The sequence below is a fragment of the Pyxicephalus adspersus genome, chromosome 2 (genome assembly GCF_032062135.1).
Source record: "Pyxicephalus adspersus chromosome 2, UCB_Pads_2.0, whole genome shotgun sequence".
Taxonomy (NCBI): Eukaryota; Metazoa; Chordata; class Amphibia; order Anura; family Pyxicephalidae; genus Pyxicephalus; species Pyxicephalus adspersus.
Genome location: NC_092859.1, coordinates 39,553,757 through 39,616,226, shown reverse-complemented (window position 1 = coordinate 39,616,226; position 62,470 = coordinate 39,553,757). Strand labels below are relative to the sequence as shown.

The 62,470-nt window shown below is 40.1% G+C and overlaps 3 protein-coding genes across 3 annotated transcripts; all 3 read left to right on the top strand.

Annotated features, from left to right (window-relative positions):
* Positions 1-6,517: 6,517 nt before the first annotated feature.
* On the top strand, positions 6,518-17,835 carry LOC140323450 (zona pellucida sperm-binding protein 4-like). The gene is made up of 12 exons (XM_072400506.1): positions 6,518-6,657; positions 7,427-7,548; positions 8,286-8,379; positions 8,721-8,876; positions 9,531-9,680; positions 13,731-13,863; positions 13,979-14,106; positions 14,929-15,118; positions 15,201-15,351; positions 16,768-16,846; positions 17,034-17,150; positions 17,656-17,835. Exons 1-12 carry the CDS (start codon positions 6,600-6,602, stop codon positions 17,811-17,813), a joined length of 1,536 nt encoding a protein of 511 aa, XP_072256607.1. The 5' UTR covers positions 6,518-6,599; the 3' UTR covers positions 17,814-17,835.
* Positions 17,836-23,605: 5,770 nt separating this feature from the next.
* Positions 23,606-30,059, top strand: LOC140323448 (zona pellucida sperm-binding protein 4-like). Its single transcript, XM_072400501.1, has 12 exons — positions 23,606-23,763; positions 24,531-24,652; positions 25,466-25,562; positions 25,907-26,062; positions 26,733-26,923; positions 27,221-27,315; positions 27,425-27,552; positions 28,374-28,563; positions 28,644-28,794; positions 28,993-29,071; positions 29,259-29,375; positions 29,880-30,059. Exons 1-12 carry the CDS (start codon positions 23,706-23,708, stop codon positions 30,035-30,037), a joined length of 1,542 nt encoding a protein of 513 aa, XP_072256602.1. The 5' UTR covers positions 23,606-23,705; the 3' UTR covers positions 30,038-30,059.
* Positions 30,060-51,879: 21,820 nt separating this feature from the next.
* LOC140323446 (ganglioside GM2 activator-like) lies at positions 51,880-57,584 on the top strand. Its single transcript, XM_072400499.1, has 4 exons — positions 51,880-52,069; positions 53,067-53,222; positions 54,510-54,692; positions 56,048-57,584. Exons 1-4 carry the CDS (start codon positions 51,977-51,979, stop codon positions 56,216-56,218), a joined length of 603 nt encoding a protein of 200 aa, XP_072256600.1. The 5' UTR covers positions 51,880-51,976; the 3' UTR covers positions 56,219-57,584.
* The last annotated feature ends 4,886 nt before the right edge of the window (positions 57,585-62,470 follow it).

Below are 62,470 nucleotides of genomic sequence, written 5' to 3'. Positions count from 1 at the left end.
TTGTTCACCCCTCTCAACTGGTCCCCCTTCATCCCACCAGGCCGCAACACCTTAGCACCCGTACAAATGTAGCACTATGCTACCCCCATCCCGATAACCGAAATGGCCCACCTCCGTCTTCACTTCACTCCCGGCAGTGTGGAACGTATGTCCTGCCCGAAACCCTCCCAGGCATTCTCCGCCAACACCACAAAATTATCAACCCCAGCAGCCCGTAACACACCACTCCAGGGCCACTCACTTGCCCTGAATGTGCGAGGCTCCAACCCCATTCCCATCACTGTGCATCCGGGAGCCCGATCCAAGGTACTCCCACCCCAGGGGAGACCACTACCTCTCGCCCACCTGTAAAAACAATCTTCCGCACACCCTGCCCCAGACGACTGTGCCCAACTCACCCCACAATGCAACGAAACCAACCACAGTTTTCAGGTCCCACAGATGAATGTCCGAACCTGAAATTGAAACCACTCATTCCTTCCAAGTCCGCAAGTCCATCCTAGGACCCGAGCACGCTGCTAACTGTCTCCCCATACCCCCACCAAAAATATAAGTACCTGCCAACTAAGTCAAGAACACATGACCACAACTTCAACAGTCCTACCCACAAAAACCCCCGGCCTGGGACTTCACCCCCACTCACTCCACACCTCCGACCATGCTTGCCACAACCCACTGCAAACCAGCCACCGCGCAGACTCCAGGGGTAAAACAAAAGAAACACACCAACCCACCAAGCAACACCCCCAGGGAAAAGGAGAGTAGAGCCTCCCTCTATTATTTCACAGGACCAATTGAGCATCCATCCCCAATATGGGCAGCGTGGGGAAGCAGTGCAACCTACCCACCTAACAGTCATCCGGGAGCAACAGCGCTTACCCCACCAACAATAGGGCGGAATGCGGCATATCATCACACTGCAACGACACCAGGGAGCAATAACAGTACACCAGTACTCTAGAACTGGCTTACAATGGCGATAGCACCGCCACCCGTGAACAATAGACTAAGCCATCCCACTGTACTGACCTGGGAGAAATTAGCGCATACCACCCTACCGAAAACCCAGGAGTACCCCAAATACTAACACCCGATAGTGCCCGCAAATATCTCCCCGCCAAACTGACCTTGGGAGGGAAGTGTAGATTCTTCCGCCGCCAGCAGCCAATCAAGGAGTAAGAAAGGAAACTAACTCCCATTACCAACACCTGTAAGAAACCCTGTCAACCCAACCCCAGCACTGGCACCAAAGAGTAAAAAAACCATATCCCATCCCACAGCACTGGCACCATGGAATAAAAGCAAATATCACCCAGCCCAACCGACCCCTAGGAGTAGAGCGTAATCCTTTCTCCGGCACCCAAACTAGGAGTAACAACATATACCAACCCCATATATTAACCAATGGGAAAATACCGCACACCCAACCCCCGGCAGCGGCACCAAGGCATAAGCCCGCCCACCATCCCCCAGCACTGACCCCTGGGGGAAACTGGGATTACATCCCACAGCACAGACCCCAGTGAGTAATACTACATACCCACCCCCAAGTACTGAAGATTATGGGAAAAACAAAGACCAAGCCCTAGGACAGACCCCAGGGGGGTAATACAGCATACCATCCTCCACTACGACCACTATGAGAAACACTGAATACCAACCCACCCGCTGTGGACCCCGGGGAGTAATAACGCAGACCAGAACACTATCCTGACCCCAGGGGATTAGACGTGTACCGCCCCCTGTCAGCACTGTTATCAGGGGGAAGCCCATTATACTATCCACCCATGCCCCCCATGATAAACGGTGTAAACCATCCCACAGGGCTGACCCTTGGCATACTAGCGAATCCCAGCCCACCGTACTGCCACCAAGGAGTAGCAGAACGTACCAACCCCCCAACGAAGACACAGGAGAAATATTGTAAACCCTCCCACAGTACTAACCTGTGCGTAATAGAATGTACCCTTCTGCCCCACTGACCATAAGGAGGAACTGAGCATACCAACCCCACTGCGCGACTGGCAGTTCTCCAACCCGCCGCACCAACACCCAGGAGCAATAGTGCAACATTCCTGCCGCCGTTTTGTGCACCCCTGCCCCGCTGCAGAACCGAAAACCACCTCAACCATTAACCCCCACAAGTTTTCTCTGACCCCCCGCTCCACCTGCTGACTGCCACCTCCAAAGAACGCGTCCACTGCCATCCCCCAAACTAACCACCTCCCATCTGCTGCATCCCCCCAAAAAACTCTCTCACAGTATCCCTATCTAAACCCAGGAGGATGAGAGAAAAAAAAAAAATTCTTTACCTGCAATTCCCAGGGGAAGCGTCCTCGCTGTCCCCACAGACCGATCCGCCGTCAGGGGACTAACAACGAGAGCTCCCTTGCCAACCGGGAGCTCCGTTGCTAGCAGGTGCAGGGACTCCCGGAAGTGACGCGCCGGCCTTCCACCGCCGTCACTTCCGGTCCAGCGATCCGGGCCATTTCAGCCCGGCTGCCCGCCAGAGACATCTCCCGGGTCCAAACCATGCCCGGGAGGCAGAGGCAGCTGCCCCACTACCACTACCGAGTTCTGGGTCATCACCGGAACCCTCCGTCGGGGACCCGCACTACGCGAGTCTCTGGCTTCCGGTGAGGACCCCAATAACCCCCAGAGGGGATATGACCCCCGGACCTGAACCAACCCACACCCCACTGCCCACTTAAGGGGACCTGGCTGCCGCAGGGCCTACAACCCCCCCAGGAAGCCCCAGAGAGCCTTAATAAATCAGGCCCAATGTCAGAAGCTCACAGTGTGCAGTGATATCAGATTAAGCAATTTCAGCACAGAAGAGGATCTTCTGTGCAGGACTTAAGGGAAGAACTGAGTTTTCCTTTAAATATACGAACATTTGCTGTTTCCATTAGTAATAAGGGACTTCTCATTGATATTGTGTACAGCAGCTATGTACATACAGCAAAGTAATGGAACTCTGACAAACTGCAATTCTGATGTACTTAAGCAGCATTTGTTTGTGGTCCTGACACTTAGCTTCCTATGACAGGCTCTCAATCACCATTTTTTATTAGCATAAAACTCCCCATGAGTGCAGGAAATTGTGCTAAATGAAAGCATCCTCAGATTCAAGTGAATCTGTCACATGTCAGGAGGGGGAGGGGGGGACACACCACAGGCCTGTGCCTGTGAGGCTGCAGCCCTACTATCCTAAGTGACAAAGGAGATTCAATAAGTAAAACTCCCCCAACCCATCCCCCTACTATATCTTGTGGCTGGGCCTCAACTAAAGGCAGCAGCCTACTGACTAGGCCCCAACACCCCTTCTCCCTACCTGCGTCTACACAGAAATCTCCCATTCCTAATCTCCTCCTACCCCCATTGTATACTAGCCCAGCCCCCTCTAGCAACACTACCTTTTTCTTAACCCCTTAAAAGCTCTGGGCTAGGCCTAGCACCCAGGCATGTGGCCCTGCGCCTAATTCTTATGGCTACGGGCCTCTCTATAGCCCTGATCTAGCAATGGCTCAATGAGGGATAGCACTGAAGATGTAGCCAATCCATAATGGCTGTATCTGGGGTTGAACTGTGTCCATTTTCCAGTGTGCAGAACTGTATTCCAGATGTAGCCAGATGAGGATTCACACAGCATATAGGTCTTCACGCCAAATTGTGCCCTTTTTGATGCAATGCCCCTGATTCATCAATGAAATTCCTAGATCGGTGGTTGCGCGTTGTTTCGCGCTGTTATATCGAGCCGGTTTACCGCGGGCTGGAGTCATATGCGCTCATTCATTCGCATTCACTACCAAGCCGGATGCTTGCGAATCCGCCAATTAAGGCGATTAGATTTCAGATGCGCGATTAAGGAGGATCTAAGATGTGAGATCATAGCAATTAAGGCGATTAGATTTCAGATGCGAGGTTTCAATGCCATTTTAGACCTTGGCCCACTATATAGTCACTTCCTCACATCAGCTTGGGAGTGGAGGAACATAAAGGTGGATTTCTTCAACCGGAAGCAAGAATATCATCCACGAATGTACAGTAGTCTGTGATGTGACATTCCAGAGGCAGCACAAGCAGAGGGAAGTTATCGCCCTGTAAACAAATAGATTACATTATTAGGATGTGTTAATCATGCTTTTGTTCTAACTACATGCTGCTGGATTGTATTTTTTATTCTTTTCTGGCTGCAAAAGCAATGCTTGCCCAAATCTAAACTAAATTGCACTCTGCCCTAGTTTGGCAATGGTTTTTTTTGGAAAGTGTCACATAAAGGTCCAGCTCTTACACAAATATGTCTGCTATTTCATTTCCCAAATCATTAACGTGTGCTTTCTATGTCTTACACTCCTAGGTTGATGATGTGTTGAAATATGTAATACATGCATTGTAAACAAATGGAAATACTCACATGTAAAGACATTAGCGATTAGTTCAGCTCTGACTCGACGTCCCTCTGCTGTGCTTTGGGAGCCAGAGGCAGGATGTTGGTGCTCCTCTGGCTCCAGTTCCTCTGGAATGTCCCAGGAATCCCTATGGTGCAGGCACAGGTTGTGCAGGACGCAGCATGCCATGATGAGTCGGGCAGCTTTCCGTGGTGCGTACAGGAGCTCACCACCGGGCCGCGCCAAGCACAGAAACCGTGCTTTTAGCAGCCCGATGGTTTGCTCCACAATCCCCCAGCTTTTTTGCAGAGCCTTGTTGTAATTATGCTCNGCTTCAGACCGGGGGTGACGCACGGGTGTCATAAGCCATGAAAGCTGCCCGTATCCTTTGTCAGCTGCAAAAAGACAAACATAATACATGTTAGTTCATGGTATAGTAAATGTTCTGTGAATGCAGTGTAACACTAAAGTTTTTTTTACAAAGTTTGCTAAGGGTTGTGCTCTTCGGTCACTTTATTGCTTTTTCTTGAATATCTGAAAGTTAGTTCTTCCCCCATGCTCCAAATGTTGTACAATGTTTATAAAGTATTTGCTAAATTACATGTTTTGTATTTGCTAAATTACATTACAATGTTTATAAAGTATTTGCTAAATTACATGTTAGCACAAAGCATAGCATATGACATATTTACAATATAGGTCATAGCCTGACATTCTGCAAAGGGACATATCAACATAATGGTGTCTTTAGGATTTGACTACTCTTAGTTGTATTACAGTAATGACATTATACATTACCTATTAACCAGACCTCAGGCATTTCTCCAGAGATGAATTTCTGGTAGAGGGCTGTCTGACGCAGGATATAGGCATCATGGCATGATCCTGGGAAACCTGTGCACTCATGATTCTCCTGTTGGCATCACAGACTATTTGTACATTCAGTGAATGATATTGCTTCCGGTTGCGAAACGACCTTTCCTGCAATTTGGGGGCCTGAATGGCCACATGTATATTTATTTATATTTATATTTAGTTATTATTATTGTAGGATAGGAATAAATATATTCACACATATACGTAAGCAGCAAACAAAAGAACGTGTGCGCGCTTGTGTGCGCGATTGAGAAAAAAAACAAAAGTTGTGCGATGTCAGGCATCGCGCTCGTTGACATGTATCCGACAAGGCATCGTTAGCTTTGATATAGGCGCCTATGGAGATGAGTTGAACTCGGTTAACTCTTGCCTAACAAAAAAGAAATAAGTGATTCTAAAATATGTGTTTTTCTTGGCGCACGTAAATGTTTTAAACATTTTAACAGCGCATATTTTTTTAGGACTAAGGGTGGTATGTGTGCCATTCGAAAGAATGATTTTTTAGGGGAACAGTGACTTTTGATGCCTGCTCGCCAGTGTAAAGCTGCCGATGCTGCGCGGCTCTGGCCGCGATCTTATCCAGTTGATGACTAGCACGATGCCTTCCGATTTCAGCTTGCGAATACGAATGCGCGAGCGAACGTCCGATTTTGCTTGATGAATCAGCCTCAATGGCCAGTGTTTGACCAGTACTGACCAATGATCATCCCTTAAACCAGTATTTTACCTTATAAGGATAGGCTGCATTCCTTTAGGATGACCTCATACATGGTATACATATACCAGTATATACTGGTAAAGCATTATTGTTGGTGAGACATAATTGACATTAAATAAACTTGTGCTAACCCAACACAAAATTAATGTCACTCTTTGCTGATGGGTAAATATCTGAAACTGCAAAAATTAAAGTTGCTATTTTTTTAAAGGATGCCTCTCATAATCTGTATAGAAATGCCACGTGTTTCAGTCATCAAAAGGATATTTCTTTCTGATGCATCACCTGTCATCCTTATACAAAACTGTGAAATGTTAAACACAAAATATTACCACAAATGTTCACCTAATGACTATCAGCTACAAATGAGTTAAATGAAACTGCCCCTCACCTGATTGCTGTTACTATCACAGTACACCTGGGCTCACTACCATAGCTGTCCAATCACTTTACTGATCCTGTATATAAATAGTGAATTTCAGCTAGTGCTGGTATTGGTAGCTGCTGGAAAGATGGTGTTGGCTCTTGTAGGGGTGCTTTGGCTCTGTGGTTTTGTGGCTGGTGGTTTGGATTCTTGGGATGATCCATCCCGCTTGCACTGTGGGTATGATTACATGCAATATTCTCTTCCTTCTGTTCTGGATGATGCAGAATTTGTGCTATCTGTTATAGGTGAGTAAAAGTAGCATTTACTGTTTTGTCTAAAATAAATGTTACTTGTGTTTTTTGTGGATGTGCTAGTCATTGTAGATGAGCCTTTATAGTAAAGAAATATACTGGTCAGACTACAGAATGAGCTTTATATGAATGGGATCAGGGTCCTATTAGACTGCAGTGTTTAATATACAGCAACATCTTTAACTTTTTGTAAAGTTAGTTAGTTGCATCTCCATCGTTATTATAAGACTTTACTGTGGGGAGGACTTTCAGCCATCCCAAGACTTGCCAACCCCACACCTTTCCACCTCTGTATGGATTTGAGGAGTCATAGTTCTATGCTTGTGCTATAACTAGCATGCTGGGGTCTTGGCTTTATTGCTTGATTTTGGAACACAAAATGATGCATACTACATGTAATGCTTAGATTACTGTTTTGTCCGTCAGACTATTGGCAATGCAGTCACCACATCTAAAGTATAGATTGATGCAATATTTTTATGTATGTATATGGCAGCAGACTGGGGTCTAACCTTTCTCTGCTCTATTTAAAACTAAAAAAAAAGTTCTACATTTAGGTAATAACTAATGTTAGCTTCAATCCCTAATACGTTGTCCTTTCTAAAATAAAAGGAGTTACAGAATAAAGAAACATGCTTTAAATGTGCTAATAATATTGTTCAGGTGCCCTAAACCTGCAGTTGTCTAGCAAATTCTGAATGTTACTTGTTTTTGTGCATGCAACTCTTTTTCCGAAAAAAATGCTAATTTTTTTTTTTTTAAGATCATAATGGAAAACCTCACAATCTGCATAATAGCTCTGCCTGTGGCACATGGGTAGGACAGCATTCTGATGGCTCTATAATGGTTACTGCTTCATTTAATGGCTGCTTTGTCAAAGAACAGGTAAGCTGGTCTTGAGGTCCAGGTTTTTAGCTGAGCTTCAGTGTGGCCTGCTTTTGTTTTGGATTATATTGTAAAACAAAGGTGGGCTTCTTCTATGAGCTTTTTTTGTGAGGGTTTCCTTACATTTATCTATTGAAAAGTTTGTGAAACCAAATGGAGCACATTGAACTAATCCTCTGTTTGTGTGCCTTCATTTCCAATAAATTTCATGTTGAGAAATCTCTTGATATAGAGCATATTGGCAATAAAACCATGTCATTCACTGGGGGGGGAGGGGGGAGATTTCCCCTGTTGCTGGACATCAGGGTGTGTTGACTAAAGGGAACCACAAATTTTACACTTTATCCCCAAGTTTTTGCCTGTTTGAGGATAGTTTCCTAATTAACTGATTGCCTGAAGGACTCATCCTTTGTGGGAAATGGTAATAAAATGTCTTTCCTGCTGACTCTGACCTAAAGATATCATTTTAACATGATTTTCAAAGCAGTATCTGACTTCTGTTGCCCTCTAATCCAATGTCAGAATAGGATACTCAGAAAAGTTTCTAATTTTAATAAAGACTTTTTCTGAAATCTACACCTTTTTTAGTTTGTTTAGAGGAAACTGCTAAAGATTAGTGGCCAGGGAAGTTGATATTAGACAAAGAGGGTAAAGTGTGTGTGTGTGTGTACACAATTGATGAGACTTCTATTACTAGCAACTTCTTAATGTCTACGTTGGCTTTTATCTGATTTCAGGACGGGGAACACATAATGACCATGAGTCTAGAAGTTATCAGTGATGGAAAACCCCAGTACCACAAAAAGGATCTCAAGTGCCCACTTCTTCCAGGTGAATTTTGGCTTAAACTGGATTTAATTACTGGCGCCTTCCATGTTGGGAAAATGATGGCAGACAGATGTGTGGTGCATTACATGAATGTGGACCTTGCAGTTTTTCTGTACTTTGCTATGCTTGCATTTTTTTTTTTTTTACCTGTTTGGGCCTATATATTAAATTCCGGAGGTCTGGCCTACCTCATGACAAATCTTTGGCCAACACCCCATTTGTTGGGATTACATACCATCTCTGCTGAATGCAGTCTGTCAATAGGACAATTAACATGATATAGGGAGGGGTGTGTACAGCATTTCCTAAATTGATGCCTTGTACTAACTATATTTTCTCCAAAGCAATGGATGCTCCCAGTTTTGATGAATGTGCCGCTATCCCAAGAGCTGACCGTATTCCATGTGCTAACACAAGTGTATCCAGAGAGCTTTGTGAAAGTGTTGGATGTTGCTACGCCTACTATGACCCTGGAAGTCTCTGTTACTTCGGAAATAAATGTAAGTTTTAGTAGCTTAAAACACTACTTTAGATGTATGGGTATAAAGCCTTATCTTGTCCCCAGTATCTGATTTGCTGAAGGTGCATATTTGTTAACTGGATCTGTTTATTACAAAATGATTTTCCTGAAGCTTTGCAAATGTCCCCCCATCTAAAGCTTGTGTGGGCTTCTAAACACTGGCTATACGTTGGGCCTACTAACTTTAGACTTGTGCATTGCTTTAACATGTTTTAATCTCCCAATCTATTATATTTTAAAAGACATGACATGTATTTTCCTTGGAGATGCAAAATCAGTGGGTAAACCAATTAATCCAGGTGCAGCAATGTATTGGGGCTCACAGGCATGTTGGCTTTGTTTTAATCAGGTCTAATAACATGGACTGGTTTTTAAAAAAACAAAAACAAAATAAATTCACACAAAGTACTTCAGAAGGGAAGCAAAACCACACATGCTGAATGAACATTTAATGTACAGACTGTGGTGGAGGGTTATTGATGGCTTCTACAAATGTTCCTCTTCCAGCCATGTCAAGTGACTATTTAAATATGGGGCCAGAAATTGCTTTTTTTTTGTCTCTAGTATTTGCTTTTAGATAATGGAAGCCAAATGATGGGTGAGTCTTTCGACTAACATGCTTTTCTTTTTTTAGTGACTGCCCAATGTACTGATGACAACAACATGGTGGTGGTTGTATCCAAAGACCTCACGTTGCCATCTTTAATACTGGATTCAGTCAGTTTGATTGGTGTGATTGCCTTTTCTCCTACAGGTATTCTTTCATTGCAGCGCCTCAGTATGTGTCCCATCTGCTACAGATTCCTGCATTGTGAACTGCCCACAAAGGACAAGTAGGATGGCTTTAAATGTCCTATTCTAAACTTTCTGGCTTTCCATACTTCTTGGCTCATGTTTGGTATAGGTTAACTCTTATTACAGATATAGTTGTTGCATTATTCACTCTAAATCTGTCTTTGCTCTCATGATTTAAGACTCCACAGTTTTAATAGCTAAAGTTGTCTTATTGCAGGGAGAATGGCTAATACAGTCGAGAGGCAATCCCTAACTGTAACTTCTGATGGACCTGTGATCTTCAGTGGGGATAAGGACTTTGATTCAGATGAAGATCTTGCTGAAGTGGAGACTGGTGAGCATTCATGTACTTCTTCCTTTTTTTTTTTTTTTTTTTTTTCCCTTGGTACTTAAATGTGCAGTAGGATTCATAAATGAGTCACAATAAATATTTTAAGGAAAATATGTGCATATAATTGCAGCCATACTAGGCCTAGACTTTTATAGTGTAACAAGCAACAGATGTAAAAAATGTGATATATATATATATATATATATATATATATATATATATATATATATATATTTTTAAGTCATAAAACCTAAACACACTTTTAGAAGTACTATAGTGGACTTCGTTGTCATTTTGGAAAAACTCTTTTCTTAACTCGTTTTTATAGTGTACATGTTCCAACCAGACCTCATAGCCCCTACAGATATCAGGCTGCAGAAACTGTAGGGTTGACCCTGCTTCTGGTCATATAGGTGGGGATGGCATGACTTATTAAGCTAAACCAGATGGATTTGTATGTTCTACATGGCCAAATCAGCTAGTACAGTTTGGATTGCTTTACAGTATTGTAAGACTGTTTAACTGCTTGTCTCAAACACTACTAAACCAGTGAAAATCATTGAAATATGGATACATGTAGTAATTTTAAATGAATATTTGTTTGTGCACTAAATGTAATATAATAAATATATATATACTTTTTTTTTTTTTTTTTTTTTTTTACTACTACAAAAGCACATACCATGTTTGAAAAATTAAAATAAATAGTTTGCATAGATGACCTAGCTTCTAGTCCTTACATGCTTTGGCTAATAGGAACAGCAGTTGTTGGCTGTGTCTTGGCAGTTATCCTTGTTGGTTCTACCCTGTACAGAAGATGAGCGCTGTACATTAAATAGGGATTGCAAATGACAGACTAATACAGACAGTGATACAGGAGGAGGAGAGGACCCTGCCCCGAAGAGCTTACAATCTTTGTATTAAAAAAATGAGGCATACTACATGTAAAGCTTTGAGGAAGGGCTTCTGCTGGGTGTCTAATGGAAAGGCATACCTTTTTTGTCCATCAGACCATTCCAATGGCTAATGCAGCCAAGTTTCAATATTTTTGTGTATGTATATGGCAGAAGACAGGGGTTTATCCTTTCTTATATATGAAAGAAGGGAGATAGGACGGTAGAGAGGGGTCCAGTGAGGGTTTCTTTAGGATGGGGAGAATTATGGCAGAGGGGTTTTTACCAGTAGAAAGGGAGAGGTTGAATAGTTTGGTTAGGGCAGGGGCCAGGGTGGATGAATGGGCACAGAGTGGATCAGAGGGAACTGGATCAAGCGGACAGGTAAGAGTCTACATTCTACATGGCCAAATCATCTAGCACAGTTTGGATTGCTTTACAATATTGTAAGACTGTTACTACTTGTCTCAAACAGTAGTTTTACTTGTAAATGCATGTTTGTGCACTAAAATGTACTATATTTTTTTTTTCTTGGCTTCCAGTCCTTACGTGCTTTGGCTAAAAGGAACAGCAGTTGTTGGCTGTGTCTTGGCAGTTATCCTTGTTGGTTCTAGCCTGTACAGAAGATGGAACAGAGTTGAAAACAAAAGAGAAAATTGTCCATTGACCTCTGTAAATGCTTAATAAAATGAGCTGTTTTTCGTCCAACCGGACACACACCATTACATTCTTCCTGTGTGTGAGACTTTAACTGTTACAAGGGCACTGAAATGTCCCTGTAGAATAATATATATCTAGACTGATTATCTGCCCTATAACCTACAGTATCTTTTGTACAGTGCTCCATACCTGTGAATTACAAGTAGCCATTTTTTTTACTACTTTTAGGCATTGAATTTTAAGTGGTGTGTGTGATCATTGTGCAACACAGACTTAGGGTATGTACACCCATGCAATAATTGTCTTTGGAAAAGATCTTTCACGATCCTTTCCAAAGGCTGCACAATGCATGAAAAAATGCTGTACATACAGCATCGTTCTGCTCTATGGGGAGGGGCAGAACGATGGAGTGGCACCGTGCTGTGCTCTCTCCCTTCACTTTCATTACGACCATTCATTGTCTGTGGATCCACCAGGACGGTCGTTCAGATGATGGACAACGAGTGTCGTACACACACAAGATTTTTGTCCGATATCTGCCCTGAGCCGATTATGGTCCGAGAACAATTGCGCGTGTGTGCGTAGCCTTAGTTAAGCAAATCGGTGAATAATTACAGGCCATTTGCTATGATACACACCCAGGGCTACGTCATGAGTTTAGAATGTGGGATACTCTAGACAGTCCATTTCATACATGCTTTGGGTGAATCTAGACGGCTCCTCTCTGTACACTGTTGCATACAAAATTCTTCAATGTGTCCCACTGTGCAGTACATTACACTAACTGGTCTGCCCAGTTGTGTGCTCTATATAATGTAGAATACATATGTGCTTTGCATGACCAGGGTAGCTCGGACCTTCTAGCCCATCCTTCACCACCACCATCAGAACCTCCCCCTGAACCCCACCTGCTTACCAACCACTCCCCCACCATTAAATACCCAAACACCAATCTTGGATTTAAATTTGCTGAAAAGCAGCCAATTATTTAACCACCATTAAATAAATTAAACATTCAAGTAATTAATGAACAAATATTCAATAAATAAATGACAAATAAATAAATACATTTTATATTTTGATATGCAAGCATACATTAACATAACATAAAACTCCAGTTATTATTATTATAAATTAAATTAAACTGGGATTATACAACACCAACATATTACATTGACTATAACCTAATCAACCAACAACCTAATTCCCCTTTTTTAATACATAATCATAACAAAAATATCCACAATGTTATCAAACTCAAAACTCCCGGTTATACACCCAAACAACCAGGCTGCAGGACTCAGAAGGCAAAATCCGCACCCAAAAGGAATTTAACTCTTCCAACATCTCTAACTTGGCCCCTAACTGCCCAGCACCGCCTCAGGAGCCATAATTATCGGTTCACCATAAAGGGGGAGACCCCACCAAGGAGGATTCCCCTATGCCAAACTCCACGACTATTCCAATGCACTGGATTCCTGCCTTCCAAGACCCCAACCGCTAAGATGACCCCAAATACCAAATTCTAACCATAAGAGAAGGGGTGGGTGGGCCCAAAACTTTTTCTTCCAAAAAAGGGCCTCCCACTTCCATCCAGACCCTTTTAACTCGTCCTATTTCTCATCCCCTCCTACCCCACACTCCACACTACCACAGCCCCTCCTAGGTCATAGTTCTATGCTTGTGCTATAACTAGCATGCTGAGGTCTTGGCTTTATTGCTTGATTTTGGAACACAAAATGATGCATACTACATGTAAAGCTTAGATTACTGTTTTAGACTATTGCTAATGCAGTCACCACATCTAAAGTATAGATTGATGCAATATTTTTATGTATGTATATGGCAGCAGACTGGGGTCTGACCTTTCTCTGCTCTATTTAAAACTAAAAAAAAAGTTCTACATTTAGGTAATACCTAATGTTAGCTTCCATCCCTAATACGTTGTCCTTTCTAAAATAAAAGGAGTTGCAGAATAAAGAAACGTGCTTTAAATGTGCTAATAATATTGTTCAGGTGCCCTAAACCTGCAGTTGTCTAGCAAATTCTGAATATTACTTGTTTTTGTGCATGCAACTCTTTTTCCAAAAAAATGCTATTTTTTTTTTTTTTTTTTTTTTTTTTTTTTTTGAAAAGTTTGTGAAACCAAATGGAGCACATTGTCGGTCACCCATATTAATTGCTTTTGAACAGGCTCCTGATGGCATGATCTATGAAAGCACACTTGTTGCAACAAAAGTAATACAAACGTGGCAAGGATACTCTATCACAAGGGACAGCACTGTAAGGTAAGATACCAGATTTGGAAAATGGAGTATACAAACATATAACACTGCCTTTCCACATTTGGTACAAACCATGGTTTGTTTAACTTTTGTTAATTTGAATTGTAATGCTCTATAGAATAACTGTTCGCTGCGCGTATGGAAAAACTGATGTTGTCCCTCTGGAAATCGAAGTGCTGACCTTGCCACCGCCATCTCCAGTGTCCACTCAAGGACCTCTCTTTCTGGAAATGAGACTAGCTACAGGTAATGTGTTATATGGCAATTGTCACTCATAAACTCCCACATTTGAAAATGGTGAACAGTGGGTGTGGGCAGGGCATGACCAGGTGTGACTAAAGCAAGATGGACACTATTGACCGGGGGGGGGGGTTAGGGTACTACAACTACATGTAATATCTAAAAATACACAATGCATCTGTAAGTAAACCATAAATCAACTTTTGCTCTGTTTGTTATTCTATTATAATTGGACCATCTGCTAACTAAGTCACAATTCTAAATTGAACAACATAATTGGGAATGGGATCTTGAAGAAATGTTCTTTAATGCTGAATATTTGTCCCATCCCTTTATTGCACATGCATCCAAAATAGAACATTTCACTAAATCTCTTTATTCATACACACCTAAAATTACTTTACCACAAATACAATCTCTTCTGGTAAAAATGCTTGTCATTGATTGTGGTATAGGGCCACTTGCTCAGTAAATATGGAAGCTCCATTTAATAGGAGGGAATAAGGGCAGATATCTGCCACCCCGCCTTGATGGATGAATAAAGAGGTACTAAATCAATCCATATAAGATTTAAATTGCCAAAATCTTCTATGTTTAACTAATGCAAAAGTCAAATCAATCTGATGTACAGGAACAGGCCATGCCTTTGATACTCAGCTTATTGGTATAACATATATAAACTGCTATTAATCGATCATGTGTACTTTTAACCTAATACTATTAAATAAAAATGGCAGAGTAGAACATGAGTGAAGTACAGGATTAGTCATGCTCAATGGTTGCATTCTGTGCTTTTGACCATGATGTGAGCATATCTTCTATTTTTAGATGGAGCATATAGTTCATACTTTGCTGAAGAAGACTACCCCATTGTAAGGGTGCTCCGAGAACCTGTCTTTGTGGAGGTTCGTATTTTAAACAGAAATGATCCCAACCTGGTTCTTGTCTTGGACAATTGCTGGGCAACCAACTCTGCTAATCCAACTGATGATCCTCAATGGCCAATTTTGTTTAATGGGTAAGTAGCTATAGATGAGAGGATCATGTACTACCACAAATAAACTGAGCTTTAACAAACTGGCTTATTTTTGTTTTTTAAGTTGCCCATTTCCTGGAGACAACTACCTGACTGAAAGGCTTGCTGTTGGAGCACCTTCAGAAAACTTAGCTTTTCCGAGCCATTACCAGCGTTTTATGGTCAGCACCTTTACTTTTGTGGATCCCAACACCCAGGTTGCTCTTGGTGGACTGGTAAGAAAGTTGAAAACTTGGTTATCAAGAATGCCTTTTAAATTGCCAAACAAGTTAACCTCAGGATCCCAATGTGGGTGATTGGCCAATAAGGGGGGAAAAATGCTTTGATAAAATATCTTACCTTAAATGGATTCTTGATCTGTGGTCTTTGAGTGATGAGATATTGCCTTTTCTCCTACAGGTATTCTTTCATTGCAGCGCCTCAGTATGTGTCCCATCTGCTACAGATTCCTGCATTGTGAACTGCCCACAAAGGAGAAGAAATGTTCTTTAATGCTGAATTATTTGTCCCATCCCTTTATTGCACATGCATCCAAAATAGAACATTTCACTAAATCTCTTTATTCATACACACCTAAAATTACTTTACTACAAATACAATCTCTTTTGTTAAAAATGCTTGTCATTGATTGTGGTATAGGGCCACTTGCTCAGTAAATATTGAAGCTCCATTTAATAGAAGGGAATAAAGGCAGATATCTGCCACCCCACCTTGATGAATGAATAAAGAGGTACTAAATCAATCCATATAAGATTTAAATTACCAATCTTCTATGTTTAACTAATGCAAAAGTCAAATCAATCTGATGTACAGGAACAGGCCATGCCTTTGATACTCAGCTTATTGGTATAACATATATAAACTGCTATTAATCGATCATGTGTACTTTTAACCTAATACTATTAAATAAAAATGGCAGAGTAGAACATGAGTGAAGTACAGGATTAGTCATGCTCAATGGTTGCATTCTGTGCTTTTGACCATGATGTGAGCATATCTTCTATTTTCAGATGGAGCATATAGTTCATACTTTGCTGAAGAAGACTACCCCATTGTAAGGGTGCTCCGAGAACCTGTCTTTGTGGAGGTTCGTATTTTAAACAGAAATGATCCCAGCCTGGTTCTTGTCTTGGACAATTGCTGGGCAACCAACTCTGCTAATCCAACTGATGATCCTCAATGGCCAATTTTGTTTAATGGGTAAGTAGCTATAGATGAGAGGATCATGTACTACCACAAATAAACTGAGCTTTAACAAACTGGCTTATTTTTGTTTTTTAAGTTGCCCATTTCCTGGAGACAACTACCTGACTGAAAGGCTTGCTGTTGGAGCACCTTCAGAAAACTTAGCTTTTCCGAGCCATTACCAGCGTTTTATGGTCAGCACCTTTACATTCGTGTCTCCCAACGCCCAGGTTGCTCTTGGTGGACTGGTAAGAAAGTTGAAAACTTGGTTATCAAGAATGCCTTTTAAATTGCCACTTGGTGATGAAGTAACAAGTAACCTCAGCATCTCAATGTGGGTGATTGGCCAATAAAGGGGAAAAATGCTTTGATAAAATACTTTGTACCTTAAATGGATTCTTGATCTGTTATCTTTGAGTGATGAGATATTGCCTTTTCTCCTACAGGTATTCTTTCATTGCAGCGCCTCAGTATGTGTCCCATCTGCTACAGATTCCTGCATTGTGAACTGCCCACAAAGGAAAAGTAAAATTTTGTTATAAATTTCTATTTTAACCTTTCTAGCTTTCAATACTTGCATCATGTCTGGTATAGTTTTTAACTAATTTTACCTCTCATTTACCAGATATAGTTGTTGCATTAGTGTCACTCTGTCTTTGCTTTCATGACTTTACAATTTACCTGTTTAATAGCTAAAGTTGTCTTATTGCAGGGAGAATGGCTGATACAGTTCCAAGGCAATCTCTAACTGTAACTTCTGATGGACCTTTGATCTTCAGTGGGGATAAGGACTTTGATGCCGATCGAGATCTTGCTGAAGTGGAGACTGGTGAGTGTTCAACTATGCTGTGTTTAAAATTAGTCACTGAAATATGCAGTAGGATTCATGCATGGTTGACATAATCAATTTTAAGGAAAATACTGTATGTGCTTAGAAATGCTGCTATGTGGGGCTTGAACTTTATACTGTAAAGCAACAAATATGTAAAATTGTCATGTAATATGGACATCTAGTCATTAAACCCAAACCGAGCTTTTAGAAGGAAGCAAATTTTAGAATTACTTTAGTGGACTTGGTTGTCATTCTGAGAACTCCTTTCTTACTGGTTTTCTTGATAGTAGTACATGTGTTCAACCAAACCTCATATCTGTAAGGGCTATTGGAGTGCAGAAACAGTAGGGTTGAGCTTGTTTCTGGTCATTTAGGTGGGATGGGCATAACTGTATTAAGCTAGTTTGGATTGCTTTACAATGTTGTAAGACTGTTACAGCTTGTCTCAAATGAAATATGGAAACATGCATGTTTGTGCACTAAAATGTACTATTCTTGGCAGATGACCTGGCTTCTAGTCCTTACATGCTTTGGCTAATAGGAACAGCAGTTGTTGGCTGTGTCTTGGCAGTTATCCTTGTTGGTTCTACCCTGTACAGAAGATGGAACAGAGTTGAAGCAAAACAGAAAATTTGTCCCTTGACCTCTGTAAATGCTTAATAAAATGAGCTGTTTTTCAAAATTTTGTGTGTTTGTCAATGATAATGGAGTCTCGTGTACAGCCTCTATCAAAGTTAAAGTCTCAGGGTATTAAAACTGGAATGTTAATGGGTGAATATGATTAGTTCCAGTACTGATGGAAACTAACCTGGGCTTGCTTTTGATTCATGGCATTTAATAGAAACCATCCACAGCGGTACAAGGGAGTGAGGTTCTTGCTACAACTGGGACACCCCAGCTATTACTTCACAGGTGACACAACCTGAAATTGGTTTAGATGAAGATGCCAGGCAGCCATTTAAATAGGCACAGATTTTTGCAAGATGTAGTCTTTTGGGGCATAGTACATCTGAGATTGGGGAACTGTAAGGTCAATGTAGGCATATGCATTCTATCAAGATTTCTATGTATTGGGAGCTGGGTAATTTTAACTTAGATGGTTGAACAGTGCAAATGGTTTTTACAAAGAAATAATATCAAGCAAGAATACACAGAATATGAACTCCTGTGGTGCATGCTTCTGACACAGGATGGTACAGTACACATTGGTTAGAACCCATCTGTTATAATACAGCATGTGCAAGCTTGCTGTATTTATTGATATTGAGGTCACCTGCTTGCCAAAGTACCTTCTGGATGAGTGGTGCCTCCCTTAAGGGAGCTTGTTCTGAGCTAAAAAGCAAGCTGATTGATCTGTAAATGTCAAGTGACAGCTTTTACCATGCTCCAACTGGACATAACACCATTACATTATTCCTGCATGTGAGACTTTAACTGTTACAAGGCCAATGATATGTCCCTGTAGAATAATATAGATCCAGGTAGGTTCTCTGCTCTGTAACCTACAGTAGCTTGTACAATGCTCCATACCTGTGAATTATAAGTGGCCATTTTCTTGCTACTTTTAGGCACTGAATTTTAATTTTGTGTGTGATCATTGTGCAAAACAGACCTGGGCTATGTACACACGTGCAATAATTGTTGTTGGAAAGGGTCTGTCACAATCCTTTCTAATGACTGCACAATGTATGAATGAGTGCTGTACATATACAGCACGCTTGTGTTCTATGGGGAGGGGTAGAATGACGGAGCAGCACTCCACTGCGCCCTCCTTTCACTTTCTTTATAATCAATCATTGTCCGTCATTTGCCAGGATGGTCGTTCGGACGAAGAGTTCTGTTCACATGAAAGATTCTTGTCCCATATCAACACTGAGCTGATTATCGGAGAACGATTGCACGTGTGTTTATGTAGTCTTAAGCAAGCAAATCAGTGGCTAACTACAGGCCCTTTGCCATGATTACCCACCCAGGGCTACGTCATAGGTTCATGATTACCCACCCAGGGCTACGTCATAGGTTCAAAATGTGGTATTCTCTAGACGGGCCAATCCAGACTGCTCCTCTCCTTACACTGTTGCATACAAAATTCTTCAATGTGTATACTCCATAATTCAGTTAACAGAAAATAGTCTGTTTCAGTCCTCTCCTGTTCAGTCAACTCCACTTTAGTCTACTCTACGCCACTTTTTGTATACAAAATTCTTCAGTGTGTCCCACTGTGCTGTACATTACACTAACTGATCTGCCCAGGTCTCTGCTCTATATAATGTATAATACATATGTGCTTTGTACTATACTTGATAATTCAATCGTCCTATTAACAGTAACAGTACATCCACTCCATTTCACTTCAATTCAGTTTAGTCCACCCCACTCTTTGCAGCCTTGCTTTGCAACAGAATGAATATCACTCTTTACTGATGGTTAAATATCTGAAACTGCAAAAATTAAAGTTGCTATTTTTTTTAAAGGATGCCTCTCATCTATATAGAAATGCTTTGTGTTTCAGTCATCAAGAGGATACTTTTTGTAACACATCACTTCTTATACAAATCTGTGAAATATTAAATACAAAATATTACTAAAAATGTTCACCTAAAGATTATAAGCTACAAATGAATTAAAAAAAATTGCCCAGCACCTGATTGCTTTTCTTTAAACACAGTACACCTGGGCTCACTACCATAGCTGTCAAGTCACTTTACTGATTCAGCATATAAATAGTGAATTTCACCTAGTGCTGGTATTGGTAGCTGCTGGAAAGATGGTGTTGGCTCTTGTAGGGTTGTTTTGGTTTTGTGGCTGGTAGTTTGGCAATATTCTCTTCCTTCTGTTCTGGATGATGCAGCTTTTGTGCTCTCTGTAATAGGTAAGTAAAAGTAGCATTTACTGTTTTTCTAAGATCAAAAATTTAACGTCTGTATTTTGTGAATGTAATAGTAATTATAGATGACCAGTGAGCCTTTATACTAAAGAAAAATACTGGTCAGACTACAGCATAAGCTTTAAATGAATAGGATCAGGGTCCTATTAGACAGCAGTGCAGGTTGTTTAATACATTGCAACCTCTTTCACTTTTTGTAAATGAGTAGTTGCATCTCCAGTGTTCTAAGACTTTACTGTGGGGAGGACTTTCAGCCATCCCAAGACTTGCCAACCCCACAATTTTCTGCCTCTGTATGAATTTTGGGGATCATAGTTCCCCTATGCTTGAGCTATAACTAGCATGCTGAGGTCTTGGCTTTAAAGCTTGAGTTTGTATTGAAAAATGAGGCATACTACATGTAAAGCTTTGAGGAAGGGCTTCTGCTGGGTTTCTAATGGAAAGGCATACCTTTTTGTCCATCAGACCATTCCAATGGCTAATGCAGCCACCACACCTAAAGTATGGAAGTTTCAATATTTTTGTGTATGTATATGGCAGAAGACAGGGGTTTATCCTTTCTTATATATGAGAGAAGGGAGATAGGACGGTAGAGAGGGGTCCAGTGAGGGTTTCTTTAGGATGGGGAGAATTATGGCATGTTTGAAAGCAGAGGGGTTTTTACCAGTAGAAAGGGAGAGGTTGAATAGTTTGGTTAGGGCAGGGGCCAGGGTGGATGAATGGGCACATAGTGGATCAGAGGGAATTGGGTCAAGCGGACAGGTAAGAGACTCTACATTCTACAAGGCCAAATCATCTAGTACAGTTTGGATTGCTTTACAATATTGTAAGACTGTTACTACTTGTCTCAAACAGTAGTTTTACTTGTAAATGCATGTTTGTGCACTAAAAATGTACTATATTTTTTTTTTCTTGGCATAGATGACCTGGCTTCCAGTCCTTACGTGCTTTGGCTAAAAGGAACAGCAGTTGTTGGCTGTGTCTTGGCAGTTATCCTTGTTGTTCTAGCCTGTACAGAAGATGGAACAGAGTTGAAAACAAAAGAGAAAATTGTCCATTGACCTCTGTAAATGCTTAATAAAATGAGCTGTTTTTCAAAAATTTGTGTGGTTCTGTTAATGATAATGGAGTCTCATGTACAGCTTCTGTCAAATTAAAAATCTCTCAAGGTAATAAAACCGAGATGTTAAGTGGGTGAATACAATTTGTTCCAGTACTGCTGGAAACTAATGTGGGCTTGCTATTGATTCATAGCATTCAATAGAAACCATCCACAGCAGTACAAGGTAGTGAGGTTCTTCCTTCTACTAGGCACTCCCCCCTCCGTAACTGGGACACCCCAGCTAATACTTCACAGGGGGCACAACCTGAAATTTGTCCAGATGGAGATGCCAGGCAACCATTTAGATACAGATCTATGCAAGATGTAGTCTTTTGGGGCATAGCACATCTGACACTGGGGAACAGTAGGGACAATGTAGGACTTTGTCCACATATGCATTCTATCAAGACGTCTATTTTTAGGGAGCTGGGTAATTTTAACTTGTGGTTGAACAGTGCAAATAGTTTTTACAAAAATAATAAAATAATATCAAGGAAGAATACACAGAATGGGAACTCTTGTGGTGCATGCTTCCTACACAGAATGGTACAGTACACATTAGTTCAGAACAGTCATAGCACAACATTATGTGCAAGCTTGCTGCATTTAATGATGGTTTACCAAAGGTACCTTCTGGATGGGTGGGAGTTTGTTCTGAGCTGAAAAGCAAATGGCATATGTTGACCAGGTAGTTCTAATGGCTAGACAAGGACCTACGCATTGCTGTGCATGGTCCTGAATGCAATGACCCCCAGACACCAAGTGCTTGGTGTTTTGCTGGCCTCATAGTGGCTACATGTCTATGTATGGCTGGCACAGCCGATTTGGTGTTTGTCATAAGGAATTATAAAGGGGAATCATTTTCCTCTCTGCAACTTATTTTCAAGAGTTTTATATCCGTAAGATTAAAGCATCTGATTCCTAACAGTGATCACTCAATTTACCAGTGATGTTCTTCATACTCTGTAACACTCTGGAAAAGCCTTTGAGGTGACATAATGGCTGTTGGATTTCTGTTGCTGGAAACAAACTTTCCTGGTATTTCTGGTGACAGGAGGACAAGTAGCACATTGTGTTCCTCTGTAAGAAATATGTCATCATCGTGTGAGATAAACTGTCAGTCAATTTACCACTTACTTTCTTCCTATTCTGTAACCAAGTCTGAGGAAGCCTTTGAGATGACATTTGGCTGTTGGATTTCTGTTGCTTCCAAAAAAAATGTCCTTGTTGTTCCTGGTGACAGTAGGACAAGTGGTGCATTGTGTCCGCTGTAGTTATTACAGCAGTTGCTCATTGATCTGCCACGACAGATCTGTAAATAGCAGGGATAGCTATAAACATGCTAATGTCCAACCGGACACAGGTAGTTCATGCTAATGTCCAACCGGACACACACCATTACATTCTTCCTGTGTGTGAGACTTTAACTGTTACAAGGGCACTGAAATGTCCCTGTAGAATAATATATATCTATTGACTGATTCTCTGCCCTATAACCTACAGTATCTTTTGTACAGTGCTCCATACCCACCAAGGAGGATCCCCCTATGCCAAACTCCACGACTATTCCAATTCACTGGATTCCTGCCTTCCAAGACCCCAACCGCTAAGATGACCCCAAATACCAAATTCTAACCATAACAGAAGGGGTGGGCGGGCCCAAAACTTTTTCTTCCAAAAAAGGGCCTCCCACTTCCGTCCAGACCCTTTTAACTCATCCTATTTCTCATCCCCTCCTACCCCACACTCCACACTACCACAGCCCCTCCTAGTATTACCTCAATTTAATAACAACCCTGGGCTACATTCCACACCCCGTCATGTAGGCCATGCGCCTAATTTCTTACAGCTATGGGCCTTTCTAGGAAAATTGTCCTATCAATAGTAACAGTAGGTCCAATCCACTCCACTCAAGTCCACTACTCCCCTCCTGTTCAGTCCAGTCCACTGAAGTCCACTGAAGTCCACTGAAGTCCACTTCAGTTCAGTCCAGTCAAGTCCACTCCACTTAACTGCACTCCTGTTCAGTTCAGTCCACTTCACTCCAGTCCCCTTAAGTCCACTCAAATCCAAACAAGTTCACCTAAACCTAAATTTATCCTAGCTCTGGTTAAATATCTGAAACTGCAAAAATTAAAGTTGCTATTGTTTTTTAAAGGATACTTTTCATAATCAATATATAAATGTTTTGTGTTTCAGTCATCAAAAGTATATTTTTTCTGATGCATCTCTTAAAGTCATCCTTATACAAACCTGTGAAATATTAAACACAAAGAATTACCACAAATGTTCACCTAAAGATTATCAGCTCCAAATGATTTAAATGAAACCGCCCCTCACCTGATTGCTGTTACTATCACAGTACACCTGGGCTCACTACCATAGCTGTCCAATCACTTTACTGATTCAGCATATAAATAGTGAATTTCACCTAGTGCTGGTATTGGTAGCTGCTGGAAAGATGGTGTTGGCTCTTGTAGGGGTGCTTTGGCTCTGTGGGTTTGTGGCTGGTGGTTTGGATTCTTGGGATGATCCATCCCGCTTGCGCTGTGGGTATGATTACATGCAATATTCTCTTCCTTCTGTTCTGGATGATGCAGCATTTGTGCTATCTGTTATAGGTGAGTAAAAGTAGCATTTACTGTTTTTCTAAAATAAATGTTACTTGTTTTTTGTGGATGTGTTAGTCATTGTAAATAAACCTTTATAGTAAAGAAATATACTGGTCAGACTACAGAATGAGCTTTATATGAATGGGATCAGGGTCCTATTAACAGCAGTGTTTTAATATACAGCAACATCTTTAACTTTTTGTAAATGAGTAGTTGCATCTCCATTGTTATAAGACTTTACTGTGGGGAGGACACTCGGCCATCCCAAGACTTGCCAACCCCACACCTTTCTACCTCTGTATGGATTTGAGGAGTCATAGTTCTATGCTTGTGCTATAACTAGCATGCTGGGGTCTTGGCTTTATTGCTTGATTTTGGAACACAAAATGATGCATACTACATGTAATGCTTAGATTACTGTTTTGTCCGTCAGACTATTGCCAATGCAGTTACCACATCTAAAGTATAGATTGATGCAATATTTTTATGTATGTATATGGCAGCAGACTGGGGTCTAACCTTTCTCTGCTCTATTTAAAACTAAAAAAAAAAGTTCTACATTTAGGTAATACCTAATGTTAGCTTCAATCCCTAATACGTTGTCCTTTCCAAAATAAAAGGAGTTTGCAGAATAAAGAAACATGCTTTAAATGTGCTAATATTGTTCAGGTGCCCTAAACCTGCAGTTGTCTAGCAAATTCTGAATGTTACTTGTTTTTGTGCATGCAACTCTTTTTTTCCAAATAAAATGCTAATTTTTTTTTTTTTTTTTTAAGATCATAATGGAAAACCTCACAATCTGCATAATAGCTCTGCCTGTGGCACATGGGTAGGACAGCATTCTGATGGCTCTATAATGGTTACTGCTTCATTTAATGGCTGCTTTGTCAAAGAACAGGTAAGCTGGTCAAAATGGAAGCAATATAATTGCATCATAGAAACCCTTCTGCTTGGAATAGGAAAGGATAACAATGATGGCTGGTCTTGAGGTCCAGGTTTTTAGCTGAGCTTCAGTGTGGCCTGCTTTTGTTTTGGATTATATTGTAAAACAAAGGTGGGCTTCTTCTATGAGCTTTTTTGTGAGGGTCTCCTTACATTTATCTATTGAAAAGTTTGTGAAACCAAATGGAGCACATTGAACTAATCTTCTGTTTGTGTGCCTTCATTTCCAATAAATTTCATGTTGAGAAATCTCTTGATTATAGAGCATATTGGCAATAAAACCATGTCATTCACTGGGGGGGGGGGGGGGATTTCCCCTGTTGCTGGTCATCAGGGTGTGGAATGGGTGTGTTGACTAAAGGGAACCACAAATTTTACACTTTATCCCCAAGTTTTTGCCTGTTTGAGGATAGTTTCCTAATTTGACTGATTGCCTGAAGGACTCATCCTTTGTGGGAAATGGTAATAAAATGGCTTTCCCACTGACTCTAACCCAAAGATATCATTTTAACATGATTTCCAAAGCGGTATCTGACTTCTGTTGCCCTCTAATCCAATGTCAGAATTGGGATACTCAGAAACGTTTCTAATTTTAATAAAGACTTTTTCTGAAATCTACACCTTTTTTAGTTTGTTTAGAGGAAACTGCTAAAGATTAGTGGCCAGGGAAGTTGATATTAGACAAAGAGGGTAAAGTGTGTGTACAATTGATGAGACTTCTATTACTAGCAACTTCTTAATGTCTACGTTGGCTTTTATCTGATTTCAGGACGGGGAACACATAATGACCATGAGTCTAGAAGAAGTTCTCAGTGATGGAAAACCCCAGTACCACAAAAAGGATCTCAAGTGCCCACTTCTTCCAGGTGAGTTTTGGCTTAAACTGGATTTAATTACTGGAGCCTTCCATGTTGGGGGAAAATGATGGCAGACACAGATGTGTGGTGCATTACATGAATGTGGACCTTGCAGTTTTTCTGTGCTTTGCTATGCTTGCATTTTTTTTTACCTGTTTGGGACTATATATTAAATTCCGGAGGTCTGGCCTACCTCATGACAAATCTTTGGCCAACTAACACCCCATTTGTTGGGATTACATACCATCTCTGCTGAATGCAGTCTGTCAATAGGACAATTAACATGATATAGGGAGGGGTGTGTACAGCATTTCCTAAATTGCTGCCTTGTACTAACTATATTTTCTCCAAAGCAATGGATGCTCCCAGTTTTGATGAATGTGCTGCTATCCCAAGAGCTGACCGTATTCCATGTGCTAACACAAGTGTATCCAGAGAGCTTTGTGAAAGTGTTGGATGTTGCTATGCCTACTATGACCCTGGAAGTCTCTGTTTCTATGGAAATAAATGTAAGTTTTAGTAGCTTAAAACACTACTTTAGATGTATGGGTATAAAGGCTTATCTTGTCCCCAGTATCTGATTTGCGGAAGGTGCATATTTGTTAACTGGATCTGTTTATTACAAAATGATTTTCCTGAAGCTTTGCAAATGTCCCCCCATCTAAAGCTTGTGTGGGCTTCTAAACACTGGCTATACGTTGGGCCTACTAACTTTAGACTTGTGCATTGCTATAACATGTTTTAATCTCCCAATCTATTATATTTTAAAAGACATGACATGTATTTTCTTTGGAGATGCAAAATCGGTGGGTAAACCAATTAATCCAGGTGCAGCAATGTATTGGGGCTCACAGGCATGTTGGCTTTGTTTTCAGGTCTAATAACATGGACTGGTTTTAAAAAAAAAAAAAAAAAAAAAAAAAAAAAAAAAAAAAAATTCACACAAAGTACTTCAGAAGGGAAGCAAAACCACACATGCTGAATGAACACTTAATGTACAGACTGCGGTGGAGGGTTATTGATGGCTTCTACAAATGTTCCTCTTCCAGCCATGTCAAGTGACTATTTAAATATGGGGCCAGAAATTGCTTTTTTTTTTTTTGTCTCTAGTATTTGCTTTTAGGTAATGGAAGCCAAATGATGGTGAGTCTTTCGACTAACATGCTTTTCTTTTTTTAGTGACTGCCCAATGTACTGATGACAACAACATGGTGGTGGTTGTGTCCAAAGACCTCACGTTGCCATCTTTAATACTGGATTCAGTCAGTTTGATTGGTGTGGACTCCACCTCATGCCCCAGTTTGAGCATTTCAAAAACCAACTCATTTGTTGGCTTTAGGTTTCCTTTGGCATGCAATGTTGTAAACCAGGTAAGATATTTAAGAAATATGGTAGACTGACTAATGCCTAATGTGGAGAAACCAGGAGTTGGGTAAATGATGTTTGGGAGGGGGGGAATAATTGCCCTGTCTAGGGAAAAGGCTTTCCTGGTCTAACAGGAATAAATGTTCTTGGACCATATTTAAAATGGCATGTATTGTTAGCATGTTAATTGGTTAGAACCAGGAAGGGGAATTGGAAGAAAGTCATAGCTGGTTATCATATTGGTGTAGTCACTGTTTAATTGCATGGTAGATCGGTCACCCATATCAATTGCTTTTGAACAGGCTCCTGATGGCATGATCTATGAAAGCACACTTGTTGCAACAAAAGTAATACAAACGTGGCAAGGATACTCTATCACAAGGGACAGCAGTGTAAGGTAAGATACCAGATTTGGGAAAATGGAGTATTCAAACGTATGACATTGCCTTTCCACATTTGGTACAAACCATGGTTTGTTAATTTGAATTGTAATGCTCTGACTTTAGAATAACTGTTCGCTGCACGTATGGAAAAACTGATATTGTCCCTCTGGAAATCGAAGTGCTGACCTTGCCGCCACCATCTCCAGTGTCCACTCAAGGACCTCTCTTTCTGGAAATGAGACTAGCTACAGGTAATGTGTTGTATGGCAATTGTCACTCATAAACTCCCACATTTGAAAATGGTGAACAGTGGGTGTGGGCAGGGCATGACCAGGTGTGACTAAAGCAAGATGGACACTATTGACCAGGTGGGGGGTAGTTTAGGGTACTACAACATGTAATATCTCAAAATACACAATGCATCTGTAAGTAAACCATAAATAAACTTTTGCTCTGTTTGTGATTCTAATATAATAAATTGGACCATCTGCTAACTAAGTCACAATTCTAAATTGAACAACATAATTGTATCTTGAAGAAGAAATGTTCTTTAATGCTGAATTATTTGTCCCATCCCTTTATTGCACATGCATCCAAAATAGAACATTTCACTAAATCTCTTTATTCATACACACCTAAAATTACTTTACTACAAATACAATCTCTTTTGTTAAAAATGCTTGTCATTGATTGTGGTATAGGGCCACTTGCTCAGTAAATATTGAAGCTCCATTTAATAGAAGGGAATAAAGGCAGATATCTGCCACCCCACCTTGATGAATGAATAAAGAGGTACTAAATCAATCCATATAAGATTTAAATTACCAATCTTCTATGTTTAACTAATGCAAAAGTCAAATCAATCTGATGTACAGGAACAGGCCATGCCTTTGATACTCAGCTTATTGGTATAACATATATAAACTGCTATTAATCGATCATGTGTACTTTTAACCTAATACTATTAAATAAAAATGGCAGAGTAGAACATGAGTGAAGTACAGGATTAGTCATGCTCAATGGTTGCATTCTGTGCTTTTGACCATGATGTGAGCATATCTTCTATTTTCAGATGGAGCATATAGTTCATTCTTTGCTGAAGAAGACTACCCCATAGTAAGGGTGCTCCGAGAACCTGTCTTTGTGGAGGTTCGTATTTTAAACAGAAATGATCCCAGCCTGGTTCTTGTCTTGGACAATTGCTGGGCAACCAACTCTGCTAATCCAACTGATGATCCTCAATGGCCAATTTTGTTTAATGGGTAAGTAGCTATAGATGAGAGGATCATGTACTACCACAAATAAATTGAGCTTTAACAAACTGGCTTATTTGTTTTTTAAGTTGCCCATTTCCTGGAGACAACTACCTGACTGAAAGGCTTGCTGTTGGAGCACCTTCAGAAAACTTAGCTTTTCCGAGCCATTACCAGCGTTTTATGGTCAGCACCTTTACATTCGTGTCTCCCAACGCCCAGGTTGCTCTTGGTGGACTGGTAAGAAAGTTGAAAACTTGGTTATCAAGAATGCCTTTTAAATTGCCACTTGGTGATGAAGTAACAAGTAACCTCAGCATCTCAATGTGGGTGATTGGCCAATAAAGGGGAAAAATGCTTTGATAAAATACTTTGTACCTTAAATGGATTCTTGATCTGTTATCTTTGAGTGATGAGATATTGCCTTTTCTCCTACAGGTATTCTTTCATTGCAGCGCCTCAGTATGTGTCCCATCTGCTACAGATTCCTGCATTGTGAACTGCCCACAAAGGAAAAGTAAAATTTTGTTATAAATTTCTATTTTAACCTTTCTAGCTTTCAATACTTGCATCATGTCTGGTATAGTTTTTAACTAATTTTACCTCTCATTTACCAGATATAGTTGTTGCATTAGTGTCACTCTGTCTTTGCTTTCATGACTTTAAGATTTACCTGTTTAATAGCTAAAGTTGTCTTATTGCAGGGAGAATGGCTGATACAGTTCCAAGGCAATCTCTAACTGTAACTTCTGATGGACCTTTGATCTTCAGTGGGGATAAGGACTTTGATGCCGATCGAGATCTTGCTGAAGTGGAGACTGGTGAGTGTTCAACTATGCTGTGTTTAAAATTAGTCACTGAAATATGCAGTAGGATTCATGCATGGTTGACATAATCGATTTTAAGGAAAATACTGTATGTGCTTAGAAATGCTGCTATGTGGGGCTTGAACTTTATACTGTAAAGCAACAAATATGTAAAATTGTCATGTAATATGGACATCTAGTCATTAAACCCAAACTGAGCTTTTAGAAGGAAGCAAATTTTAGAATTACTTTAGTGTCTTGGTTGTCATTCTGAGAACTCCTTTCTTACTGGTTTTCTTGATAGTACATGTGTTCAACCAAACCTCATATCTGTAGGGGCTATTTGAGTGCAGAAACAGTAGGGTTGAGCTTGTTTCTGGTCATATAGGTGGGATGGGCATAACTGTGTATTAGGCTAAGTTTGGATTGCTTTACAATATTGTAAGACTGTTACTGCTTGTCTCAAATGAAATATGGAAACATGCATGTTTGTGCACTAAAATGTACTATTCTTGGCAGATGACCTGGCTTCTAGTCCTTACATGCTTTGGCTAATAGGAACAGCAGTTGTTGGCTGTGTCTTGGCAGTTATCCTTGTTGGTTCTAGCCTGTACAGAAGATGGAACAAAGTTGAAAACAAAACAGAAAATTGTCCATTGACCTCTGTAAATGCTTAATAAAATCAGCTGTTTTTCAAGATGTTCTTGTGTAGTTTTGCCTTTGATAATGGAGTCTCATGTACAGCTTCTGTCAAATTGAAACTCTCAGGGTATTAAAGTGTGTGTGTCCTTCAGTAGTACTGGAAGTCTTGGTCCCAAAACTAAACTGGTCTTGCTATTGATTCATGGCATTCAATGGAAACCATCCACAGCAGTTCAAGGAAATAAGGTTCTTGCCTCTGGTAAGCATGATGCTTACCAGAGGCAAGTGTGTGGTGCCCCTCTTAGGGGAGCTTGTTCTGAGCTAAAAAGTATAAGCCTATTTTGACCAGGTAGTTATGATGGCTGGGCCAGAGCCAGGACCTCCAAATAGCAGTGCATGATTCTGAATATAATGGCCCCCAGACACCATGTGTGTGTGTGTGATTTGGTGTTTTCATGTCATACAATGGTTTTGCTGGCCTCTTTGTGGCTATGTATGGCTGGCACAGCATACTTGGTTTCTGTCATAAGGATCTATAAAGGGGATTAATTTTCCTCTGTGCAACGTATTTATATCAGTAATATTAAAGCATCTGATTCCTAAAAGTGATCAGTTATGTTATTCATACACTCTAACCCTCTGGAGAAGCCTTTGAGGTGACATTTGGCTGTTGGATTTCTGTTGCTGGAAACAAACTTTTCTGGTGAAAGGAGGACAAGTAGCACATTGTGTTCTTCCATAGGAAATACGTCAGTTGAGAACAATTGCAAAAACCTATTGTATAATCTTATTATTATACAGGATTTATATAGCGCTGTACATTAAATAGGGATTGCAAATGACAGACTAATACAGACAGTGATACAGGAGGAGAGGACTTCAGATGTCATTTCTATACATAGAATAACTAACAAAAATTAAGCAAACTGACACGGTCATTTGAGTTGTTTATCCACCCCTATTAGTCAAAATTGTCTCTTTCCTACTCCAAACATTACACAAACCATTGCTAATCTATCCACCAACATCAACCCCACTTCTAACTTCCACCACACTTAACATAACCACAACCAAATTGATCCACCACCTGACACTCGCTACTCAATATTGGAACTATCCCCAAAACTCACATCTATATAATTTTTTCTTTTTTTTTGCATTCCTGCATCAACTCCTATTTCCAATACATCGTAGAAAGTCACTGGGCCCTTATCTGATAGGGAAAAGCAAAAACTAGACAATTTTTTTTTAAATTATCAATCTCTTCCCACCAACTTTCAGAAATAGAAGTCATTTAACACCACTTTACAAACCCACAGATCTACGGAAGTTTTTAACACCCAGGATTTTAGAGTCCTAAAAGATTTATGCTCATTACTAATGGAAAATGAACCCTTTTCACTGGACACCTCAGAAAAGACTAACATATAATATTCCTACCACAATTAGGCAGGATTCTGTCAATTTACTGAAAAGAAAACCCAAATCTACATATTTCCCACCAGTATCCACTAACCCTCACATACAAACTGTCGTAGACTTTACTACAGATTGTATATTAAAAACCTCATTACCACAGTCCCTTCAAGAAATTTTTTTCCCTATTACATAAAGCTCTCGTAAATCTGAAAAGTATTAAAAGAATCCTTATTAAACCTGCCGACAAACAAGTTAATATTGTGATATTAGATATTTTAACGTATTTTTCACCGTATAAGACGCCCCCAATTTTAAAGGAGAAAAATCTAGAAAAAAAAAGATTCTGAAAGATTATTCCCCTTCTGATCACTCGTGCCATTCAAATTCCCTTTCTGATCACTCTATGCCTTTCAAATTCCCTTGTAATCCGATTGTCATACAATGTATGACAATCGGATTGCAATATAACATTTGTTTACATTGTGTTTGTGTGCTCTGAGTGATCTTCAGCACGCTATTCAGGGAACACAGCATGACTTTGTCAGCCAATCATGCTGAGAGTGGGAGGACGCCGGGAGCAAGATACAGGAGACAGTTACTCTGGCTGCGCTGAACAGGAGACGGGACAGGACAGCAGCTGGGAAGGATACATTTTGATACATTTGGACCATAAGACGCAGGGACTTTTTCCCCCCACTTCTGGGGGAAAAAAAGTGCGTCTTATGGTCCGAAAAATACGGTATATACTAGGAATGAGCAAGCGAGATTTGGAAGTTCGACCTCACAGCCAATCGGGCCGCTCTCGCTTACCGAACATTTAGGCGGGAATGGCAGTGTAATTTACCATGAGGTCGTGTACTCACAAATGAGGGAAAATGCAGGGGGCGGGAATGACGATTATTTCTGGTGGGAATAGCGTGGCCAGGAGCGAATCATTTGCTCCCATTTTGCACAGGAAGGCCCAACAGCCCAATCAGGAGAGATCTGAGGAGAGGCAAATATGCAGGGAAGGAGGGAGGGGTTAGTCACTCCATCTTGTGTTCTGTGCCAGAGAAAGAAGTAGGGAGAGAAGTGCCAGGGACAGGTTAGGAGCCTTCAGTATATCTTAAAATATACAGATTGTGCAGCTTGATGCTACCCCTTGCTATCTAACAAAAAAGGCAGAAACATTTCTGTCCTACTCTCAAAAAAAATACAGATATTTTATTCTAATCTCACTTGCTATCTATCAAAAAAGCCAGAAAAAAAGTCTGTATTTACCCCCAAAAAATACAGAAATTTGATTCTTATAGCACTTGCTATCTATCAAAAAAGCCAGAAAAAAAAATCTGTATTTCTCTCTCTCTCAAAAAAATATTCTGATCCCACTTGCTATCTATTGAAAAAGCCAGAAAAATGTCTTGTTTCGCTCAAAAAAATACAGATATTTTATTCTGATCCCACTTGCTATCTATCAAAAAAGCCAGAAAAATCTCTGTATTTCTCTCAAAAACATATAGATATTTTATTCTGATAGCACTTGCTATCTATCAAAAAAGCCAGAAAAATGTCTGTATTTCTCCTAAAAAAAAATACAGATATTTTATTCTGGTCCCAATTGCTATCTATCAAAAAACCCAGAAAATTGTCTGTATTTCTCCCTGGGAGTCCTCCACTGTAGGACAACAGCAAACCATTAGAGGCAGGAGCACAAGTTATCAAACAGGTCTGAGATGTGTGCGGAGCACCAGTACGTGGGTAGATTTATTAAAAGTGCCTACTACAATCATACAGCCACGTCATGTTGAGAGTATTGTGGACTGGGTCGCAGGGGCCTCAAGTGCAGAAGGCTTTTCTTCTGCAGTAGCAGCAGCAACCAGCACAGCCGTGACAGGAGCATAGACAGGAGTTAGCGTGGCTAATGTGCCTGTACCTCCTGATGACACCCCCTTGTTGTTTGATGAACAGCCTGAGGATCTGTCATTGCAAATTTCAGAGCAGGAGGCAGACTTTGAGACCCTTGGGGAGTGTGGTCAGCACTTGCTGGGGGAGGGTTCTGCATCAGTGGCTGCATTTGCAGATGTTGGCTTAGATGAAAATGAGGATGATGATGACCGTGATGTGTTATCCATCATGTGTAACGGCTAGCAGCAGTTCCGAAACAAACACAATGGAAAGGCAGCAGCAACAGACTTGGGATGGAAGGGGCCACAAATCTGCCTCATGTTAGTCCTAAAGAACACACAGACGAGTGGGCACAAGCAGGGGAACAGTCAGAGACGATGTGACCGTGGGGGAGATGGAGCTGGAGCAGACGCAGGGCACCCAGCAGATGCAGAGGCAGGCAAAGAAAAAGAGCAGCAGAGTAGTTTCATGCATCTCTCCAGTGTGGTCCTTTTTCATGCTGAAAGACGATGACGGGTGGCCAGCAATCTGCATGCTGTGCCACAGGCAGTTTCGCAGAGGACAGGCCGGATCACATTTTGGTACAACATCCCTGCTTTCGTACATGCGCAAGAACCACAAACCAAAGTGGGAGCAGTACTTGAATTCTCTTGAAGGAGGTGTAACCACGCCATTGTCTCTTCTTCCACCTCCATTGACTACTTGTACACCTCCAACTGTCATTGCTACTACATCTCAGGAGGTTGGTGACAGACAGACTTCAAGCTGCGAGGAAGTATCAGCTTCTGGCTGCAGGTTTTGTGGCGTCAGACGATGTTTGTGGCCAAAAGATGGACAGAGAGGATGAGGCTTGGCTGATGCCCTTCCGGCTCACAACAGGCAACGTAGTGTGTGACAACGGGGCCAAACTTGTGGCCGTGCTGCGCATAGGCCGCATAACACATGTGCCCTGCTTTGCACACATACTGGGCCTGGTGGTGCCACATACCCAGGACTGCAGGACTTACTGAGACAGGCTCACTCAATCTGCAGCAATGTATGCCGATCCCCCGCTGCCACGCTTAGCAAGATCCAGCGCCAACAGAGGCTTCCACCGCATAGACTGATTTGAGACACTCTGACTAGATGGAACTCCACCCTGCACATGCTCCAGCGTTTGTTTGAGCAAAAGCTAGCCATCCGCCATCACCTGGTCAGCCTGGTGCATGGAGGCAGTGGGGCTCTTGGTACAGCCACACAACTGAGCTATTTTACCAGTGACCAGTGGCTGGAGGTGGAGATGCTGTGCAAGGTACTGGCCCCCTTTGAGCACGCCACAAACGTTGTGAGTCAGGAGCGGTCAGGCTGTAACGATGTCATTCCCATCATCTTTCTGCTTGATAATACCCTGTGTGGCCTGATAGAAAGTGGCCATTGGAGAGGAGGGGAAGAAATGGGGGAAGAGGATGAGAGGATGAGGGTGACATTACACTCCATAGCGCACAGCCAGCATCAGGAGGAACAAGAAGGGACACTGGCTGGCATCAGGAGGTTCAAGAGGAAGATGATTATGATGATGATGATGATGAGGGAGACCATGTTGGGACTGCTGGACAGGACCCATCCAACCCGCATTTGTGCTGTCACGCTCCAGGCATTGTGCGGGCGATGAAACAACAGGAACTGCTGCAGCTTGAACAGGATGAGGTGGGTAATGAGGAATAAGATGTTTTGGCGCCTACTGACGGACAGGAGGAGGATGAGCCCAGGGAACCCCTCTTTCATATGTGTATTAACATATGCAGGGACCCCTGCATTTGCAGCATCAAAAACCTGGGATGATTACTGGCTGGCCACCCTTCTGGATCATCGCTACAAAGACAAAATATCACAGTTTCTACCCAACCCAGCACAAGAAACAGAAAAGGTGACCCGCCTGAGCAGAATACTATGCGACCGGCTGTGTGAGGAGTTCCGCGCACCACATTCCACACAGGGAGCTCAGGCGGACACCGCCTCCACCATATCCTCCTGTAGCGGTGGCAGCAGTATCAGCAGTAGTGGCAGCAGGCCGCACACATCCAAAAGTGTCATGCCTGCCATTGTGCCAGCTAGCAATTTACTTTACATTTCTGCTGCTTCCGGGAGGCAAACAAACTGCAGATGAAAACCCCCAGTACTGCCACACTGGTAGGTACCATTGCCCTTGCCTAATTTTTCAGCTAAGTATTGTAAGATAGAGGGTTGGCATTTATGTCATCCACTTCATGATGCAAACTAGCGATATCGTCTACCTTCCTAATGCTTCCGGCACCACAGACCACAACAGCAGTGCTGGCGCACACAACATTTTGTTCTGGCCCTTCTACGTTTAACCACAAATTTCCAATATTTGCATTACACACTTTGGGTTGGCATTGACGATGCACTACACCCAGCTCTAAATGCCAGTTACCAATGCCGCCCATGCTCTGTCCCAGGGTCCACCGCCTCATTTTTCTGCTGTTGCTGCTGCCACCTGCCCAGTACTCCATTCACAAAAATTGTATTACCAACTTTTTGATGTCATTGACGATGCACTACACCCATCTTTAGATGTCAGTTACCAATGCACTCCTGATGCTGTTGCTGCTGCCGCCTGTCAGTGCTCCATTCACTATAACTGTATTACACTCATCTGGGTGTCATTGACGATGTACTACACCCAGCTCTAGATGCCAGTTACAAATGCGGTCCACGCTCCGTCTCAGGGCCCACCGTCTCCTCCAGATGCTGTTGTTGCTGCTGCCGCCGGTCAGTGCTCCATTCACTATAATTGTATTACACACTTTTGGATGTCATTGATGATGCACCACACCCAGCTCTAGATGCCAGTTACCAATGCGGTCCCCACCCCGTCTTATGGCCCTCCTCCTCCTGCTGTTGCTGCTGCCACCTGTTAGTACTCCATTCACTAAAATTGTGCACTTCTGGGTGGCAATGACGATGCACTACACCCAGCTCTAGATGCCAGTTACCAATGCGGTCCCCACCCCGTCTTATGGCCCTCCTCCTCCTGCTGTTGCTGCTGCCACCTGTTAGTACTCCATTCACTAAAATTGTGCACTTCTGGGTGGCAATGACGATGCACTACACCCAGCTCTTCATGACTCTTACCAATGCGGTCTCCTTGGCGAGAGCTGACCAGAGGCCACACACTGCTACTGCTCTCGCTGACCCACGCTCCGTCTCTGGTCCTTCATCCTTTTGCCTAATGTCACTGCACTACTTGTCCACAACTTAATGGGTGGCATTCCTAAAACATGTATCATGATGCCAGCTAGCAAATATTATTGTTATTATTATTATTATTATTATTATTATTAATAATAATAATAAACAGGATTTATATAGCGTTAAGATATTATGCAGCTATGTAAAATCAATAGAGGTGCGTACATTAAATAGCAACACAGTTTCCTACTGTTTTGATGGCGGGGACCTTTCGCCCTTTTTGTCCTAATGTTTGTGCTGCATTCTGGATGCTGTCCATCATGGAAAAATTCTATTTTCCTGCTGTCACTTTGCCTGCCATTTTCTGGAAAACCACAAATTCTTTTTTAACTTTTGTATTTTTTTCCCTGTTGCCACTGTTTTCTTACACTTACCTAGCAAATTTGGTGGTTCCAACATGTTTAGCTTTGCTATTAATGTTTAAAGTTGACCCATTGACTTTAATGTAATTTGCAAAATTGATTCGCCGAAATTTCACCAGAATTTTAAGGAAATTTTCGCGACACTGTCAAAGGTCTTCTAGCTCATCCCTACTATATACCTACCTTTATCAAAATCAACTATGTTCAGGTATTTAATATAGATTATTTTCATGCCTTCTCTTTACTCCCATTAGGCTCAGCCTTAAAGACTTACCAATTATTCCTGAAAAGGTTTCTACACAAAAGTAAATTAACCCTAATTCTTTTTATGAACATTCACTTTAATCTTGTTTACAGCATTTATATGCACTACCCCTATTAGGTTATTGAAGTACCAAGTGATTTGAAATATCATTAGGTACCAGGGTCCCCCCTATTTGGGGATCTTGAAATAAGTTATATATATTCCTCTATTTCTATGTATACTTTATTATTTTTGTTAGAGAATTGTGTTTTCATTTAGTCTTATAATTATTCAAAATGCTACAATATTGGATAAATAAATATACTGTTCTAAACATATGTGATTGATATTTTTCTGTAGATATTCAATATGCTTATGTTTATTATTCTATGTACCAATATTTAAACAATGCTGAATAATCAATACCCCTGAAGAAGCCAAGCAAGGAGAAACACGTCAGGTTACTCTAAACACATCAACAGCTCTAAGCAAACTGACATTTATTTTTGTTAGTTATTTTATGTGTAAAAAAACAACCAAAGTCCAACAACAACACAGAAACAAGTGAAAACAAAGAGACTGTCAGATAACCTCACCTGCAGCTTGTCTAGCAGATCTTCTAACCTCAGTCACGGAAGGGACTGTGACAGATACAATGGGTTTTTGGATGCAATTGTTCTCAACCAAATAATTATCTATAAAGACTGTTTCTTTTTGTATACATAATTATACTAAAATATACTACATCTTTACTCTAAAAACCCTTTCTCTCTTCTCTCTCATTTATATCAGTCCATTCCATACATGCTTTGGGTGAATCCAGACTGCTCCTCTCCATACGCTATTGCATAAAAACAGGAATGGAGGAGCTCAGCTATGAGGAGAGATTAGCTGAACTGAATCTATTCTTCCCTGAGAAGGGATGTTAAAGGGGAGGATATGATCACCTTTTATAAATTTTTAAATGGTCACTCCACTACACTTAAGTGTACTTAAGTTCACTTCAGTCCACTCCAATTAAGTCCACTTCAGTCCACCTAACGTTAGTCCAGTTCAGTGTACACTAGGTTTATTCCACTACACTTCAGTCCAATGCACATAAGTTTACTTAAGTCCACTACACTTAAGTTTAGTGGACTCAAATGAAGTGAACTTAAGTGTAGTGGAGTTAAGTGGACTTAGATGAATTGGACTTAAGTATTCATCTAGTGGACTGAACTTTAGTGGAATAAACCTGGTGTACACTGAAGGGTAGTGGACTTAAGTACACTTAAGTGTGGTGAAATGCAGTGGACTTAAGTATAGTGGACTTAGGTGTAGTAGACTTAGGTGTAGTAGACTTAAGTGAAGTGACCTTAAGTGTAGTGGACTGTAGTGGACCTAAGTAGATTAGACTTATGTAGAGTGGACTGAAGTGTAGTGTAGTGGACTTAAAGTGTAGTGCACTAAAGTGTAGTGGAATGGACTTAGTGTACACTGAAGTGTAGTGGACTTAAGTACACTTAAGTGTAGTGAACTCATGTGGATCTACATGTGGATCTACACTTAAGTTCACTTCATTTGAGTCCACTACACTTAAGTCCACTACATTTAGATCCACATGAGTTCACGACACTTAAGTGTACTTAAGTCCACTACACTTAGGTCCACTTTAGTCCACTACACTTCAGTATACACTAAGTCCATTCCACTACACTAAAGTCCACTTCACCTAAGTTCACTACACATATGTCCACTACACTTAAGTGTACTCAAGTCCACTACACTTACGTTCCTTTCAGTCCACTACACTTCAGTCCACTTCATTCCTCTACATTTCACTCACCTACACTTCAGTCCACTATACATATGTGCTTTGCACTATACTTCATAATTCAATTACAGAAATTTGTCCTATTAATAGATAGTATCAGTAGGTCCACTCTATTCCAGCCAACTCCACAACACTTAAGTCCACTTCAGTCCACTACACTCAGGTACACTACACTTCAGTCCACTACACTTAGGTCCTCTACACTTCAGTCCGTTTCAATCCTCTACACTTCAGTCCACTACACTTAAGTCCACTACACTTCAGTCCGCTACACATGGGGCTAACAACATGCATGTAAAGTACTTTCTTGTAATAAAAGAGGAATAGACTGCAGAGATGGAGACATAGTCCTGCCCCTGTACAAAGCATTGGTCAGACCACATCTGGAATATGCAGTCCAGTTTTGGGCACCAGTTCACAAAAAGGACATTGTGGGATTGGAGAGCTACACTTAGGTCCACTTCAGTCCAGTACACTTCAATGTACACTAAGTCCATTCCACTACACTTAAGTCCACTCCGCTACACTTCAGTCCACTCTACCTAAGTCTATTCCACTTAAGTCCACTACACTTAAGTCCATTTCACTTAAGTCCACTTCACTTAAGGTCACTAAAGTTCACTACACTTAAGTGTACTTAAGTCCACTATATTTATGTCCACTACACTGTGTACACTAAGACCATTCCACTACACTTCAGTGCACTACACTTTAAGTCCACTACACTACACTTCAGTCCCTCTACATAAGTCCAATCCTTTTAAGTCCATTGCAGTCCACTACACTTAAGTGTACTTAAGTCCACTACACTTTTGTCCACTTCACTTAAGTCCACTATACTTAAGTCCACTTTACTTAAGTCCAATTCACTTAAGTCCACTTAACTCCACTACACTTAGAGCCACATCTATTCACTACACTTCACTGTACATTAGGTCTATTCCATTACACTTCAGTGCACTACACTTAGGTCCACTCCACTCCACTTAAGTCCACTCCACTTAAGTCTACTACACTTAAGTCCACTACACTTAGGTCCACTTCAGTCCAGTACACTTCAATGTACACTAAGTCCATTCCACTACACTTAAGTCCACTCCGCTACACTTCAGTCCACTCTGCCTAAGTCTAATCCATTTAAATTTACTACACTTAGGTGTTCTTTAGTCCATTACATTTCAGTCCACTCCACTACACTTCAGCCCACTCTACTTAAGTCCACTTATCTTCACTACACTAAAGTTCACTTCACTTAAGTCCACTACACTACACTTCAGTACACTCTACATAAGACATAAGTCCACTTCATTTACATCCACTGCAGTCCACTACACTTATGTCCACTTCACTTAGGTCTACTACCGTCTACTACTTCAGTGTACACTAGGTTTATTCCACTAAACTTCAGTCCACTCTACTTACGTCCAATTCACTTAAATCCACTACACTTAAGCTCACTTCACTTAGGTCCACTACACTTAAGCCAACTACACTTAGATCCACATCAGTTCACTACACTTAAGTGTACTTAAGTCCACTACATTAAGCCCGCTACACTCAAGTCCACTTCAGTCCACTACACATAAGTGTACTGATGTCCACTACACTACACTTTAGTGCACTACACTTAAGTCCGCTCCACTACACTTCAGTCCACTCTACCTAAGTCCAATCCACTTAAGTCCACTACACTTAAGTCCATTTTACTTAAGTCCACTTCAGTTAAGTCCGCTACACTTTTGTCCACTACACTTAAGTCCTCTACACTTCATTTCAGTCCACTTCATTCCCCTATACTTCACTTAAGTCCACTTAAGTCTACTACACTTATGTTCACTCAGCTACACTTAGGTGTACTTAAATCCACTACACTTCAGTGCACCACACCAGTCCACTACACTACGCTTAAGTCCACTACACTTAGGTCCACTACACTTAGGTCCACTAAACTTAGGTCCACTAAACTTAAGTCCACTACACTTAAGTCCACTCAGTCCGCTCCACTTAAGTCTACTACATTTAAGTCCACTCCACTTAAGTCCACTATACTTAATTCCATTACACTTAAGTCCACTCCACTCCACTACACTTCAGTGTACATTTATGTCCAATACACCTAAGTCCACCACACTTTAGTCCACTTCAGTTCATTATACTTCAAGTCCACTTTAGTCTACCACACTTTAGTTCACTACAGTTGAGTATGCTACACTTTAGTTCACTACACTTCAGTCTACTACACTTCAGTCCACAGTGCTGGTAAATCATCAACGTGGAAAAATAATTGTGAAATATCACAATTTTGCAAAACAGAGAGTTTCTGAGACGGTCCCTGGTTCATCACTTCCTGATTGTATCATTTGATCCATTAATGGAATGCGTGTACGCTCGGTCGGCAAGCTCGATTAACGGGAGTTGGGGTCCTAGTGAACTCCCCTGTCGGTTTCCTTCTCAAATATACAAATTAAGGCGATTCATTTTCAGCTGCGTGATTCAGGAGGAGATGTTAAACTCAATAGTGAGGTGATAGCAAATGATTAGAGCACACCTGTGCCCTGTTCTGTGTGCATCTCAAATCCATTTTACAGGTCTGTTTGAATCTTTAAAGCTTTATGTTTTTTAGTGTAAGTGCTACTTTTTATGTTACTTTCTACTCAGTCGCAAACTTGCTTCATTTATAGTTACATTTGTTGCACTTCTTGTTTTTGATACTTTTTCTTTTGGTTGAAACACTGCAAACTAATTTCTATCAAGCTGGATATATACTAAGTGGCACTTTCAAATATGTCATCACACAATAGTTTGACTGTAAAAAAATATGTGAACAAACATTTGTAACCTGATTAAAGAAAAATTTCATTCTAGTTTGACTTTAGAGAAATCAAATATTTCAGTAAAGGATTATAGACAAACATGTTATAATACATGTATTAAGGAACATTTAGTGATTTCACTTGTGTGTGTATGTCAAAATACATTTAAATGTATACAAATACATATGCATTTTCATTAGTATTATTTTAACGTGACTGGTTTGTGTGGGGGGGTTAATTAGGTAAGTTTGCTTGGATGTTATCCTCAATATTGTTAGTTTCATCTGTTGCAGCAATGTTTTTGTGCCTGGTTTGTAATGCCAATTTCTGTTGTTTAGCAATTCTTCAGCAATGTTTTGTCATTGAGTAAAAATGTCTGCATGATTTCCACTCCACTCCAAAGTGCTACTTGACCCCCCTCGTTGCCTTTGTCCCATTGTCACATATTGGTATTTGACGTATTATGTACGTAGTCCTTTTCTTTTTTTTTTGTTTTTAATAGTCTGACATTTGCACTCATGTTGATTTGCCGCCACACAAGTTCTGTGTTTATTTGTAGTTGTGTTATAGGTTGTGCTGTGCTGCCTGATCTTAGCACTATTGTATACAAGCACACTTACACTTAAGCTACGTACACACTTCCAATTATTATCGTTGGAAAACGAACGACGAACGTTCATGCACGATATATACGAACGATCGTATAGCACCGATCCTGCACATAGAGATAACGACACGATCGTTCGTAGATATTGTACACACAATAGATACGATCGTTTGAGCGATAGAGGAACTATGTGCACGACAGGAAAGTGAACGGACGTTCGTTCATCACGCATGCTCTGAACATGGACGATCAACGACCGTACACACGAACGATGTTCAACGATCATCGTCCAATCCGATCCGTCGGTCCGGTCGTTCGTTTCCAGCGACTTTCCTCGTTCGTCGGCGTCGTTGGTTACTTTTTTACGAACGATTTTTTGCCCAATCGATCGTTCGTCGTTCGATTGGAACGATAAAAATTGGAAGTGTGTACGCACCTTTACTGTCCAAACTGTTTGTCAATTAGCTGTCCAGCTGAGTTGCATACTCATTCTAACACACACATTTTTCAATTGATAAAACACAGTTCACACGCCCATAGCAGGTCTGCCTTGGCGCACAGCTATGAGCTACATACTCCTGAAGTTTGGCGCACAACTTTGCGCATCAAACAACTGAGTTTTAACAGTACAATTGAGCTGTTTTAAGCCTTTCAAACAATTCAGAGAAAGAAACAGCTTAAAACAATCACAAATTACTTTTTAAACTGAATGTCCTGGGAGATTGGAAAGGGAATCACATAACAAACCCCCCAAAAAACAACCGACAACATTTTACAAACAACTTTATTCAAAGAAACATTTGCCAAAAGGTCACATTAAAATATAAAAACACACACACATCACTAAATTTACATGACAAAAAAATTAAAAAGAACAAACAAAACACATGTAAACCCTCACTTCCATGTAAAGTCAAAATAGTTCAATAAATATTGCATTCAAAAAATACTTACCAAACCAATATGCAGTTTTGACCTATCAAGGTTGGAAAACTGGATTAGAAAATATTTATGCAGGATAAACATTTCAAAGTGGAGGTTACAAATAAAAAAAAACAGCTATTGTGCTAAAGGGTAAGCAAAGTATCAAATGCCGCAACATAGATTAATTAGGATAGCACACAAAACAAAAGTTAAACAACACCCTAATATATGCTCAAATTTAGGTGATAGAAATTCACTTGTGATTATCACTTGCGCAGTCTGTCAAAATTGGCTGTTTGTTTTTTTTCTCCAATTGGATATTTCATTATCATTTATTGATACAATCCTTTAGATTTGTACACCAGTAAATAGATATTCAAATAAAAAAAAAAATAAAGTTGAGGAGGATGTTAAAAGTATTGTCTATATGTAAATGTATATATATATTTAGACACATATTAGATACATATATAATTATATACTAGAATAATTATATATATTTATTATAATAACTATAGTAATTAAAATTATATATTTATATATATATATATATATATATATATATATATATATCTATAGAAGCAAACAAGAACGTGTAACGTGTGTGTGCTTGTGACTTTTGTGGGAAAATCTAGTCCGATTGCAAAGCCGAGGTTTAGCCTGCGGAAAGTCACAAAATTTACCCCAGGCGGCTCCTCCAATCAGGCATCATAAACGTTTAGATAGGCGCCTATGTAGAGGAGCTGAACTCTTGCCTAACAGGAAAGAAAAAAGTCATTTTAAAATATGCTTATTTCCTAGTGCATATAGATGTTTTACACATTTGAACAGCACACACATTTTTTTTTAGGGCTAAGGGTAATCTGTGTGTTCTATGAATGCCTGCCTGTCTTTGACCTTAAACGTTCCTGACTGCTTACTGGAGACTTGACCATATCCATGGCATCCAAAAGGCATCTCGCCAGCACAAGAGCTTTTTTTGAAGAACTTGAGTGCAGCGACAGCGAGTCACTTGTGGAATCGAGCGATAGTGATTCACCAGGAAATTTGTAATCAGACAGCAAAAGTGAACTGAGCAACGAATCTGAACCTGAGGTCAGTGCTGTGCGCACTTGGTTGCTCTATTGACCTTGATGCGGCCCAGACAGCGCCCCCAAGGTTTCCATTAACTGGCGCACCTGGTGTGAAAATTAATGCTGAACACCATGACCCCCTGGTGCACCTGAAATTGTTCTGGCCAATGAGGTTATTGAAAAAATAGTTGCTGAGACAAACAGGTACGCTGCACAACGATTAGGTACTCCACACTTTATGTATTCAAGAGGCAGAAAATGGGAACCTGTGACCAAGATGACATTTGGCTATTTTTGGGCTTAGTGATACTTCAGGGAGTGGTGGGCAAACCCCTGAAGTTACATTGGTGTAAGAATAAAATGCTTGCCACTCCATTATTTGCCACAGTCATGCCAGAGTACAGATTTTCCCTGATCATCAAATTTTTACACTTCTCAAACAATGGAGAGTTTGATGAGACTACCCATCCTGCACCAAAACTAAAAAAAATTTGGGAAGTTTCGGATGATTCTAAAAAATTTCCTGCAGACCTATGTGCCAGAAAGAGACATCAGCACAGATGAAAGTCAAATGGCTTACAAGGGGAGGCTCAGCTCTTTGCAATACATTGCGTCAAAGAGAGCACGATTTGTATTTAAATTTTTTTTTAAGTTTTTCAAAAATAACAGGAAAATAACAACATTAATGCCAATAGTAACAATCATATAAAGAATACCAAATAGACAAACAAGCTTCATCAGTACTATCAAGAGGAAACAGAGACAATGTTACAGGAGAATAAAATGGTACAGAAGAAATGCTAGCATATTTGTTAAGCAACCCTGTAAGCCCTAAGGCCATTCTGATAAGGAAAAAAATGGGGAAGGTAAAAGGGGGGGGGGGAGAGGGGGGAAAAACTCTTGTTATATCAACCAGTGTAGGGAAATAAAGGGTCACCATATTAGCGAGAGCTGTATTCTTTCCAAGGATCCCAGATTGTATCAAATTTTCCCAGAGTGTCATTGAGTGTGTGCGTGAGCCTATCATTTATCATGATCCAGTTCATTTTCGCAAATAGTGGATCTAGTGGAATCACTTTGCATTTCCAAGTCTTCGTCAGTGTGATACAAGCAGCCAGCAAAATGACTTTTATCAGTTTCAAAGAGTGTTTAGGGCATCCCCCATCGCATTTGCTAAAATGGGCGCACTTCAGAGTACATTGTAGATCTCTATTCGTGACTCTAGAAATCAGCCTAAAAATCTTAGACCAGAAATCCTGGGCGATAGGACAGGACCACCTAATATGAACCATGGTGCCCCTAGCATCACAACCCCTGAAACACATGGGAGAGGCGGAAGGGTGACATTTAGCAAGCCTATCTGAAACCAGGTACCATCTAAAAATAACTTTATATTTCGCTTCTATTAATGAAGAATTGAGCAAAATTTTAGCTAAAGAGTAAGCCACCTCATTCCATTCCTCTAGGGGCCAATCAATCCCTAAATCATTCGCCCATGTCTCGGTGTATTTCAGTTTGTGCGTTGGGGATGCCAGCACAGCATAAATTATGGAAATTTGGCCCTCAGTGTAGGCAATACTTTCAAATGTAGTAGGGGGTGAGGAGCCTTCCTAATCTTTGAGCAGACAAACGATTTATTTTCTCCGAAGGTCCTTTTTACTAACCAAATTTTCAAAATGAAAAACGTCTCGAACATCAACAATATCCTTGATCCGATGGAAGCCTTTATCAATACATCATTGAAATACCGTTCCTAAATCAGTAGTGAGTGAGATAAGGTAGGGCAATTCAGAACTGCTTTAAATTTCCCCCTAGGGGGCACGCAGACTCTTCTAGATCAACCCAATGAGGTCTCATCCTCTGTAACATGGAAAGAGAAAGTTGAGAGATTTGAGCTGCTATATATTAGTGTTTGAGGAGTGGAACCCCAAGTTCGCCTTGGGGTCTAGGAGCCCACATGGTATTTTTTTGTATCTTGCTCCTCCTGCCCATGATCTTGGATTGAAGGGAGTTAAGAATCGAGAGTGGGACATGGGCAAGACATTTATCTTGATTGAGGCTACCTGGCCCAACCGAGACGGGGGGAATTGGTCCATCTCTTTAGATCCACAGAAATCTTTTTGAGAATAAGAGCATAATTGGCCTGATAAAAGGACTGGTAATTGGGAGTCAACTGAATTCCCAGGTATTGTAGAGAGTTTTCCTCCCAGCAGAGATAGAAAATTTTCCATCAGAAGTGCCAATTGAGACTCTGGAACATTAATATTAGGGGCCTGGGATTTTATACGATTCAACTGGAGACCAGAAAGGACTGCAAAGGCATCTGGTAGTTTAAACAGGATCGGTATTGTGATTTGCGGAGAAGTTACGTACATAATGATATCATATCATCTGCAAATAAAGAGCAAAGAGCGATGGCAAGTAATAGTGGCGAAAGAGGACAGTCTTGCCTTGTACCCCTTTTGATGGCTTTGTTAGAGGAGAGAAAGCCCCCTAGAGAAATATTTGCTACAGGAGTATCATATAATGCCTGTAGGAGGTTAATAAAATACCGCCCCTAACCCATGCATGACAGAACCTCGTATGATCAGTTGCCTGCCTATATTGCATAAAACCCACCTGGTCCAGTTGGATGGACGCTCCAACACATGAGTTCAAATGGACCCCTGCAGTATCTGATTGTTGACATTTTGGCTTTTGTTCAAGCTAACTATAATGACCACCAAAGAAAATGCTCAAAGCGATAATCTATTATTCAGTGAATATTAATATTACCCCTGCACACTATTACATTAAAAAGGAAATATTACAAGTTTTGTAGCACCAAAACAAACATCTCAAGTCTCACACATTAACAACCTCAGTAAAACTGCCTGTAATTGATACTTTGCCTATACCTGGTAACTTTTGGATTCATGGAACAGACACTTTTTAGCTTAAAGTATGTAGGCAAATAACCTCATTCCCATTTTCTAGACCAGAGTTTCTCAACCAGGGTTCTGTCAGGGTCAGGTTGAAAAAAGTGACATAAGTTCACCAAGTTCAACCACTAGGAAAATATTCATGTCCCAGATATAAAACTCTATGGACGTAGTTGATCCAGAGGAAGGCAAAAACAAACCCTGGTACAACTTTCTCCAACAGGGGAAAAGAAATTCCTTCCTTATTCCATGAGGCAATCGGATGTTCCCTGGATCAACAGTCTGTTATCTTTACTTTAAACCCTTAATACCCAGTTATGTTATGTGCTTCTAGAAAAACATCCAGCTTTTTCTTAATGCAATCTATAGTAGTTGCTGAAACTACTTCCTGAGGGAGCCGATTCCACATTTTCACAGACATTACAGTGAAGAATCCCTTCCTTATCCAGAGCTTAAACTTCTTTTCTCCAGACGCAAAGAGTGCCCTTTTGTTCTCTGTAATGATCTCAAAGTGAATAATGGGGAAAAATAGGGAAGAGAGTTCTCTATGGACCCTTTATATATTTATACAGGGTGATCATATCCCCCCTTAAACGTCTCTTCTCAAGGGAGAATAGATTCAGTTCAGCTAATCTCTCCTCATAGCTGAGCTCCTCCATTCCTTGTATTAGTTTAGTTGCCCTTCTCTGGACTCTATCCAATTCCACAATGTCCTTTTTGTGAACTGGTATTCTGCTGAAGTATTTTGCTAGCTTTAGATATTGCAGCTTGGTATGCATGCTGTTATTAGGTCTATGATCTTCTATAACCCCCCTCACTTACCACTGAGAATAATGACGTTTTTTGCTGTCTATTCTTCTCACCGACCACCACATTAATGTACTGTGAGCTGTGAGAATAGGATTTATAGTAGGGGTACCTGAAGACCTGAAAGTTATTTCAAGGGTTCCCCCATGTTAAAAGCTTGTGAAACACTCTTCTAGGTTACTAAAATATACAAGTTTGTTACTCATATTTCCATATTATGGCAAAAGCTACCAAAGCTCCTCACTTACTGTAAGTTCTGCTGTAATATTGTCATGCTAATAAATATGGAAACCTAGAAAAATACAAAAGACAACAACTAGTCTGTTTTACAAAAGCATATGGTATTTAGATACAGCTAGTTTTTCTGGAAAGTAAACATTTAGGAAATCTGATTTATATACTTGGAGGCTTTTTGTACTGTACAATGGTATTGTTCTGCCCATGAGCAGAGACTTGTCTTAAAACTTCTTCATTCATTCAGTATTTAGGCCAACATATGTTTTGACTTTGTCCTCTGTTTAACAAATGGGTATTGGAAAATGTCCGTAGCTTGACTTATCTCTGTTGACTTGGTTTATTTTGCTTGGATTACTTTCCTACTTAATAGTTTGATCATCAAGATTATGTAGAGTTGGTGCCCAGAGTTTTTTGTTGTTGTAAAGCTATGTTAATATTTTGGGACAAAAGTTTCCAGCACTTTGAAAATGTTAAACATAAACTTTGTAAGTCTTTTTGGAAATTGAATTATTGTGCCATTCCTTGGATTACATTGTGATATTGCAGTGGCAGTTGTTGCGTTTATGGTTCTTTCTTTTCCATTTTTGAATGATCAATTATTTATTTTTTTGTGTTGCCGTCCACTATTTACATTACATATTACACGTGAAAGAGAGTACACCTTCTTTCCATTCTAACATTGTATGTGCTAGGACATTAAAAAATCAGCTAGGTATATATGTCAGCAGGTTGAGGATAACAGAAATTTATATAAGGGGTACAAAATGGCATTTATTGATAGCCTCCAGACAATGGTTTCATGTACAGCTTTTTCTTTCACCTTTTGCTGCAATTCTTACCTTCAGTCAGGAGCTATCTAAAACAGAATGTCTTTTTATTTGAGTGTTTTATTTGAGTTTCACAAGTCAACAGCTATTGATGTTGCGCCCTTCATTTGACCATACTGAATGTTATGATGCATTTACACTCCCCTGGGCTTTCTGCCTATTGATAAAAAGCAGCCAAGGTAAATCTGTAGCATCAAGTAGTTCTATATGAATTACTATGTAAGTTTAACATGTTCTGCACAACCTTCAAAAGACCTAAATATATCAATGATTTTACTTAAGTTCCCACTACACCAATACTGGCCAATATTTTTCCAACTACAGACCCTCATGGATCTTCAAATGCAAGCACAGGATTGATTTATATGTCAGACAAAGGGTTACATTATCAATCGAGAATGAAACGGAGGCAAAAAGGCCTATTTACCTATTTGTTTATCTAGCTTAATCAAGATATTTTAGCTTTTCTATAGTATATCAATTTTTATTGTTATCTTATATTTCTCTAATTTTATCTATTTTTCTATTTTATCCTCTATCTGCTATCTATCTTATCCACGCATTTTCTAGCCTATATATCTAATTATAAATGATCTATTTAACTTTCCAGTCTATTTTACTTTATTAATGTGATATTCTATTCTAATATAATGTATAATCTTGTATTTACATACACTTAATTGTATACCTGTAGTCTAGCATTGTCTGTCGATGTCTCTTGGTGCAAGGTGTTTAGCCATGTCACATCAGTGGATGCCGATTGCAGTTTGGGCCCTCAATGGGTTCCTTGTGATGTTCATTTAGGGCTCTTTCCAAGTGTCTCTGGAATATGATGTTATTATTTTTCCCCACCGCTTAGATTGTAAGCCCTTCTGGGCAGGGTCCCCTCCTTCTCCTATGTCATTTGTTGTATCTGTCCGTCATTCAACCCCTATGTAATGTATATTGCTGTGTAATATGTTGGAGCTTTATAAATATAGTTTATTAATAATAATAATGTTCTGGGAGACCTTTACATATCACTGCAGGCAAAAGAAATAACAATAAGAACTATAAATGACAATGTAGAGTTGCACTTTGGGATAAAGGTGGGTAAGTGTATACCTGGGCTTCCATTAGCTTTTCCAGTTAGGGTATCCAGTACACAGTAATGAACAGAAGTATTTGATCCCCTGCTGATTTTGTATGTTTGCTCTCTGACAAAGAAATGACCAGTCTATAATTGTAATGGTAGGTTTATTGTAGCCGTGAGAAACAGAATAACAACAAAAGAACCCTCAGAATCCCAGTGCTCCAAAGTCAGAGCTTGATGAGCATTGTAATGAGTGAAATAAGTATTGGATCCCCTATCAACCAGCAAGATTTCAGGCTCTCGGGTGTCTTCCCTGTATGTAGGTAATGAGCTGAGGATAGGAGCACCCTGTGTAAGGGAGTGCTCCTAATCCAAGCTTGTTACAGTACCTGTATAAAAGACACCTGTCCACAGAAGCAATCAATCAATCAGATTCCAAACCAGCCACCATGGCCAAGACCAAAGAGCTGTCTAAGGATGTCAGGGACAAGATTGTAGACCTACATAAGGCTGGATTGGGCTACAAGACTATCACCAAGCAGCTTAGTGAGAAGGTGGCAACAGTTGGCGTGATAATTCACAAATGGAAGAAACACAAAATAACTCAATCTCCCTCGGTCTGGGGCTCCATGCAAGATCTCCCCTTGTCCCCCCCCTCGCCTGGAGTTGCAATGATCATGAAAATGGTGACAAAGCAGCCCAGAACTACACGGGGGGGGGGGGGGGAACTTGTCAATGATCTCAGGGCAGCTTGGACCATACTCCCATGCAAACAATTGGTAACACATTGCACCCTGAAGGCCTGAAATCTTTCAGACTCTGAAAGGTCCCCCTGCTCAAGATAGCACATGTACAGGCCCGTCTGCAGTTTGCCAATGAACATCTGAATGATCCAGAGAAGAACTGGATGAAAGTGTTGTGGTCAGATGGGACCAAAATTGAGCTCCTTGCCATCAACTAACTCGCTGTGTTTGGAGACGGAGGAATACTGCCTATGACCCCAAGAACACCATCCCTACTGTCAAACATGGAGGTGGACACATTGTGCTTTGGGGGTGTTTTTCTGCTAAGGGGACAGGGCACCTTCACCGGGTTCTGGTATCGTGACGTTACCCTGGGGAAAGTTTCTTCCCCTTCGAGTGACACATAGGCAGGGGTGTAGTGGGGCTGGCACGTTTCCATAACAATGATGCGCTCGCCATGGTTAGTACTGTGCCCCCTCTTCTTTTTTATGAGTACACCCCTGGTTATGACAGGAAATAAAGGGAAATCTTTCCAAACTGAATACAAATGGGGAAAAAAAACTGATAGACAATAATATTATCTGCAGTTCCAGTTCTCTACAGTTCCGTTTTTCAGCAGTAGAGGGCAGCATAGTCCACAATTTACATGCAGATATCATTAAATAGAATAAAAAAATCTAATAGTACGGGGGCTGGCCAGAAATAACATAATATTGGCTGGTCATGTTTATGGAGAAAGATGATAAGGAAATTAATTTGGATTGTGAGATTGTAATCCTAGTGTTTTTCTTGGATTCTTTCCTAGCTGCTCTGCTTTTATCTACTGATATGCAGTGATTGCAGTATGTACCTATTTGATGGTGGATGTATTTATAAGGAGAAGTGAATGTAGGCTGGATGAATCCTCAGTGGACATTCTGAGCTGAATTCTTTGTGCTGGTTACCTTTGACTGGACTCCTCCTTAGTGCAGTAACTATGGCAAAGCTTGCTCTCTGTTTTCTGGTTGCTTTTGCAGCTCTTGCACATTTCACTAATGCTTATAAATGGAGGAGCTGGAATCTTGCTACGGTAAGCGGTGATGGGCGGCTGGGGCTCATTATTTTCTAGCTAAGCATATTTTGCATTGCACAGTTCAGACTTATACAGAATCTATAGCTCCCAAATGTTCCTCATTTAAAGGTAATGTTCTTTTTTTAACCAAATCTGTTCCTCTTACCTGCTAAGTTGTATCCTATTTGGGTGCTTGAAGTGCTAAACTTTTCATCCCACCTAAATTTTTTAATGTGTGATTCTGAAAAGCCAGTGTGGTTAAAGCAGAATTGTATAAATGATCACTTGGTTTGGTTTGTGCATATATTACCAGGGAATGTTCAGGTTTCTGTAGTTTATTTTTAAAATACTGCAACACAGTACAGCATCCACTACAGTACACTTTGGATGTGTGAACTGGGGCTTTCATTTCTAACTGCACCAATGTTTTATTCTGATGCAGCTATGAATGAGAGCCTCAGTTCTGAAATCTAGAGATGCCAGAATGGAGCTGTACTGTGCTGTGGCAGTAACTTTTGTATTTACTGAAGCAACCAGAGCTTTGCTTTCAAGTTTGGGAGAGCTAATATTTATTTAAGTCTATATTTTTTTTTAATCCTGCTTTAAATCTGATCTCCAGGCAGATATAAACACAAATGATTGCCGCTCTGTATTTAGGAAATCATGTTAATAGTATTTTCAAAATACAGTGTGGGTTTCTGAATGCAATCTGATAGCCTTTTGCAGTCCCTGTACAACAGAGTTTAGAGTGAAGAAGAGAGAAGCATCATAAGGAGCCAATGAGCTGCTAAGATAGATGTTTGGCACAAGTTGTCATGGATTAGGTATATGACCCGGTATGTGTAGGAGCCTGGATTGCTATGTACTGGTCAACTTGATTCTTCACCTAGAGAGGTTTCTTTTTAGCATCATGTATTTAGACCTAGACTACAGCATTAAGTTAATTATAAGGTATGTTGTTTCCTTAGCTTCAAAATAAAAAATATAAAATTAATTAAATCTGCCCTTCCCACAGCAAGTGAAAAGTATCACCTGGGAGAACTGCGATTCAGGAAAGCTTCCGGGCACAATCAAAAGTCTGTCTATTAGCCCTGACCCTGTATCCATCCCTGGAGAGGTGACCGTCTCTGTGGTATTGAACACTGAAGTCCCACTAAGCTCTCCTCTTCAGGTAATGTATCATCCTGAACAACCCAGCACAATAAATCTATGCAGAACAGTTTGTATAATAAAAAAAAGACTTGACCCAAAAGATGTAGCTGAATAACAATGTAGATGTTACAATTCTTTTTAATGCTATATATAACAGTCATTGCAACTGTGCAATCAGAATTTTTGTTATATATGTGCTGCATAGTCTTACATTTTTTTAGATACAGTACAATCTTTTTTTCTTTATTTTACTGTTACAGTTAGGAAAAAAAGCCATACTACCTATCTAAATGTTGCAGCCGTAGTGGCACTATCTGGTTTGGTGGGTGAATTCAGTGCTTTCCTGCTCTATGGTCTTGGTGCCAATGGAACCTGGAGTACATTTAGCCAGGCTTCCTGCTACATCACCATGATCCTAATGTGTTTGCTCAAGACACAAACATATACATTGTACAGAAATGATCAGTATTGTTCATGACGTTTCCACAAAGAGATTGTACAATAGTCAGATAATTTGACCACTATCTCATTGTGTCTATAGATAGCCTAGGTGCTTTACAGAAATTATGTTTTCAAAGAGGAAATGAGCCCTAGATGCTGTACAAAGAAGAGATCAGTTGGCAGAAAACTTGTAGCCAATATTACCTATGATCTCCATGCAGCTGATCTTTCCCCATGTACTAACCCTCCATTGTTCTGCACTGTGTATCTGTGTAGACCATCTTGGTAGACATAGGATTTTGCTTCCTCAAAGCCTCCAGCAGGGAGAAAAGTGATCAGCATAGTACTGGCATCGATAAATCTTACTTGCCCATGGATGATACAATGCAGACATACATACAAGAGTACTTAGGCACCCTCACATACTTGGAATTGCACTGTTATTTTTCTGGTGGAATTCCAGACAAAAGACAGATTTTTTTTTGTTGCTGCTTTTTTATACACAGTTACCAATTTTCATGTTCCAAATAACATAGCAAATCATTTAGCAAATACCATATAATAATACAGCAGATATCATAGCAAATATTTCATTTTAAATTCTGTTCCACATAATGTTTTTTATTGTAATACCTTACTTTTTCCAACACTGCAGAGAAAGTGCTATGGAAATTACTAATCATAATAATATCAAACTATGCAAATCCACTGTGTGGGTAGAATGCTGATAAAAAGTATCTTTTATTGAGATGCCCATCTTAAAAAAAAAAACGCTAGACACATGCAATATTTGAAAAGGATGGGCATTTCTTCTCACACTGTGATTTTAAGTCAGACATTAGTTTTTCACTTCCTAAAAAAACAGATCAAAATCTCTGCTGAGAAGGAGCTGTTTGGAGAATGGCTGACTGCCCCTTGCATTGATCATTTCGGTAGCTGTACCTATGATGACGTCTGTGATCTGCTGGATGCCTTCTTTAAGCCAGGACAGCAGTGCCCAGGACCCCTCAAGACCTATGGACTTCCCTGCCACTGTCCATTCAGGGCTGTAAGTATTTTTGTGTTAGTAATGTATATTCTAAGCCTTGTGGGTAAATATGTAGATATAAATCCTGCAGCTCAGGGGTGCCCAACAGGTGGATCGTGATCTACCGGTAGATCGTAAAGGCAATGCAATTAGATCGCGGAGCCCTGCCTTTCAGATTAAACTCTACCACGCACAGGAGTTATTAAGTCCAAATACCGCTGTTGGTAGATCATTTCGACTTGGTTATTTTAAAAGTAGCTCGCAAGCCAATAAAGTGTGGGCACCCCGTCTGTAGCTTATACCCAAAAGATTTGGCAGGGTTACCTGCAACCCACTATTATTTTATTGATTTAGATAATCACTCATAAATGACAGTAATCACCTCTGGATGTATATGACTTATAATTGTAACATATATTACAGTGAAAGTTGGTGTTGGCATTGTATTATGTGGAATGCAAGTATAAGTTGATCATGAAATGCAATGTACTGTTTTCAGCTAAGTCTACTAGGAGAACACCTCTGCATGTTCTTATTCTTACATTGACAAGCTACCTATGTATGTTACTGGGTCTTGTGGGGGTAGCTGAAGTTCTAACTGATATAGGCACACTGCCAGAACTACAAATCCTAAATGCCCTTTCTGTATGCACAGTGTTCAGGTAGGTCGCTCAGAGGTTAGCACTCTGACCTTTGCAGTGCTAGCTCCCAGGTTTGAATCTCAAAGTTTGCAGGTAGCTGTATTGTTTTGCTGGGAAATACTATACATTTTAACGCAGTGACATATTCCAAACAATCCAAAAAAGCTGTACACATCCCGCATTCACTAAAACACCCTGTCATTTGTACTTCTCCCTCAATCAGAAAATACAAGGCAATCTGTGATTGGCCGAGGAGAGAAGGTACATCAGTGAATGGGATCTGCCAAACTCATTCAGTAACAAAGTATAAACTGTCTTTCTTTGTTTGCACAGTGATTGGATCGTTTAAAACTCATTCATCGCTTGTTAAGGATGTGTGAATAGCCCTTAGACTAGGCACAGGTACTCTTTAAAGAACTTGAATTATATAGTATGGGTGGCACAGTTGCGACAGTGGCTAGCACTCACCTTTGCAAAACTAGGTCACAGGTTCAAATCTGGGCCAGGACACAATGTGCAAGGAGTTTATATGTTCTCCCTGTGTTTGTGTGGTTCCTCTCACATTCCAAAAAACATGCAGTTAGGTTTAATTTGCTTCCCCTCAAACAAAAAATATGTGCTGATGACATATGACTATGGTAGGGTTGGCGCTATATAAATAAAGATAATAATAAAATACACTAGTAACGCCCTTGTTCTTTCTTTCATTGATTCTCTTTTTCTTTTTTTTTGCAGGGCTCCTACAGTCTCCCCACCACCAATTTTAAGATCCCCAGCTTTAATCTGCCATCGTGGCTTGCCGAGGGCAACTACAGAGTAACTGGTATCCTGAGCCACAAGAATCAGGAAATTGGATGTGCCAAATTTTCTTTCACTCTGTCTGAACCTTCCTCCTGGTGGTGGTAAGAAGGGTGAATATTTCACTGGAACAATGAAGATATTCCATCACTCAATTGATTCACTCATCTTTGACAATACCAGACTCTATTCCCAACAGTCATCCCCATCCCTGCCTTCCTCACTGGTGCCTGTACATAAATCAGATTTTATACAGCTCATTTTAAATCTGCAGTCTATACTCCACCCACTAAGACATAAAAATGCTTCCCCAGTACCAGCAGCTGAACTAGGTGGGTCACCTAATGTCAGTGGCTGGATTTTTGTTACATGACCTGTACACCTCTGACCTGTCCACTGATCAGACCTGAATTTTACAGTTCAGTGTTAAAAAATAAATTACACAAACATGTTAGAATGTTAACACACACACACACACAGATCTATATATATATATATATATATATATATATATATATATATTCCTTAATAGACACCATTTCAGTCCCACACTACATGGCTTTATTAGAGAATAAGTATACATATTGGTATGGCACCAACTCTAGGGAAAGTGTTTTTTCTTTCTCTCAGTTTTGCATATTTGCTACACAAAAACACATGTTGTGGTCTTCAAGTGTACCTGTGTCCAGAATATGAACATTACCCTATTTACATAAACTTAATCCCAAGTAATAATTAGCAATCCATGGCCTCACTAGCTGTTTTTAATGTTATTCATTTTCAAAGATAAAAATGACATTTATAAAACAGTGAATCTGATATTTCCTCAAACTTTCCCTGGTAGGAATAATTACTGCTATTAAAATACATGGATCTGGAAGATTCCCATGAAGGAATGTTTCAGGGAACATCTGATTCCCTGTTTTATAAATACAGCCACTAAAATTCAGTTTTAGTCCTTTCTGACAACTTTCTGACAACACATGCTGTTTGTTACATTGGATACCTGACAGCTTGCCAAGATCTGCTCTGTATTAAAAAAATGTTATTTCTAAATCTTTTCAAAAACTGAACTGTATTGTGAAAGTTGCAAATTACACCACTTACAGATACAGAGATAATTGAGAGTTTGTTTTAAAATAATTTTTTTGCATTGTTTAGAATGCAAAAATACTTAGGTATGCATGATCTGGGCATAGGTTTACTTTTTCGTAAATTTAATGAGAACACTTTGTCCTATTTATTAAAAAGGAATTTTCAGCATGTGTTATAACCGTAGGTAGCCAATCAGAATTTAGATTATTTGTGACAGGATAATTGTTCGCCATTGCATTAAAGTTCTTTGAGTTTAGAAAATGTTTCTGGAGTCCTATCTGTCAAAGTTTCATAATTATTTAAAATATGTATCTCTTAACAGAATGCTCCTGCTTTTAATCATTGTATAATCAGACACATTAAAGTTCTTTCAACTTTAGATTTTTCTTTTTGACGTTTTTTTCTTTGGAATTGATTTTACACCAATACTGAAAATAAAATTGAATATTACAAAGAGAATTACTTTTGGATTACATATATTGCAATACATGTTTAGGATGAAAAAAAAGAGATATCTGTACCTAAATCCAAATAGCTTAAACAAGAATACCATATGATATACACCTACATTCTTTATAGAAATCATTTGCATGAAAACAGATATTCTTGGTTCACATATGTACTGTAAAATACTATATATTCTAGATCAGTGGTCCCCAACCCCTGGGCCATGAATCGGTGTCATGGCGGGTGAGTTGGTTGCTGCAAAAGACAGGAGGCAGAATTGCAGGCAGCGGTAGTGCTGGCGGCCCTCCTTACACTACTCTAAAGCTGGTGACTGTGACAGCAGGAGTGCGGGCCGCTATCCTCACACTGCTTACACAGGAGGTGATGAGAATGGCAGAGCAATGTATGTACGGCTTACACTTCTCTGCCATTCCAAGCAGCTCTGTTACCTGACAGCACCCCAGCACTCTTACACTACTGCGCTATTCTCAGCCAGTGTCCTGACAGGAGGCCGAGCTGCTGAGAATAGCAGAGTAGTATAAGCTGTACATATACCGGGCTGAGGCAAAATGTTATACTTTGTTACGGGGCCCTGCTGTCAGAAAAGTTGACCACTGTACTACAGTGTAAACCAAAATTTTGGCACTCAAAATGCCATTGAATAAAAAATCTTGGTTTATACTCAGTTGACACCTAGTGGCATGTCCTGAAACTGCATTTGTCTCTGGTTTAACGGATTAGAACTATATAACAGACAAGCTGTTTGTAATACTTTAAACAAGGACACAGCGTCATCTACTGGTTGCCAACTATACTGAACAAATGTTTAAGTGCAAATATCAAAAAAATAACCTAATGTCTGGTGTTTTAGCTCTACACTATACAGTGCTGTTTAGTATGGAGCTTGGATCCATGTGATGCAGTGCCACATACAATGCCAGCAACTAGAGATAATGTAATTCCAACTCAACTCCTGTTATATCATCAGTGGCCATCCAATTGACTTCCATCCACAGAAGTCTGTTGTGGAGTTGCCGGGGAATATTGCGCTTTGCTCCGTTCCCATGGCTGCACTTGGGTAAGTCTGTGCCATAATCAGCAAATATCCTTTGCATGCCAGCTGATTATGGAGGAATCTCACCACCCATCAATGAGTTCAGTTCCACAAAAGTGCAATGTATCTCTCCTGTTCTGGGCCTGGTTGAACCAAAGATCATACTACAAGAACAAGCAAACTGCATAGCTACCACAATGATCAGATCTGTAGTATATCTTATTCTCACACAATATGCAAGTCTTTAAAGCGTTTGCAGTATGTTGGCAGTAAACAGACTTTAGTCTGTGTGTGCTTTCTAGAAAATTAACAGTAATATACCTTTAATGAATAAGGAATGCATTTACTTGATATAAACTAAACATAATAATACAAAATAGTTCACAGAGAAAATAAAAAGCAGTATCAGTTCCCAGAGAAAATAAAAAGCAGTATAAAAAGCATATAACCATATGAGCACTTCAGAATATGTTCACCTAAATAATAAATACACAAATATTATCTCCACTTCTAATATTTAAGGCAGATGACTGTGCAGGTAAGAAAACAATGACAATGAAAAAACAGTGTACATTATAAACATAAACTCTTATAGGTAACTATCCAGTGGTTCACAGGAAAAAGGAAAACAGTATCACATATATCCATATGAGCACTTCATAAAATAATCCCCAGAGTAGTAAATTCAAATATTATTTTCATGTTCAAAGACATATGTCTGTGAAACTGAGAAACAACAATAATGAAAATATGTCAAACATTATAAACATGAACCAGTATAGGTAAGTAGCCTTTTGTTTTCCTTGAAAAAAAGGACTTGGTGTGGTTACTGTGAAAACATGGTCTGATACATGGCGGTACTTTAAAAACAATCCATGCCACCCATGTTACAGAAAATTTGACAACAGTGTCCAAACTAATAGCCCTTGCCTTTCATCAAATATACTGAGTTTACTTTGCTCAGCCACAACCTCACTATGGGGATTTCCTGTGTATTCTAGAACAATGGAATAACACTGTGTGCTGCATTCAGTGGGTGAAGCGTCGATGATTTGTTGTACTTCTTCACGGACATCTTATGTAGGTGTAGAAGACACACCTCTGTTCTCAAAGGTAATTAGAAACCTGTAATGAGTCGGCTAAATATCACAACCTCCTTCCAAAAGTCTTGAATCCTTGGGCACGCCCACCAAATATTTGCCATTGTGCCCACATCTGACCCACATCGCCAGCAAAAATCAGGCTTCTGAGGGGCAACTTTATGGATTTTGTTAGGTGTCAAGTACCAATGGGTAAGTTTTTTTTTACACATTCTCCTGCAATCTAGTACTGATAGAGCATTTATTAGCCACAAGACAGGCTCTCTCCCACTGATCATCAGATAATTGAATGTCTAGTTCCTTTTCACATTTTTGTTTAAATTTTTGGGAGCCGTCTGGTACAGATTGTACAATTACATGAGGGAAGTTGTATGCGAGAGTTGAGTTCCCTCCAGACAATATTGTTCAAATCTTGTGGGCTTCGTTGGTAGTTTAGACTTAATGTCCAAAGCAATATTATAGTCCTTGCTTTTCAAATATACCCACCATGGAAACTACTGGCCGTCTCCAACTAAGCCTTGCAGTTTCGACCTATCCAGTAATTTCCCATTTCTGAGAAAATTCTCATTTTTTGCTTGTGAGTCCAACGTCCACCCCCATAAAAAATTGCTGTCTAGAACTGGTTAAAAATCAGAATTTCCAACCAACAGGGTAGGAAGACCTGGTGTAGTTGCCACATTTTTCTTACAGTAAAAATGTAATTTTTTTAAAAAATCACTAGGGTGGCTCCTACTGTGGGGTGAGATCTAACAGTTATCAGTAAACAGTGTGGCTCTAACCAAGGAGCAGAGCACAATATCATCTCACTTATTGCATTCTCTAACTGCACCCAATCCTTGTTATCAGCATGACAATTCCAGTCCAGGATTCTGGCCATACCCACCATTTGGTAGTATTGTAATAAACTGGGAAATCCCATGCCCCACCGCAATTTTTCTTTAGTAACGATAGAGTAACGTATCCTTGGTGGCCGTCCTAACCACAACAAATTGGTAAGTAAAGCTTTTAATTTGTTAAAGAAGGATACAGGTACTTTGATTGGAACTGTTCTAAAAATGTACAGGGGAGGCAGGGAAGCATGTTCATCTTCACTAAGGCCATCCTACCAAACCAAGAAAAGGGTTTGCCTCTCCAGCTTTGTAAATTGTTCCTAATTGTCTTCAGCAGAGGCACATAGTTTTTGTCATAGAATTCCGTTATCTTACTGGGGATCTGAATACCCAGATACTGCAAACTATGTGATTCCCAAACAAATGGGAAACAAGTTGCATGGATTGGACCATTTGCTGGGGCATAGAAATATTCAGAGCTGCTGGCTTACTATAATTCACTTTGAAATTAGAGATTTTTTGAAACCAGCTTTAGACCATTATTGTAGCTAGTGGGATAAAAATTAAAGTTGAACTAAAGTAAAAACAAAAAAAAGTCACTTGGACTCATTTCAGCTGACCCCTCCATCCCTCTGGAGTTGTCTTCTATATGGTCCCGCGTTGTCCTGGTTTCTTGCTTTGTGTCAGTGCGGAGGAAGTAGTTTACATTAGCAAACACTGAATAAATACTTCTATTAGTTACCTGATATCCTAATTAGTATTTAGAGCTAGTTTAAGACTCTCTGGACACTCACTCTGAATATTAGATTTATCCTCACCGGAATTATATATATATATATATATATATATATATATATATATCAATATATACCAGCTCAGCACAATTCAAGGAGTTAAGTGGACCTAAGTGAAGTGGACTTGAATGGACTTAAGTGAAGTCAACTGAAGTGTAGTGGACTCCTCCTGTTCTTTTTGTAACTTTCCAACATCTCACTTTAAGAATGGATTCAAGCCCATTGATGTCCTCTATTAGATAGTTCTCCCACGAAAGGGGGGTTTACTTTATCTATCTGCTGCCATATAACAGTTTAAAGTAGGGTAGATATGGGTGGTTAGACTTTATTTCAACAGCATTAGAGAATCTGATTCTGTGGAGCATGCATAAGGTTTCTCAAATCATATTAGAACTTAATTGAATCAACCAACAACAAAAATACTCATTGTTTTGTTTTTTTGTGTCTCTCATTTTCAGTCCTGACAATGACAATTTTTGTCTTGGGAGTAGATACACTGATTCACCTAGCTTAAAATGTTTAAATCCTGGATGCAGGGATGGATGCAGTGGTGGGGCCATTATCCAGCTGCGATACAGATGGAGCTGGCACGGATGTTGGTGCGGCTTGGCCATGGAGCATTTGTATCCTCTCTGCACATAAAAAAAGACCAAAATCAATAATGAAATCCAGAACTGTATTGAGAAACAATGGTGTCCTATATTCACTTAAACAATGAGACTCTTCACAATTTCAACCCTTGCGTCAAGGAAATTTTTTTTTATAAAAATTAATAATAAATTACGGATAAAATAAAATCCAGCCGTACAGAATACCAACCAAGGGACTGAAGTGATGAACTATAAAGAGCCTTTTGACTCCTCTAAGCCCCCTCCCATGCAAACCGTTTACTGGCTAAACATTGCCACAAATGTCCAAAAGTTGTCAGAAGTGCCAGAGTGTGTGAGAAAATTATTACAGTCTTAACAGGTGGGATAATTGCGCACTGGGTTTTGGCTTCAGTGAATAACAAATATAACCATATTTTTTTTATTATACAA

Excerpts from the sequence above, each read along its gene's own strand:
- LOC140323450 (XM_072400506.1), top strand. The coding sequence starts at position 6,600 with ATGCAATATTCTCTTCCTTCTGTTCTGGATGATGCAGAATTTGTGCTA. Across the intron at positions 6,658-7,426 it reads ATTTGTGCTATCTGTTATAG|ATCATAATGGAAAACCTCAC; the intron begins GTGAGTAAAAGT and ends TTTTTTTTTAAG. Across the intron at positions 15,119-15,200 it reads TGGCCAATTTTGTTTAATGG|TTGCCCATTTCCTGGAGACA; the intron begins GTAAGTAGCTAT and ends TTGTTTTTTAAG.
- LOC140323448 (XM_072400501.1), top strand. The coding sequence starts at position 23,706 with ATGCAATATTCTCTTCCTTCTGTTCTGGATGATGCAGCATTTGTGCTA. Across the intron at positions 26,063-26,732 it reads CTGTTTCTATGGAAATAAAT|TGACTGCCCAATGTACTGAT; the intron begins GTAAGTTTTAGT and ends TTCTTTTTTTAG. Across the intron at positions 27,316-27,424 it reads ACAAGGGACAGCAGTGTAAG|AATAACTGTTCGCTGCACGT; the intron begins GTAAGATACCAG and ends CTCTGACTTTAG.
- LOC140323446 (XM_072400499.1), top strand. The coding sequence starts at position 51,977 with ATGGCAAAGCTTGCTCTCTGTTTTCTGGTTGCTTTTGCAGCTCTTGCA. Across the intron at positions 53,223-54,509 it reads CACTAAGCTCTCCTCTTCAG|ATCAAAATCTCTGCTGAGAA; the intron begins GTAATGTATCAT and ends CTAAAAAAACAG. Across the intron at positions 54,693-56,047 it reads GCCACTGTCCATTCAGGGCT|GGCTCCTACAGTCTCCCCAC; the intron begins GTAAGTATTTTT and ends TTTTTTTTGCAG.